This window comes from Salmo salar, chromosome 16, assembly GCF_965601325.2.
Source record: "Salmo salar chromosome 16, fSalSal1, whole genome shotgun sequence".
NCBI classification, from domain to species: Eukaryota; Metazoa; Chordata; class Actinopteri; order Salmoniformes; family Salmonidae; genus Salmo; species Salmo salar.
The window spans coordinates 90,545,201-90,617,289 of record NC_138306.1 but is presented as its reverse complement, the minus strand read 5'-3'; the positions used below and the strand labels follow the sequence as shown (position 1 = coordinate 90,617,289).

Sequence of the window (72,089 nt, the reverse complement as noted above, 5' to 3'; positions counted from 1 at the left end):
TATATTCTTCAAAAGAGAGATCAGGGTCCAGAGTAACGCCGAGGTCCTTCACAGTTTTATTTGAGACGACTGTACAACCATCCAGATTAATTGTCAGATTCAACAGAAGATCTCTTTGTTTCTTGGGACCTAGAACAAGCATCTCTGTTTTGTCCGAGTTTAAAAGTAGAAAGTTTGCAGCCATCCACTTCTTTATGTCTGAAACACAGGCTTCTAGCGAGGGCAATTTTGGGGCTTCGCCATGTTTCATTGAAATGTACAGCTGTGTGTCGTCCGCATAGCAGTGAAATTTAACATTATGTTTTCGAATGACATCCCCAAGAGGTAAAATATATAGTGAAAACAATAGTGGTCCTAAAACGGAACCTTGAGGAACACCGAAATTTACAATTGATTTGTCAGAGGACAAACCATTTACAGAGACAAACTGATATCTTTCCGACAGATAGGATCTAAACCAGGCCAGAACTTGTCCATGTAGACCAATTTGGGTTTCCAATCTCTCCAAAAGTATGTGGTGATCGATGGTATCAAAAGCGGCACTAAGATCTAGGAGCACGAGGACAGATGCAGAGCCTCGGTCTGACGTCATTAAAAGGTAATTTACCACCTTCACAAGTGCAGTCTCAGTGCTATGATGGGGTCTAAAACCAGACTGAAGCGTTTCGTATACATTGTTTGTCTTCAGGAAGGCAGTGAGTTGTGTTGCAACAGCTTTTTCAAAAATTTTTGAGAGGAATGGAAGATTCGATATAGGCCGATAGTTTTTTATAATTTCTGGATCAAGATTCGGCTTTTTCAAGAGAGGCTTTATTACTGCCACTTTTAGTGAGCTTGGTACACATCCGGTGGATAGAGAGCCGTTTATTATGTTCAACATAGGAGGGCCAAGCACAGGAAGCAGCTCTTTCAGTAGTTTAGTTGGAATAGGGTCCAGTATGCAGCTTGAGGGTTTGGAGGCCATGATTATTTTGATCATTGTGTCAAGAGATATAGTACTAAAACACTTTAGTATCTCCCTTGATCCTAGGTCCTGGCAGAGTTGTGTAGACTCAGGACAATGGAGCTTTGGAGGAATACCCAGATTTAAAGAGGAGTCTGTAATTTGCTTTCTAATGATCATGATCTTTTCCTCAAAGAAGTTCATAAATGTATTACTGCTGAAGTGAAAGCCATCCTCCATTTGCGAAGGCTGCTTTTTAGTTAGCTTTGCGACAGTATCAAAAAGAAATTTCGGATTGTTCTTATTTTCCTCAATTAAGTTGGAAAAATAGGATGATCGAGCAGCAGTGAGGGCTCTTCTAACCTTGACAATTATTTTATTACCTGACTTTGACAGTACAGGTAGTTAAGATAATCCCCTCCTGTGAACTGGGACAACACACCATTAATATCAGATGTCTTTCATAGCGCCTGTGACTGTCTCGTATGCCTCAGTAGCTCCTCTGAATGGCAGTGTGAAGGGAGAGGAGATGAGAGGAGGGTTGGAAGTGTACTGGATAAAAGCCAGTGATTCTCTCCTAAATTACAGTCAATTCCGTCCGGACTAGTCTAGGACCCATTATCCTCTGCTAGCTGCTCAGGATCAGTCCCAAATGACACCCTATTCCCTTCCTAGTACACTAGTATCCACAGGGCTCTGGTTAGACGTAGTGCACTATAAAGGGAATAGGGTGCCATCTGGGACGTAGCATGCTCAGACTGCTCCTCATACGTAAACAGAGGACTAATATGATATTACACAACGTGCATTTTGAAAAGTGTCACATCTCCCCTTAATAACGTATCGATTCTGTCTCCACAATTTAGTGCCGCCTCTCTTCCCTCCCTTTCCCTTCGGCCTCAGCTCCATCCCAGTGGATTAGCAATAACCCTGGCCTCACACACTCAAGCACAGACACACACACACAGACACACACACACACACACTCCATGACTAATAGTCTGACCACATAGATAAATGACTTTTTAAGTAACAGAAAATTGCTCCGTTTTCAATTCACTGAACGAGTAGCTTCCCCTCTTTTCTCTCCATCAGTCTTTCTCTCTTCTCCCCTTTCTCTCCCTTTCACCTTGTCTTTTTACTTCCTCTCTCTCTCCTCATCATGTCTCTTTTTCTCTCTCTCTCTCTTTCTTTCTCTCCCCCCTCTCCACTCTCCCCCACTCCTGTGCAACAAGTTGAGGTGTGCGATCCTAGCCATGTGACAAGGAGGAGAGGAGAAAGGAGGGATGACAAGGAGGAGAGGAGAGATGACAAGAAGGAGAGATGACAAGAAGGAGAGGAGAAAGGAGGGATGACAAGGAGGAGAGGAGAGATGACAAGAAGGAGAGGAGAGAGGAGGGATGACAAGGAGGAGAGGAGAGATGACGAGAAGGAGAGGAGAGAGGAGGGATGACAAGGAGGAGAGGAGAGAGGAGAGATGACAAGGAGGAGAGGAGAAAGGAGGGATGACAAGAAGGAGAGGAGAGATGACAAGAAGGAGAGGAGAGAGGAGGGATGACAAGGAGGAGAGGAGAGATGATAAGGAGGAGAGGAGAGAGGAGGGATGACAAGGAGGAGAGGAGAGATGACAAGGAGGAGAGGAGAGATGACAAGGAGGAGAGGAGAGAGGAGGGATGACAAGGAAGAGAGGAGAGATGACAAGGAGGAGAGGAGAGATGACAAGGAGGAGAGGAGAGAGGAGGGATGACAAGGAGGAGAGGAGAGAGGACAAGGAGGAGAGGAGAGATGACAAGGAGGAGAGGAGAGAGGAGGGATGACAAGGAAGAGAGGAGAGAGGAGGGATGACAAGGAGGAGAGGAGAGATGACAAGGAGGAGAGGAGAGAGGAGAGATGACAAGGAGGAGAGGAGAGAGGAGAGATGACAAGGAGGAGAGGAGAAAGGAGGGGTGACAAGGAGGAGAGGAGAGAGGACAAGGAGGAGAGGAGAAAGGAGGGGTGACAAGGAAGAGAGGAGAGATGACAAGGAGGAGAGGAGAGAGGAGGGATGACAAGGAGGAGAGGAGAGAGGAGAGATGACAAGGAGGAGAGGAGAGAGGAGAGATGACAAGGAGGAGAGGAGAGAGGAGAGATGACAAGGAGGAGAGGAGAGAGGAGAGATGACAAGGAGGAGAGGAGAAAGGAGGGGTGACAAGGAGGAGCGATGACAAGGAGGAGAGGAGAAAGGAGGGGTGACAAGGAGGAGAGGAGAGAGGAGAGATGACAAGGAGGAGAGGAGAGATGACAAGGAGTAGAGGAGAGAGGAGGGATGACAAGGAGTAGAGGAGAGAGGAGGGATGACAAGGAGTAGAGGAGAGAGGAGGGATGACAAGGAGGAGAGGATAGAGGGATCTGAGGCACCAACAATGGTGGAATTATGCAAATTAATCCAAACACAGCGACAATGGATTAGTATAAATCCTCTCACAGCTGACGGAAAGAGCGAGAGAGAGAGAAGAGGAGATGAGAGAAAGACAGAGAGAGAGAGAAAGACAGTGAGAAAGAGAGTGAGAAAGAGAGAGAGAAAGAGAGAAAGAGCGAGAGAGAGAGAAGACAAGATGAGAGAAAGACAGAGAGAGAAAGAGAGAGAGAAAGAAAGAGAGTGAGAAAGAGAGAGAGAAAGAGAGAGAGACAGAGAGAGTGAGAGAGAGAGGGAGAGAGGAGAGAGAGAGAGCAGAGAGAGAAAGAAAGAGTGAGAGAGAGAGAGAGAGAGAGAGAGAGAGAGAGAGAGAGAGAGAGAGAGTGTGAGAGAGAGAGAGAGAAAGAGAATGAGAGAGAAAGAGCGAGAGAGACTTCAAAGAACTATGTATAAGAGTCACTTTAACAAATCAGATCCTATTCAGACAGACGCTTCACATCCGCCTACTCTCTCCACTGTATTCTCTGTTGTATCACTCACACACACACACACACACACACACACACACACACACACACACACACACACACACACACACACACACACACACACACACACACACACACACACACACACACACACACACACACACACACACACACACACACACACACACACACCGCAGCCACACACAATGTTATGTTATTTAATGGTAAACAAGCTGAACATGTACAGTGCCATGAAAAAGTATTTGTCCCCTTTCTGTTTTTCTCTACATTTGCATATTTTTTATTTGGAATGTTATCAGATTAAGGGAATCTGAGTTTACAAATAACAACCAAGAAAATATATACTTATTTTATTTATTTAATGAACAAAGTTATGCAACACCCAATTCCCATGTGTAAAAAAGCAACCAATAACTGGTTGTACCACCTTTAGCTGCAATGACTGCAACCAGATGCTTCCTGTAGTTGATCAGTCTCTCACATCTCTGTGGAGGAATTTTGGCCCACTCTTCCAAACACAACTGCTTTAACTCTGCAGCATTTGTGGGTTTTCAAGCATGAAATATTCCATATTAGTCCTGCCACAACATCTCAAATGGGATTAGGTCTGAACTTTGGCTAGGCCATTCCAAAACTTCAAATGTGTTACTTTTTAGCCATTTTCATGCAGACTTGGTTGTATGTTTTGGATCATTGTCTTGCTGCATGACCCAGCTGCACTTCAGTTTCAGCTCCCAGACAGATGGCCTGACATTCTCCTGTAGAATTCTCTGATACAGAACAGAATTCATGGTTCTTTCCTTCTTTTCAGGCAAGTCGTCAAGGTCCTGAGGCAGCAAAGCATCCCCAAACCATCACACTACCACCGCCATGCTTGACCGTTGGTACGAGGTTCTTACTGCGGAATGCAGTGTTTGGTTTTCACCGGACATAATGGGACCCATCTCATCCATAAAGTTGACTCAAGTTTGCCAGGAAGCACCTGGAAACACCTAGATGATCATCAAGACTCTTGGAAGAATGTTCTATGGACAGATGAGTCAAAAGTATATCACTTTGGACGACATGGGTGCCATTATGCCTGGTGAAAATCAAACACCGCATTCCACAGTAAGAACCTTATACCAACGGTCAAGCATGGTGGTGGTAGTGAGATGATTTGGGGATGCCATGCTGCCTCAGGACCTGGATGAAGCATGGCGGAGGTAGTGTGATGGTTTGGGGATGCCATATTGCCTCAGGACCTGGATGAAGCATGGTGGCAGTAGTGTGATGGTTTGGGGATGCCATGCTGCCTCAGGACCTGGATGAAGCATGGCGGTGGTAGTGTGATGGTTTGGGGATGCCATATTGCCTCAGGACCTGGATGAAGCATGGTGGCAGTAGTGTGATGGTTTGGGGATGCCATGCTGCCTCAGGACCTGGATGAAGCATGGCGGTGGTAGTGTGATGGTTTGGGGATGCCATATTGCCTCAGGACCTGGATGAAGCATGGTGGCAATAGTGTGATGGTTTGGGGATGCCATGCTGCCTCAGGACCTGGAAGAAGCATGGCGGTGGTAGTGTGATGGTTTGAGGATGCCATATTGCCTCAGGACCTGGATGAAGCATGGCGGTGGTAGTGTGATGGTTTGGGGATGCCATGCTGCCTCAGGACCTGGATGAAGCATGGTGGCAGTAGTGTGATGGTGTGGGGATGCCATGCTGCCTCAGGACCTGGATGAAGCATGGCGGTGGTAGTGTGATGGTTTGGGGATGCCATATTGCCTCAGGACCTGGATGAAGCATGGCGGTGGTAGTGTGATGGTTTGGGGATGCCATGCTGCCTCAGGACCTGGACGACTTGCCTGAATAGGGTTATAAAAAGGTTGATTCTCTGGTTGTAGTCTGGAAGTAGCTATTCTTCTTCAAAGGAAATGGATCATCTGAGACCTTTGATAACAGGCATCCCAAATGGCACCTGGTTCCCTATATAGTGCACTACTTTAGACCAGAGCCCTATGGCACCCTATTCCCTATATAGTGCACTGCTTTTGACCAAAGCCCTATGGCACCTTATTCCCTATATAGTGCACTACTTTAGACCAGAGTCCTATGGCACCCTATTCCCTATGTAGTGCACTGCTTTTGACCAAAGCCCTATTGCACCCTATTCCCTATATAGTGCACTACATTTGACCAAAGCCCTATGGTAGTAGTGCACTAAATAGGGAATAGGTTGCCATTTGGACACGAAACCAGGTCTAGTATAATATGGTGCATTATGCTGGACCCGAGATGTCTCTGTTCATGATATAAAAAACAAATGAGATTAGTCCGTCCTCTGATTTAATAAAAGGGTTCCTCGTTGCTATCACACTGTGAGATGAGATGGTGTGATGTGACTGTAAAGTAGATGGTACAATTATATAGAAGGAGAGCGAGAGAGAGAGAGAGAGAGGCAAGGGAGAGAGGGAGAAGATAGAGGGAGAGGGAGAGAGAAGATAGAGGGGAGAGACAGAGAGAGGGAGAAGATAGAGGGAGAGAGAGGGGGAGAGACAGAGAGAGGGAGAAGATAGAGGGAGAGAGAGGGGGGGGGAGACAGAGAGAGGGAGAAGATAGAGGGAGAGGGGGAGAGACAGAGAGAGGGAGAAGATAGAGGGAGAGACAGAGAGAGGGGGAGAGACAGAGAGAGGGAGAAGATAGAGGGGAGAGACAGAGAGAGGGAGAGAGAGAGAGGGGGAGAGACAGAGAGAGAGAAGATAGAGGGGAGAGACAGAGAGAGGGAGAAGATAGAGGGAGAGAGAGAGAAGATAGAGGGGAGAGACAGAGAGAGGGAGAAGATAGAGGGAGAGAGAGAGGGGGAGAGACAGAGAGAGGGAGAAGATAGAGGGGAGAGACAGAGAGAGGGAGAAGATAGAGAGAGGGGAGAGACAGAGAGAGAAGATAGAGGGGAGAGACAGAGAGAGGGAGAAGATAGAGGGAGAGAGAGAGAAGATAGAGGGGAGAGACAGAGAGAGGGAGAAGATAGAGGGAGAGAGAGAGGGGGAGAGACAGAGAGAGGGAGAAGATAGAGGGGAGAGACGAGGGGGGGGAAGACAGAGAGAGGGGGAGAGACGATAGAGGGAGAGGGGGAGAGACAGAGAGAGGGAGAAGATAGAGGGAGAGAGAGAGAGAGGGGGAGAGACGATAGAGGGAGAGAGAGGGAGAGAGGGGGGAGAGACAGAGAGAGGGAGAAGATAGAGGGAGAGACAGAGAGAGGGGGAGAGACAGAGAGAGGGAGAAGATAGAGGGAGAGGGGGAGAGACAGAGAGAGGGAGAAGATAGAGGGGGAGAGACAGAGAGAGAGAAGATAGAGGGGAGAGACAGAGAGAGGGAGAAGATAGAGGGAGAGAGAGAGAAGATAGAGGGGAGAGACAGAGAGAGGGAGAAGATAGAGGGGAGAGACAGAGAGAGGTAGAAGAGAGGGGGGAGACAGAGAGAGAAGAAGATAGAGGGGAGAGACAGAGAGAGGGAGAAGATAGAGGGAGAGAGAGAGAGAGAAGATAGAGGGGAGAGACAGAGAGAGGGAGAAGATAGAGGGAGAGAGAGAGAGGGGGAGAGACAGAGAGAGGGAGAAGATAGAGAGAGGGAGGGGGAGAGAGGTGGGGGGTGCTTTGTATGTACACCTGGCCACCCTGCTTCTCCTCTCCCGGGGTGATAATGCTCAGATTGCAGCCCTGCCTAATAACAACCTTGAGGCTCTTGAAATGTAGTTATTTTATCGCTGTAAGAGGAAAGCTTTCATCATATTTACCCCCACCCTGTCACCCCCCACCACCCCCGAGGTATCTGATATTGACAATAAAACAGGACAGGTGGGGGTAGGGTGAGATTTAGTGATCACGCTCCAATGCAGGCTTTCATTAAGACCTTCACCACCAGAGCCTGAAGACCATATCACAGACTGTCTCTTTAATGTGGACGAATCACAGAGTGGCCCTTTAACTGCAGAGCTTTAGAGTTGTTTACTCAGCTTCACTATGGGGGGGTGCAGAGAGACACATGACAATATGACATCACTCATACTATGGGGGGGGGGGGTGCAGAGAGACACATGACAATATGACATCACTCATACTATGGGGGGGGTGCAGAGAGACACATGACAATATGACATCACTCATGCTATGGGGGGGGGGGGTGCAGAGAGACACATGACAATATGACATCACTCATACTATGGGGGGGGGGGTGCAGAGAGACACATGACAATATGACATCACTCATACTATGGGGGGGTGCAGAGAGACACATGACAATATGACATCACTCATACTATGGGGGGGGGGGGGGTGCAGAGAGACACATGACAATATGACATCACTCATACTATGGGGGGGGGGGGGGTGCAGAGAGACACATGACAATATGACATCACTCATACTATGGGGGGGTGCAGAGAGACACATGACAATGTGACATCACTCATGCTATGGGGGGGTGAAGAGAGACACATGACAATATGACATCACTCATACTATGGGGGGGGTGCAGAGAGACACATGACAATATGACATGTAAAACAACACATTACACTGCACCTATCATACTACTATGGCTGACCCTGTACAACAACACATTACACTGCACCTATCATACTACTATGGCTGATCCTGTACAACAACACCTATCATACTACTATGGCTGACCCTGTACAACAACACATTACACTGCACCTATCATACTACTATGACTGATCCTGTAAAACAACATAATATCATACTACTATGGCTGACCCTGTACAACAACACATTACACTGCACCTATCATACTACTATGGCTGACCCTGTACAACAACACATTACACTGCACCTATCATACTACTATGACTGACCCTGTAAAACAACACCTATCATACTACTATGGCTGACCCTGTAAAACAACACATATCATACTACTATGACTGACCCTGTAAAACAACACATATGTGTCAATCATAAACATACAGTGTCTATATTACATGCTACCATGACTATGTTTCGCTTTCTCCCTGCTGTCTGGCATCCCTCAGTACATCAGAGAAACTAGCTGTGGCCATGGTGACTGTGTGTTGCCTGCTCTGTTTTATGTGAATGACTCTAGCACCACCTGGTGATGTAATATTTTATATAAATGACTCTAGCACCACCTGGTGATGTAATACTTTATATGAATGACTCTAGCACCACCTGGTGATGTAATGTTTTATATAAATGACTCTAGCACCACCTGGTGATGTAATGTTTTAAATGAATGACTCTAGCACCACCTGGTGATGTAATGTTTTATGTGAATGACTCTAGCGCCACCTGGTGATGTAATGTTTTATATGAATGACTCTAGCGCCACCTGGTGATGTAATGTTTTATATGAATGACTCTGGCACCACCTGGTGATGTAATGTTTTATATGAATGACTCTAGCGCCACCTGGTGATGTAATGTTTTATGTGAATGACTCTAGCGCCACCTGGTGATGTAATGTTTTATATGAATGACTCTAGCGCCACCTGGTGATGTAATGTTTTATATGAATGACTCTAGCGCCACCTGGTGATGTAATATTTTATATGAACGACTCTAGCGCCACCTGGTGATGTAATAATTTATATGAATGACTCTAGCACCACCTGGTGATGTAATATTTTATATGAATGACTCTAGCGCCACCTGGTGATGTAATATTTTATATGAATGACTCTGGCACCACCTGGTGATGTAATATTTTATATGAATGACTCTTGCACCACCTGGTGATGTAATATTTTATATAAATGACTCTAGCACCACCTGGTGATGTAATATTTTATATGAATGACTCTAGCACCACCTGGTGATGTAATGTTTTATATGAATGACATTATTACATGCATTATAGACTCAAAAGAGAAGCAAGCGATCATCTGGGCAGTGTCCCAATTGCACCCTATTCCTTATATAGTGCACTACTCTTGACCAGGGCCCATAATCTGATAGATTTCACTACCTGTCTTGACCAGGGCCCATAGTCTGATATACTTCACTACTTGTTTTAACCAGGGCCCATAGTTTGATAGACTGGAATATTTGTCTTGACCAGGGCCCATAGTCTGATAGACTTCACTAGTAGTGAAGTAGTGAAGTCTATCAGACTATGGGCCCTGGTCAAGACAAGTAGTGACAAGACTATGGGCCCTTGTCTTGACAAGAAGTGAAGTCTATCAGACTATGGGCCCTGGTCTTGACAAGTAGTGAAGTCTATCAGACTATGGGCCCTGGTATTGTTACCTTGTGCTGATTATTTGAACTAAACACAATAAATCAAGTCTCCACTTTTTTTGTCCATCAAGCTGTAGGAATGTAATTATTTTATGTCTGGTTCAGATCATATGAAATGCTCAGCCTCCGGTAGATTACTCCTCTTCTTTACTGAGAGAGAACACCTGATTGTTCAACTACTTTAATTGGCATGGTTGTTACAAGAGGGAGAGAAAGATGGGAGAAATATGGAGATAGAGAGAGGAGGCGGCGCGAGATGGGTGGAAAAATACCTATTCTCTCTTATTACTTTGGCCAGGTGGGATCTTACAAATCAATGCAGGATAAATTGGATCGAATCTGTTCTGTAGAGCCCTCCTCTTCTTCCTCCTCCTAGCCCCCTGTTCTGTGGAGCCCTCCTCCCCCTCCTCCTAGCCCCCTGTCCTGTGGAGCCCTCCTCCTCCTCCTAGCCCCCTGTTCTGTGGAGCCCTCCTCCTCCTCCTCCTAGCCACCTGTTCTGTGGAGCCCTCCTCCTCCTCCTAGCCCCCTGTTCTGTGGAGCCCTCCCCCTCCTCTTCCTAGCCACCTGTTCTGTGGAGCCCTCCTCCTCCTCCTAGCCCCCTGTTCTGTGGAGCCCTCCTCCTCTTCCTAGCCCCCTGTTCTGTGGAGCCCTCCTCCTCCTCCTAGCCCCCTGCTCTGTAGAGCCCCCCCTCCTCCTCCTAGCCCCCTGTTCTGTGGAGCCCCCCCTCCTCTTCCTAGCCCCCTGTTCTGTGGAGCTCTCCTCCTCCTCCTCTTCCTCACCTCTTGTTCTGTGGAGCCCTCCTCCTCCTCTTCCTCACCTCTTGTTCTGTGGAGCCCTCCTCCTCCTAGCCCCTAGATGGTGCTAAACCCATATAATTCTACAGAGCTGCTGAGACAACATGAAGGCCTACCACTATATCACATTTAGTTACTCTAGTCTAGAGACGTAGTTTCACGAGCCAACGCTAACTACCTTGTGGCAATAACGCTAGTTAGCAACTGCACTAACACTAGTTAACAACTACCTTCAAAACTGCACGCAGACATAAAACGGTTATCCATGAGTTCATCTGAATGTGGGGAAGTAGATAACGGGCTTAAACTGTCAAAATCAAACTATCTCTGCATGGCTAGCGTTAGCTGATCAATGTAACCTGGTGGTGGCTAATTGACTGGCAAATAACGTTAGCCTGCTTTCTATGCTATCTGTAGCTAGCTATATAACATATATACCGGAATTACAATATAAAATGCAACATGCAACAATTACTAAGACTTTATTGAGTTACAGTTCATACAAGGAAATCAGTCAATTTAAGCCCCAACCTATGGATTTCACATGATTGGGCAGGGATGCATCCATGGGTGGGCATAGGCCCACCCACTGGGGAGCCAGGCCCAGCCAATCAGGATGAGTTTTTCCCCACAAAAGGGCTTTATTACAGGCATAAATACTCGTATGCCCCCCGACAATCCCGTAGGTGAAGAAGCCGGATATGGAGGTCCTGGGCTGGAGTGGTTGCACGTGGTTTGCAGTTGTGAGGCCGGTTGGACAAACTGCCAAGTTCTCTAAAAATGACATTGGAGGCAGCAGATGGTAGCTCTGGGGGACATTCTTGCAGTCAGCATGCCAACTGCATGTTCCCGGAAACCTTGAGACATCTGTGGCATTGTGTTGTGACAAAACTGCACATTTTAATAAAGTGGCCTTTTATTGTCCAAAGCACAAGGTGCATCAGTGTAATGATCATGCTGTTTAATCAGCTTCTTGATATGCCACACCTGTGGATGGATTATCATGGAAAAAGAGAAATGCTCATTAACAGGGACGTAAACAAATTTGCGAGAAAAAAGCTTTTTGTGTATTTAGAACATTTCTGGGATTTTTAATTTCAGCTCATGAAACATGGGACCAACACTTTACATGTTGCATTTTATATTTCTGTTCAGTGTAGTGAGACAACCTGAACCTGTCAGTCGATAATGGGTTGCTAAAAATCAACATTCACTTCAACAGTTTAAACTACTATCAACTCCCGGGTGGCTCAGCGGTCTAAAACACTGCATCTCAGCGGTCTAAAACACTGCATCTCAGCGGTCTAAAACACTGCATCTCAGCGGTCTAAAACACTGCATCTCAGCGGTCTAAAACACTGCATCTCAGCGGTCTAAAACACTGCATCTAAGCGGTCTAAAACACTGCATCTCAGCGGTCTAAAACACTGCATCTCAGCGGTCTAAAACACTGCATCTCAGCGGTCTAAAACACTGCATCTCAGCGGTCTAAAACACTGCATCTTAGCGGTCTAAAACACACTGCAGTACCTGGTTCGAATCCACGTTGCATCACATCCGGCTGTGATTGGGAGTCCCGTAGGGACTAGTAAAGCTGCATGAACTGTCAAGTCTCGACATGTCCTGGGCGATGGAGAGAGGGAGATAGACAGCTATCAAAATGTTTATACAAGCACTGAAAGCTGGCCAGGCACCAGGAAAGCACCCCATCCATCCACCACCACTAAACCTTGTACCAGCTGCTTAAAAAAGCAGGAGAAAAGGAGAAAAAAATGTTTTCGGACATCTAATGTAAAGGATTTCCCATGTGCATTTTTAAAAATGTAACCTTTTTTTAAGTGTGTCCGGATTCCCGCACAAATGCCAGTATGCATTCTAAAAACGGTGGAAAAGGCAACATATGATAATAACACAACTGATGGCAGTTGCTAACTACTGTAGCTAACTATCCTCTGTAGCTAGAAAGCAATGCTAAAGAGATTGCAAACGGGTTAGCAAAACTAGCCAAACAAAAACATTTTGTTCTAAATATTAGCTAATTGACTAGCATTTGAGGCCAGCAAACAAATTCCTCACATGCGAGGAACGTATTTCCTCTAACGTTGTACTGAAAAGGTGCCTCTCGGTCACAAAACAAGTTTTCTGGAGACTTGTGGGAGTGCTGATGACGTCGCTCACTGTTGGCGCTTTTGGTAGCCGATTGCATCCAGACTGACGAGAAACCCACACACAATTGTCGTGACTTTACTTTCATTAATCTGATGACTGTTATGTACCTAAATCAACAAACTTTTTAATTGTTACCCGATTAAATGAATCATGTAACAATTAACTCATTAGGAATTTGGGGCACCATGAGAGCGGTTGTTTAAAGAGTTAACATCTCCCGAATTAAACTCTAAAAAGGTATTTACCTATCACAACCATAAAACAGTCAACATATTAATCATACCTCATCTCATATCATCATTCTGAACAGTGGTAAACTCCTGCATCTGCAAAAAACCCAGCCTTACTTATGATTCAGCACTATACAAATTGGTTTAAATATTTATTTACTAGCTAACTAAATGATAACACTGGATAAACATACACACTTAATACATAAGAAAAGGTCCCTAGCGGACTGACACAATATAATGGAGTTTTTTTTACAAAAGGAGAGAGAGAGAGAGAAAGCGACACTTATCATTGATATATTTTAGAAACTATTCTCACAGTAATCATATACTTTGCAGACGAATCGCCGCCCGTTTGGAGTAAGAAATCATGAATGTATTTACATGTGAATGCCTTCGTTCGCCGTTTATCTGTCGGAACCAGACCTTCTTAGGAAGGGTGTGCGGCTTTTCCCACAGCACGTTTGTAAGGCTCTGATTGTCCAAAAGGGTTCCCCCCAAAATGAGTTCCGGCACCTATTTCAGTCCAAGTCAAGCAATGAGATTAAAATCACTCCACCACTTAATTTTTATCTTAGCTGGTCTGAGAGAACTGACAAGGCTTCTCTCCTTAATGTATACGTTGGTGTGTTTTTAAGTTGCTCTCTTGAGAGAAACTCTTCCCACAGACAGAGCAGTAGTAAGGCTTCTCTCCTGTGTGTATACGTTGATGTGTGTTTAAATGGTTCTGTTGAGAGAAACTCTTCCCACAGTCAGAGCAGATGTAAGGCTTTTCTCCAGTGTGTGTTCTCAGATGAACTCTTAGATCAAATGATGTTGTGAAGCATTTTCCACAGTCACAGCAGGAGTAAGGCTTCTCTCCTGTGTGTAGACGTTGGTGTTTCTTGAAGCTGCTCTGTTGAGAGAAACTCTTCCCACAGTCAGAGCAGACGTAAGGCTTTTCTCCAGTGTGTGTTCTCTGATGAACTTTTAGATCATACGATGTTGTGAAGCATTTTCTACAGTCAGAGCAGGAGTATGCCTTCTTTTCTATGTGTATACGTTCATGAGATTTTAAATGGTTCCGTTGAGAGAAACTCTTCCCACAGTCGGAGCAGTAGTAAGGCTTCTTTCCTGTATGCATACATTCATGCGATTTTAAGGTACCCAAACGGGAGAAATTCTTCCCACAGTCACAGCAGGAGTACGGCTTCTCTCCTGTACGTATACATTGGTGTGCTTTAAAGCTACCCTGGTGGGAGAAACTCTTCCTACAGTCAGAGCAGAAGTAAGGCTTAATTCCTGTATGTATACGTTTATGCAATTTTAGGGTACCCAATCGGGAGAAATTCTTTCCACAGTCAGAGCAGGAGTATGGCTTCTCTCCTGTATGTATACGTTGGTGTGCTTTTAAGCTACCCTAGTGGGAGAAACTCTTCCCAGTTAGAGCAGATGTAAGGCTTCTCTCCAGTGTGTGTTCTCTGATGAACTGTTAGCTCAGATGATGTTGTGAAGCATTTTCCACAGTCACAGCAGGAGTACGGCTTCTCTCCTGTGTGTAGACGTTGGTGGTTTTTTAAGTTGGTCTGTTGAGAGAAACTCTTCCCACAGTACGAGCAGGAGTAAGGTTTCTCTTCTGTGTGCACTCTCTGATGAATTGTCAGAGCCTTTGATGTTGTGAATCTCTCCCCAGAGTCAGTACAAGAATACAGATTCTCTCCTGTGTGGATTTTTAAGTGTATTTTTAGCTTTGATAGAAATGGGAAAATCTCCTCACAATGTGGGCAGTGGTGAGACCTCTTAGCTCTGTGATCTTCCTGCTGTTGCTCTCTGGATGTAGAGAATGTCTCAACATGGTCTCCTGTGTGAGCAACATCAGAAGAACCAGTCAGTTGGTGTGATATACAGTACCAGTCAAAAGTTTGGACACACCTACTCATTCAAGGGTTTTTCTTTAACAATTTTCTACATTGTAATACCAAAAGCTTGCAAAGTTGTCATCAAGGCAAAGGGTGGCTACTTTGAAGAATACAAAAGATAAAATATATTTTGATTTGTTTAACCTCTCTAGGGTTCTGCGGGACGAAATCGTCCCACCTACTCAACAGCCAGTGGAATCCCGTGGTGCGATATTCAAATACCTTAGAAATGCTATTACTTCAATTTCTCAAACATATTACTATTTTACACCATTTTAAAGACAAGACTCTCGTTAATCTAACCACACTGTCCGATTTCAAAAAGGCTTTACAACGAAAGCAAAACATTAGATTATGTCAGCAGAGTACCCAGCCAGAAATAATCAGACACCTTTTTTTCAAGCTAGCATATAATGACACAAAAACCAAAACCACAGCTAAATGCAGCACTAACCTTTGATGATCTTCATCAGATGACACTCCTAGGACATTATGTTATACAATACATGCATGTTTTGTTCAATCAAGTTCATATTTATATCAAAAACCAGCTTTTTACATTAGCATGTGACGTTCAGAACTAGCATACCCACCGCAAACTTCCGGTGAATTTACTAAATTACTCACGATAAACGTTCACAAAAAACATAACAATTATTTTAAGAATTATAGATACAGAACTCCTTTATGCAATCGCGGTGTCCGATTTTAAAATAGCTTTTCGGCAAAAGCACATTTTGCAATATTCTGAGTAGATAGCTCGCCATCACAGGCTAGCTATTTTGACACCCACCAAGTTTGGCACTCACCAAACTCAGATTTACTATAAGAAAAATTGGATTACCTTTGCTGTTCTTCGTCAGAATGTACTCCAAGGACTTCTACTTCATCCACAAATGTTGTTTTGGTTCAAAATAATCCATAGTTATGTTCAAATATCCTCTGTTTTGTTCTTGCGTTCAAGACACTATCCGAACGGTGACGCACGGACGCGTATCGTGACAAAAAATTTCAAAATATTCCATTACCGTACTTCGAAGCATGTCAAACGACCGGGAGACGTCCTTTCCGTTCAAAGACTCAAAATCTAAAATGGACTCTTCACATGCACGCGCGCCCGTCTCATTGTTCTCAGATCGACCACTAACCAAATGCGCTAATGTTTTTCAGCCATGGACTGCAAAGTCATCATTCAACGTTCTGGCGCCTTCTGAGAGCCTATGGGAGCCTCAGAAAGTGTCACGTTACAGCAGAGATCCTTTGTTTTCAATAAAGAGAGTGTAGAAGGCCAAGAAATGGTCAGAGAGGGCACTTCCTGTACAGAATCTTCTCAGGTTTTTGCCTGCCATACGAGTTCTGTTATACTCACAGACACCATTCAAACAGTTTTAGAAATTTTAGGGTGTTTTCTATCCAAATCAAACAATTATATGCATATTCTAGTTTCTGGGCAGTAGTAATAACCAGATTAAATCGGGTACGTTTTTTATCCGGATGTGAAAATACTGCCCCCTACCCTAGAGAGGTTAACACTATTTTGGTTACTACATGATTCCATATGTGTTATTTCATAGTTTTGATGTCTTATCTATTATTCTACAATGTAGAAAATAGTTTAAAAAAATAAAGAAAAACCCTTGAATGAGTAGGTGTCAGGATTCACCTAGGGATCATGATTTGGGGCTGTACAAATGTTTGATGTATTAGAATAATTGATTATGCTTATGTTATATTAATAGAAGGGGAGAGGTTATAAGACCCCCTCCCTCCTTACATTTATAGGGTTTTAGACTACAGATTAACAATATATATATTCATTGTAGAAGTTTAGTATTGTTGTACAGTTGTATTTTAGTTTTCTCTCTCTCTGCCTCATTATAAAGAGGCCCCTCTTAGAAATGTGTGAGTTAGACAGAACTCTGCAGGGGAGTGAAGGAGATAAGACTAGGCAAATATTCCACAATAAATCAACTTTGGGGGAAGGGGACATTTACTGCTAAGTGTTTAGCTAACACTAAAGGCCCTGTTTATACAGCTTTGTAGGCTGGTTCTGGTCCCAGGAGTAGAGGATGATAACGTAGGCAGTGTCATCATCAGGGCGCGACTTAGGGTTTAATAAAACAACTGGAGACCTTTTGTTTGATGCAGAACTTACTCAGAAACATGCATGCTATGTTCCTGTTTGTCAACTTCTGTCTGCAATTGCATTAATAAAGGTTTTTGAATTATTTAATTAAAGATATTGTCATAATACTAATTTCACCAATGAACCAATGATTGACAAGGCAGGAAGTAAGGAACGAACCCTAACAGTGTGTCCAAACTTTTGACTGGTACTGTACTTATTTTATGAAGCTACATCTGCATTACTTGCTCTTTGGGGATTTTAGGCTGGGTTTCTGTTAAGCACTTTGTGACAACTACTGATGTAAAAAGGGTTTCATAAAATACATTTGACATGTAAGTGCTTTACAGAAACCCTGCCTAAAACCCCAAACAGCAAGCAATGCAGAAGTAGAAGCACAGTGGCTAGAAGAATTCCCTAGAAGGCAGGAACCTAGGAAGAAACCTAGAAAGGAACCAGGCTCTGAGGGGTGGCCAGTCCTCTTCTGGCTGTACTGGGTGACATATATACTCATATCAGTAGGCTGTACAAAACAGGGGAATACAATTATTCTAACAGTGGGTAACAGCCAGGGTTGGGGTCAATTCCATTTAAATAACAGTCAATTCAGAAAGTAAACCAAATTCCAATTTCACATTTTGTTAATTGAAAGGCATTGAAGAGAATTGGAATTTCAGTGTTTTTCCCAAAATATCTGGGATTGACCCGAACCCTGGTAACAGTCCAAGGCAAAATGAGTGAAAATAATTATCCATAATCATCGTCCACTCACTATCACAAGGGTTAGTAACTACACAGACTCATTTCATAGAATTTTAAAACACTGGCAGTTTGTCTACTCCACTTCCTTAGTCTACACTCTGAGCACCCCAGATAACCCAGTTGTTCAGGGATGTGTGATGTCAGAATTACAGAATTCAACCTAGCAATAGACTGGGTCATAACTTATGGAGGTCTAATTTATGAAGACAACTTATAGATAGAACCAGCTGTTACCATGATTAACAGTTGTCCTAATCTTCTCCTCCTCTTCTTCATCTTTAATGTTGACATTCAGCTCCAGTGTTTGACTGCAGTCTTCCAGCTTCACTGATGCCATCTCTGGATCCTGCAGTGCAAACTGGGCTCCACTGTCACAATCAGGACCCAGTGTCTGTAGGTCTCTACTCAGTGTGGAAGGAGAGAGGCAGGCTGGGTTTGTCCTCACTGTTGATGTTACCGGCCTCAGACTTAATCTGAGTCAGCCTGTAGTAATAAAGAGAAACAGAAAACAATCTTGACAGTTCTGGCACATTGTTTGTCCTCAAAATATATTCTCTTTTTTGTTGTTCAATTATCTAATTTCAATAGATCAGATAGCTAAACATTGACAACAAAACATTCATTCAAATCATTAGACAAAATTCACCCTTTAAATGACACAAATAAGAGATGGATCTAAATGTACAGAATGGTTACCTGGAAGCAAATGAGGGTTATGCTTTTTCAATGTCAGTCAAGGGAAGGGTTTAGTATTGTTTTAATCTAGTCCAGAAGAGGGTCATGTCATTTACAATTGATGAAATGTCAATATTTCTCAGTGTTTAAGAATTAGTTGCTTATTAGGCTTTATAAACTGGGTGGATCGAACCCTGAACGCTGATTGGCTGACAGCCGTGGTATATCACACCATATACCACGGGTATGACAAAACATTACTTTTTACTGTTCTAATTACGTTGGTAACCAGTTTATAATAGCAATAAGGCACCTCAAGGGTTTGTGGTATATGTCCAATATATCAGGGATAAGGGCTGTATCCAGGCACTCCACAATAGCCCTTAGCCGTGGTATCTTGGCCATATCACAAACCCCCTCTGGCCTTAACACTTAAATATATCAATGTGTGGCCGATACCGCCCCTCATCTCTGATTCTCTGCTGGGCTCACAATATCAAGTTATACTGTATTTCTAATACAGTTGCTGGGATGGTGTAAATACAACTAGGCTGCATTACACACTGCAAAAGGTTATTCCAACCCTGAGCCCCGACTTGCTCTGCTTGTTGAGCCAAAACTAGATTTTTTTAATGGTGCCTAACCAATGGCTGTGCTGTGTCGGCCTATCCTAACCAATGGCTGTGCTGTGTCGGCCTATCCTAACCAATGGCTGTGCTGTGTCGGCCTATCCTAACCAATGGCTGTGCTGTGTCGGCCTATCCTAACCAATGGCTGTGCTGTCGGCCTATCCTAACCAATGGCTGTGCTGTGTCGGCCTATGGTGGCAGTTGAGGAAGAGAGTGAAAGGCTTCTTCACATTTTGTTGTTGTTGATTAGGCCAAGTCCCCCAAAAATACACTATCTTGCTTGCGGACTAGCCTATTCCTCCACCTACCACACACTCTTTAAATAGCCTACCTCCATGTCAGTGAAGGGCTGTTGAGTTAAAACCCAGACTCCACTTGAGGGGTTATGCCATAGGCCTCTTTTATTGAAGATGTCAAAAAGCACAGGCCTACCCCTTGTTAGATTAACATGAAGAAAATAAAACTGATCTGATTATATCAAGGGATCTATAACAGTGTTTTGGTCCGCACTGCTTTACGCTAGAAACAAGCTGACAAATAACCAGGAAAGACACGACTCAGATTCATATCACAGTTTAATTTCTTTGACATTCAGAGGCTGAGATATAACCTTCTATAGCCCAGGAGACAAAACAAAAAGAAATACACAAATCTCACTAATCTAATTCTGTCACTACCAATGTATTAAGCTATTTGCTTTCTGTACAATAGAAGATGTTTAAACCCAGACAGCTTTTAGGGAAATACTTGTTGGGTTAAAGACACAGAATGAGAGTAGCCAGCAGTTAGAGATTTACATTTCTCTGCTAAAAGACTCTGGATGGTCCATCCGATATCTGAAGTGGCCATACAGCATTTACTGCAGATGCATCCTCCGCAGACATCAGGGCTTTCATACTTATTGCGCTTAACGGAGCAGAGCTGTTGTCAAGGAAGTGAGTTAGAGTTTATACTGGACCTCCCGCCCACCAATCATGTCAATGCGGAGCCCTTCACATTGTTACAAAACTTGAAGAGGCACACGGCGATGCGTTAGGAGCTTGATTTGACCTCTGCCTCCGTGGGTTCAGAAATTGTGTCACACCCTCCCTAAGAAGCTTCCCAACACATTTTGGGATCAAACATGAATTGGCTTTTACTCTGTCTGGAGTGGAGAGGTAGGCCTAACTATTTAAAGTACCAGGATCAGATGGTCTCACATGTAATTATTAGTAAACCGGGACAGTTTCGTTGTAAACAAGACACACTGATTTGGCATTGGAGAAATATAAGATGAACACACAGGCCTCTCTCTGTCCATTCTTAGCCTGTGTGGTATTAAAACATTCTGCTAATATGTAAAATGACCTAGACTTGCATGAAATGTTTATAAAAGGCTATTTTTTTCTCAGACCTGCAAATACGATGATAGATTCATGGAATGATTTTACCATAAAATAGATCTATCCACCCTTACTCTTGTTCACAGTGGTCTGTGAACCCACAACCTCCTGGCCCGCAGCCCTGTATGCTATCAAAATTCCTGCGTTGCCATGCAATGCTTACAGGATGAAGAACAGTTTCTAAAATGGCATATCTAAAGGCTCTGGTCTGTCCAAGAAGTGAGGGTAAACATGTTCTCTACTATCCACTTTGTTTTAATTATTATTTTGGGGTATGGAGGTGGCGTCTTTATTTTTATTTTTTTCAAGCGTTCAGGGAGGGTTTATGTCTAATATATTTTGCTGACAGGACGGCCTCCATTTTCCTTTCAGATGTCTTATTTTCTCCATGTAAACCTTATTAAAAATGTTCACTCTATGTGCAGTTACGCCATAGCAGACTTTCTAAAATTCACCTTAATGCATAATTTACTAAATAAACAATTAATACAAGGTTGCAGAACTATGTAATATTTTCCACTATTTCACTCACAACCGATTGTATTTCCCATTCATATTATAGTAGCAATTCTAGATAAATATAGAAACTGAATGTGTGTGAATATTGTTACAGTGACATGTAGAAATCAGATGAACATGACATTCTGCTTCTAAACAGTAGAACAACCCTGAAATTGTCTCTCTGGTGCATCTGCACTGCCTGCAAGTCTATTGACTCAGACCGAGAGGCGCCGCCATTTTACCAGCTCGTGAACATATATCAAATAAAATACATGTCAAACGAACTCAGAAATCTAAAATAAATTGATTCTTTATGAAATTAGATTATTTCGTCAATGTAGATTCATTCACTCTGACAAACCCAGTCTAAACTTAGCTAGTTAGCTAAATGTGACTTCTAAAATTATATTTAATCACGTTCTTCACTCACTCGGTTTAGCACAAAAATAACACGTCATAAAACCTTTAACAAACGCGATAATACCTTGGCGGATTTGTTACCTAACATGTTACGACATGTTCTTTCGATATTAGAACGTTTAAACGTGCTAATGCATACCTTTAGTAATACTTTTGAAACAGACACACAAGCTATCGTCTTCAGAGAACAATTGTGTCTGGAGCCTGCCCGGAACTTCCTGTTTCCCGACTATCAAAGCGCAACAGGACTTCTTCTCCGGTGGGTTTAATGGTGGTTGGCATTCAATATCTTGCATTAGTTTATTTAGTAAATATTTTCTTAACTCAGGTGTTGCAAGAAGGCCAATAAGGGTACTATCTTTGAAAGACAGGGTCCTGAAAAAGAGACGTTTCTTTTTTTCCCCCTGAGTTCATGTTCTTATTTTTACTGGTCAGGCTATAACTGAAGGAGCCAAATAAACGCCTTTTGGTTGTAATCAAGCTCTGACTTCACTACTTGTTTTGACCAGGGACCATAGTCTGATAGACTTCGTACCTTGTGCTGATTATTTGAATTAAACACACCGCTTTTCTGTCCGTCAAGCAGTAGGAATTGAATAGTTTGTCTGGTTAAGATCATATGAAATGCTCAGCCTCCGGCAGATTACTCCTCTACTTTACTGAGAGAGAACACCTGATTGTTCAACTACTTGAATTAACATGGTTGTTACGAGAGAGAGGGAGAGATCGAGAGGGAGAAAGATGGAGGGAGAGAGGAAGACAGGGAGTGACAGAGAGAGGATGGGGGAATGGAGAGAGGGGAGGGGAGAGGGACAGCGAGGGAAATGGAGAGAGAGAGCGACAGATGCAGGATCAATTTGATTGAATCTGTTCTGTGGAGCCCTCCTCCTCATCCCCTGTTCTGTGGAGCCCTCCTCCTCCTCCTCATCCCCTGTTCTGTGGAGCCCTCCTCCTCCTCATCCCCTGTTCTGTGGAGCCCTCCTCCTCCTCCGGGCCTCCTGTTCTGTGGAGCCCTCCTCCTCCTCCTCCGGGCCTCCTGTTCTGTGGAGCTCTCCTCCTCCGGGCCTCCTGTTCTGTGGAGCCCTCCTCCTCCGGGCCCCCTGTTCTGTGGAGCCTTCCTACTCCTCCTCCTCATCCCCTGTTCTGTGGCCTCTCCCATATGAAATCTGTAATTACAACTAATGAATTCATGCTCAGGATTCATTGAAGATGGCTATCATATACTGGGTAGATTAATTATGCTTCAAGGTTGGATCTGAATAGGAGAAGGAAAACGGAAAGTATCTGAAAATGAACAATGTGTTGAACTCAATACACAACTTTTGACCTGGGCCCTATGCACTTTATAGGGAACCCTACAGCTACAGCCACACATGTCAGTACAGGCCTGAGTACAGTCTGAACAGCCCGTTGTCATAGCAGCCACACCATCAGTAGGTCAAGAACTCACTGTTAAATCCATTATAAAAAATAAAATAAAAATTGAAAGAATATGGCACAACCGCTACTTCTGACTAGAGAAGGCCGTCCACCAAAACTCAGCAACCGGGTAAGGAAGGTGTTAGACCAAGAAGCAACCAAGAGGCCAATGGTAACTATGAAAGAGCTGGAGAGATCCACAGCTGAGACGGGAGAAACCGTCCACGGGACAACTACCAACTGGACATTCCACAAAGTTGGGCTTTATAGAAGCCTGACGAGAAAAAAATCCATTGCTGAAAAAAGGCAAGACCTGAATCCAATTGAGAATCTGTGGCAAGACTTTAAAATTGCAGTTGACTAATGTTCCCCATCTAACTTGACAGCACTTAACAAATTTTCCCAAGAAAAATTGGCAAAAATTGCAGGATTCAGATATGCAAAGTTCTTAAAGACTTACCCAAAAAGACTCACAGCTGTAATTACTGCCAAAGGTGCTTCTACTAGGTATTGACTTGGGGGGTGAATACTTATGCAACCAACATGTTTTGTTGTTCTTTGTTTTGTAACACAATAAAAAAAATACACAACATGGACATTAATATGGAGTTGGTCCCCCCTTTGCTGTTATAACAGCCTCCACTCTTCTGGGAAGGCTTTCCACTAGATGTTGGAACATTGCGGGGACTTGCTTCCATTCAGCCAAAAGAGCATTAGCGAGGTCGGACACTGATGTTGGGCGATTAGGCCTGGCTCGCAGTCTGCGTTCCAATTCATCCCAGAGGTGTTTTATGGGGTTGAGGTCAGAGCCCTGTGCAGGCCAGTCAAATTCTTCCACACTGATCTTGACAAACCATTTCAGTATGGACCTCGCTTTGTGCACGGGGGCATCATCATACTGAAACAGAAAAGGCCCTTGCCCAAACTGTTGCCACAAATTTGGAAGCACAGAATTGTCTAGAATGTCATTGTATACTGTAGTGTTAGATTTCCCTTCACTAGAACTAAGGGGTTTTGCCCGAACCATGAAAAACAACCCCAGACCATTATTCCTCCTCCCCCAAACTTTACAGTTGGCACTATGTATTCGGGCAGGTAGCGTTCTCCTAGCATCTGCCAAACCCAGATTCTTCCGTCGGACTGCCAGATGGTAAGGCGTGATTTATCATTCCAGAGAACGTGTTTCCACTGCTCCAGAGTCTAATGGCGGTGAGCTTTACACCACTCCAGCGACGCTTAGCATTGTGCATGGTGATCTTAGGCTTGTGTGTGGCTGTTCGGCCATGGAAACCCATTTCATTGAAGCTCCCGACAAACAGTTCTTGTGCTGACGTTGCTTCCAGAGGCAGTTTGGAACTCGGTAGTGAGTGTTGCAACCGAGGACAGACAATTTTTATGCGCTACCACTTTGCAGCTGAGACCTTGTTGCTCGTAGACGTTTCCACTTCACAAGAACAGCCCTTACAGTTGACTGGGGCAGCTCTAGCAGGGCAGAAATTTAACAAACTGACTTGTTGGAAAGGTGGCATCCTATGATGGTGCCACTTTGAAAGTCACTGAGCTCTTCAGTAAGGCTATTCTACTGACAATGTTTGTCTATGGAGATTGCATGGCATTGTGCTCGATTTTATACCCCTGTCAGCAACGGGTGTGGCTGAAATAGCCAAATCCACTAATTTGAAGGGGTGTCCACATACTTTAGTATATAAAGTGCAGTTTGTACCTTCTTAAGTATGTCAGGGCTTGACATTATCTTTTTTTGCCACTTGTCCAAATTATCTTTACTTGTCCAATAGTTAAAAATACTTCTCTGAAACTGAAAATTCTGTAGTCGTAAAAAAAGAACTATTGACAGATGAAATTTGATCATTCTTGTTATTTTAATAACAGTGTACAACCCCTGACTCTCCAACAATATGGAAACTATAACAAACTGAATCTGCAGACCATAAAGTACATCAGTGAGTTTATTGACATTTTCCTTTGTGGGGCAGAACTGATGAATTACCGTATAATAGGAATAGAATAACAACCTATGCCAGGCTAATTAAAGCTGCTAGACGTGTGTTAACCTCACAGTAGAAACATACATAGATAAAGAGATCATCTCTAAAACACAGTGATTAAAATGTCACAGAACACAATGAAGTTTAAGTCCAGTGAATACCACATAGCAATTTATATTTTATAACAGATAATTTACTTATGAATGATGTATGTGGTGGAAGCTAAATATAAAACAGTACCGGCACCTATTTCAGTCCAAGTCAAGCAATGAGATGAAAATTGAGTGATGGAGTGATTTTAATCTTAGCTGGTCTGAGAGAACTGATGAGGCATCTCTCCTTTATGTATACGTTGGTGTGTTTTTAAGTTGTTCTGTTGAGAGAAACTCTTCCCACAGATAGAGCAGTAGTAAGGCTTCTCTCCTGTGTGTATACGTTGATGTGTTTTTAAATGGTTCTGTTGAGAGAAACTCTTCCCACAGTCAGAGCAGATGTAAGGCTTTTCTCCAGTGTGTGTTCTCTGATGAACTTTTAGATCAAATGATGCTGTGAAGCATTTTCCACAGTCACAGCAGGAGTAAGGCTTCTCTCCTGTGTGTATACGTTGGTGTTTTTTTAAGCTACCCTGGTGGGAGAAACTCTTCCTACAGTCAGAGCAGTAGTAACGCTTCTTTCCTGTATGTATACGTTCATGTGATTTTAAGGTATCCAATCGAGAGAAACTCTTCCCACAGTCAGAGCAGTAGTAAGGCTTCTCTCCTGTGTGTATACGTTGGTGTGATTTTAAATGGTTCTGTTGAGAGAAACTCTTCCCACAGTCAGAGCAGGAGTACGGCTTCTCTCCTGCATGTATACGCTGGTGTGCTTTAAAGTTACACAGGTGGGAGAAACTCTTCCTACAGTCAGAGCAGAAGTAAGGCTTCTCTCCTGTGTGTATACGTTGGTGTGATTTTAAATGGTTCTGTTGAGAGAAACTCTTCCCACAGTCAGAGCAGGAGTACGGCTTCTCTCCTGCATGTATACGTTGGTGTGCTTTAAAGTTACACAGGTGGGAGAAACTCTTCCCACAGTCAGAGCAGATATAAGGCTTTTCTCCAGTGTGTGTTCTCTGATGAACTGTTAACTCAGATGATGTTGTGAAGCATTTTCCACAGTACGAGCAGGAGTAAGGCTTCACTCCTGTGTGCACTCTCTGATGAAGTGTCAGAGCCCTTGATGTTGTGAATCTCTTCCCACAGTCAGTACAGGAATAAAGATTCTCTCCTGTGTGTATTTTTAGGTGTATTTTTAGCTTTGATAGAAATGGGAAAATCTCCTCACAATGTGGGCAGTGGTGAGACCTCTTAGCTCTGTGATCTTCCTGCTGTTGATCTCTGGATGTAGAGGATGTCTCAACACGGTCTCCTGTGTGAACAACATCAGAAGAACCAGTCAATTGGAGTAATATACAGTACCAGTCAAAAGTTGACACCTACTCATTCCAGGGTTTTTCTTTATTTTTACTATTTTCTACATTGTAGAATAATAGTGAAGACATCAAAAATATATTTTAGATTTTTCAAAGTAGCCACCCTTTGCCTTGATGAAAGCTTTGCATTCTCTCAGCCAGCTTCATGAGGAAGTCACCTGGAATGCATTTCAATTAACTTCTCTAGGGCCAGTGGGACGAAATCGTCCCACCTACGTAACAGCCAGTGGAATCCTGTGGCGCGTTATTCAAATACCTTAGAAATGCTATTACTTCAATTTCTCAAACATATGACTATTTTACACCATTTTAAAGACAAGACTCTCGTTAATCTAACCACACTGTCCGATTTCAAAAAGGCTTTACAACGAAAGCAAAACATTAGATTATGTCAGCAGAGTACCCAGCCAGAAATAATCAGACACCCATTTTTCAAGCTAGCATATAATGTCACATAAACCCAAATCACAGCTAAATGCAGCACTAACCTTTGATGATCTTCATCAGATGACAATCTTAGGACATTATGTTATACAATACATGCATGTTTTGTTCAATCAAGTTCATATTTATATCAAAAACCAGCTTTTTACATTAGCATGTGACGTTCAGAACTAGCAAACTTTCGGTGAATTTACTAAATTACTCACGATAAACGTTCACAAAAAAAATAAGAATTATTTTAAGAATTATAGATACAGAACTCCTCTATGCACTCGCTATGTCTGATTTTAAAATAGCTTTTCGGTGAAAGCACATTTTGCAATATTCTAAGTAGATAGCCCGGCATCACAGGGCTAGCTATTTAGACACCCAACAAGTTTAGCCCTCACCAAAGTCAGATTTACTATAAGAAAAATGTTATTACCTTTGCTGTTCTTCGTCAGAATGCACTCCCAGGACTTCTACTTCAATAACGAATGTTGGTTTGGTTCAAAATAATCCATAGTTATATCCAAATAGCGGCGTTTTGTTCGTGCGTTCAAGACACTATCCGAAAGGGTAAAGAAGGGTGACGCGCACGACGCGTTTCGTGACAAAAAATGTCTAAATATTCCATTACCGTACTTCGAAGCATGTCAACCGCTGTTTAAAATCAATTTTTATGCAATTTTTCTCGTAAAAAAGCGATAATATTCCGACCGGGAAAGCGTGTTTACGTTCAAAGAGAGAGAAAATTAAAACATGGGATCCCCTCGTGCACGAGCCTCAGTCTGATGGCCCTCTGATCGACCACTTACCAAAGGCGCTAATGTGTTTCAGCCAGCGGCTAGAATTACATCATTCAGCTTTTTCCCGGGTTCTGAGAGCCTATGGGAGCGGTAGGAAGTGTCACGTTACAGCAAAGATCCTAAATTTTCAATAAACAGAGCCAAGAAGCCCAAGGAATGGTCAGAGAGGGTACTTCCTGTACAGAATCTTCTCAGGTTTTTGCCTGCGATATGAGTTTTGTTATACTCACAGACACCATTCAAACAGTTTTAGAAACTTTAGGGTTTTTTCTATCCAAAGCCAATAATTATATGCATATTCTAGTTTCTGGGCAGTAGTAATAACCAGATTAAATCGGGTACGTTGTTTATCCGGCCGTGTAAATACTGCCCCCTAGCCCTAACAGGTTAATGAGGGAAATAAGTATTTGACCCCTCTGCAAAACATGACTTAGTACTTGGTGGCAAAACCCTTGTTGGCAATCACAGAGGTCAGACGTTTCTTGTAGTTGGCCACCAGGTTTGCACACATCTCAGGAGGGATTTTGTCCCACTCCTCTTTGTAGATCTTCTCCAAGTCATTAAGGTTTCGAGGCTGACGTTTGGCAACTCGAACCTTCAGCTCCCTCCACAGATTTTCTATAGGATTAAGGTCTGGAGACTGGCTAGGCCACTCCAGGACCTTAATGTGCTTCTTCTTGAGCCACTACTTTGTTGCCTTGGCCGTGTGTTTTGGGTCATTGTCATGCTGGAATATCCATCCACGACCCATTTTCAATGCCCTGGCTGAGGGAAGGAGGTTCTCACCCAAGATTTGACGGTACATGGCCCCGTCCATCGTCCCTTTGATGCGGTGAAGTTGTCCTGCCCCCTTAGCAGAAAAACACCCCCAAAGCATAATGTTTCCACCTCCATGTTTGACGGTGGAGATGGTGTTCTTGGGGTCATAGGCAGCATTCCTCCTCCTCCAAACACAGCGAGTTGAGTTGATGTCAAAGAGCTCTATTTTGGTCTCATCTGACCACAACACTTTCACCATTTGTCCTCTGAGTCATTCAGATGTTCATTGGCAAACTTCAGACGGGCATGTATATGTGCTTTCTTGAGCAGGGGGACCTTGCGGGCGCTGCAGGATTTCAGTCCTTCACGGTGTAGTGTGTTACCAATAGTTTTCTTGGTGACTATGGTCCCAGCTGCCTTGAGATCATTGACAAGATCCTCCCGTGTAGTTCTGGGCTGATTCTTCACCGCTCTCATGATCATTGCAACTCCACGAGGTGAGATCTTGCATGGAGCCCCAGGCTGAGGGATATTGACAGTTCTTTTGTGTTTCTTCCATTTGCGAATAATCGCACCAAATGTTGTCACCTTCTCACCAAGCTGCTTGGCGATAGTCTTGTAGCCCATTCCAGCCTTGTGTAGGTCTACAATCGTGTCCCTGACATCCTTGGAGAGCTCTTTGGTCTTGGCCATGGTGGAGAGTTTGGAATCTGATTGATTGATTGCTTCTGTGGAAAGGTGTCTTTTTTACAGGTAACAAGCTGCGGTTAGGACCACTCCCTTTAACCTGTTTAGGATATGGGGGCAGTATTGACACGGCTGGATAAAAAACATACCCGATTTAATCTGGTTACCACTCCTACCCAGTAACTAGAATATGCATATACTTATTACATATGGATAGAAAACACCCTAAATTTTCTAAAACTGTTTGAATGGTGTCTGTGAGTATAACAGAACTCAAATGGCAGGTCAAAACCTGAGAGATTCCTTTACAGGAAGTGGCCTGTCTGACCATTTCTTGAACTTGTTTTCCATCTCTATCATTTACTAAGGATCTCTGCTCTAACGTGACACTTCCCACGTCGTCCATAGGCGCTCAGAGCCCGGGAAAAAACAGAATGTCGTCATTCCAGCCCCAGGCTGAAACACATTATCGCCTTTCTCAAGTGGCCGATCAAGGGACACTGGCTTATGCGCGTGACCCCGACCGCCCCCGCCTTTGGGATTTTTTCCTCTGTTTGCCGAAAAGGAGATTCCCTGTCGGAATATTATCGCTTTTCTACGAGAAAAATTTCGTAAAAATTGATTTTAAACAGCGGTTGACATGCTTCGAAGTACGGTAATGGAATACTTAGAATTTTATTGTCACGAATTGCGCCATGCGCGCGACACTTCTTTACTATTTCGGATAGTGTCTGGAACGCACGAACAAAACGCCGCTATTCGGATATAACGATGGATTATTTTGGACCAAACCAACATTTGTTATTGAAGTAGCAGTCCTGGGTGTGTAATTCTGACGAAGACAACAAAAGGTAATCAAACTTTTATAATAGTAAATATGATTATGGTGAGTGCTAAACTTGCCGGGTGTCTAAATAGCGAGCCCGTGATGCCTGGGCTATGTACTTAGAATATTGCAAAATGTGCTTTCACCAAAAAGCTATTTTAAAATCGGACATATCGAGTGCATAGAGGAGGTCTGTATCTATAATTCTTAAAATAATTGTTATGCTTTTTGTGAACGTTTATCGTGAGTAATTTAGTAAAATGTTAGCGAATTCCCCGGAAGTTTGCGGGGGGTATGCTAGTTCTGAACGTCACATGCTAATGTAAAAAGCTGGTTTTTGATATAAATATGAACTTGATTGAACAAAACATGCATGTATTGTATAACATAATGTCCTAGGGTTGTCATCTGATGAAGATCAAAGGTGAGTGCTGCATTTAGCTGTCTTCTGGGTTTTGGTGACATTATATGCTGGCTTGAAAAATGGGTGTCTGATTATTTCTGGCTTGGTACTCTGCTGACATAATCTAATGTTTTGCTTTCATTGTAAAGCCTTTTTGAAATCGGACAGTGTGGTTAGATTAACGAGAGTCTTGTCTTTAAATGGCTGTAAAATAGTCATATGTTTGAGAAATTGAAGTAATAGGATTTTTAAGGTTTTGAAAATCGCGCCACAGGATAGCAGTGGCTGTTACGTAGGTGGGACGAATTCGTCCCGCCTAGCCTAGAGAGGTTAAGAGTGTGCTCTAATCTCAGCTCGTTACCTGTATAAAAGACACCTGGGAGCCAGAAATCTTTCTGATTGAGAGGGGGTCAAATACTTATTTCCCTCATTAAAATGCAAATCAATTTATAACATTTTTGACATGCGTTTTTCTGGATATTTTTGTTGTTATTCTGTCTCTGTTCAAATAAACCTACCATTAAAATTATAGACTGATCCTTTCTTTGTCAGTGGGCAAACGTACAAAATCAGCAGGGGATCAAATACTTTTTTCCCCCACTGTACAATGCTATTTCACAGTAAAAAAAAAATGACAACAGAATTTCAGCACACTTATAGGGAAGGACACTCAACAAGCACAAAACTTACACAAATAATTGATTGGTTAACCTTTCTGGGCCCCGGGGCAGTATTGAGTAGATGGGATGAATGAGGTGCCCAAATTAAACTGCCTACTACTCCGGCTCAGAACGTAGGATATGCATATTATTAGTAGATTTGGATAGAAAACACTGAAGTTTTTAAAACTGTTTGAATGATGTCTGTGAGTATAAGAAAACTCATATGGCAGGCAAAAACCTGAGAAAAAAATCCAACCAGGAAGTGGATTGTAGTTTTTCAAGACTGGGCCTATTCAGTATACAGTGACTTAGGGTTCAATTTGCACTTCCTAAGGCTTCCACTAGATGTCAACAGTCTTTAGAATGTGTTTCAGGCTTTTGCAGTCAACAGAGAGCGAACAAGACCTCCTGGAGTCTGATGACCGAGAGAATGACATGGCCTCAATTACGCGCATTCACGTGAGGGGTAGCTGTGTTCCATAACGTTTTTCAAGACATTGGAATCGTCCGGTTGGAATATTACTGAAGTTTTACGTTAAAAAGGCCATAAAGATTGATGCTTTACAACGTTTGACATGTTTCAACGAACATAAATATAACTTTTTGTCGTGAAATTTTCAGCGCGCTTCCTACATTTGGAGTAGTTTACTGAACTCGCAAACAACAAGGAGGTATTTGGACATAAATTATGGACTTTATCGAACAAAACAACATTTATTGTGGACCTGGGATTCCTGGAAGTGCCTTCTGATGAAGATCATCGAAGGTAAGTGAATATTTCTAATGCTATTTATGATTTTAGATGACTCCAAAATGGCGGGTATCTGTATTGCTTGATGTCTTTTTCTGAGCGCCGTACTCAGATTATTGCAAAGTGTGCTTTCCCCGTGAAGCTTTTTTGAAATCTGTCACAGCGGTTGCATAAAGGAGATGTTTATCTATAATTCTTTGAATAAAAGTTTAATATTTTATCAACGTTTATGATGAGTATTTCTGTAAATTGTTGTGCTGATTCACCGGCAGTATTGGAGGCAAAATATTTTTTGAACATCACGCGCCAATGTAAAATGGGGTTTTTGGAAATAAATATTAACTTTATCGAACAAAACATACATGTATTGTGTAACATTGAGTCCTAGGAGTGTCATCTGATGAAGATCGTCAAAGGTTAGTGCTTAATTTTAGCTGTATTTCTGGTTTTTGTGACCCCTCTACTGCTTGGAAAATGGCTGTGTGGTTTTTCTTGTGTTGGCACTGTCCTAACATAATCTAACTTTATGCTTTCGCCGTAAAGCCTTTTTGAAATCGGACAATGTGGTTGGATTAAGGGGAGGTGTATCTTTAAAATGGTGTAAAATAGTTGTATGTTTGAGAAATTTGAATTATGACATTTTGTTGTTTTGAATTTGCCGCCCTGATATTTCACTGGCTGTGTCCCGCAGGTGGGATGCTAGCGTCCCACATAGCCCATAGAAGTTAAGAGAAATTGATGATAAAATGATTGTGGGGGCTGTCTTGTCAGACATCATTGCAGCTTTTGACATTATCGATCATAGTCTGCTGCTGGAAAAACTTGTGTTATGGCTTTACACCCCCTGCTATAATGTGGATTAAAAGTTACTTGTCTAACAGAACACAGAGGGTGTAATTTAATGGAAGCCTCTCAAAAATAATCTAGGTAGAATCAGGAATTCCCCAGGGTAGCTGTTTAGGCCCCTTGCTTTTTTCAATCTTTACTAACGACATGCCACTGGCTTTGAGTAAGGCTAGTGTGTCTATGTATGTGGATGACTCAACACTATACACGTCAGCTACTACAACGACTGAAATGACTGCAACACTTAACAAAGAGTTGCAGGTAATTTCAGAGTGGGTGGCAAGGAATAAGTTAGCCCTAAATATTTATAAAACTAAAAGCATTGTATTTGGGACAAATCATTCAATAAACCCTAAACCTCAATTAAACCTTGTAATAAATCATGTGGTAATTGTTGGATTGTGAACTGTCATGGTCAAAACATAATGTCCATAATAAAGCACTGCTCTGCATTCTTAACCTCTATGGGCTAGGCGGGACGAATTCGTCCCACCTACGTAACAGCCACTTGCAGCCTGTGGCGCGATTTTCAAAACCTTAAAAATCCTATTACTTCAATTTCTCAAACATATGACTATTTTACAGCTATTTAAAGACAAGACTCTCGTTAATCTAACCACACTGTCCGATTTCAAAAAGGCTTTACAACGAAAGCAAAACATTAGATTATGTCAGCAGAGTACCAAGCCAGAAATAATCAGACACCCATTTTTCAAGCTAGCATATAATGTCACAAAAACCCAGAAGACAGCTAAATGCAGCACTCACCTTTGATGATCTTCATCAGATGACAACCCTAGGACATTATGTTATACAATACATGCATGTTTTGTTCAATCAAGTTTATATTTATATAAAAAAAACAGCTTTTTACATTAGCATGTGACGTTCAGAACTAGCATACTTCCGGGGAATGTTCAGAACTAGGATACTTCCGGGGAATTCGCTAACATTTTACTAAATTACTCACGATAAACGTTCACAAAAAGCATAACAATTATTTTAAGAATTATAGATACAGAACTCCTCTATGCACTCGATATGTCCGATTTTAAAATAGCTTTTTGGTGAAAGCACATTTTGCAATATTCTAAGTACATAGCCCAGGCATCACGGGCTAGCTATTTAGACACCCGGCAAGTTTAGCACTCACCAATATCAGCTTTACTATTATAAAAGTTTGATTACCTTTTGTTGTCTTCGTCAGAATGCACTCCCAGGACTGCTACTTCAATAACAAATGTTGGTTTGGTCCAAAATAATCCATCGTTATATCCGAATAGCGGCGTTTTGTTCGTGCGTCCCAGACACTATCTGAAATGGTAATGAAGGGTCGCGCGCATGGCGCAATTCGTGACAAAAAAAATCTAAATATTCCATTACCGTACTTCGAAGCATGTCAACCGCTGTTTAAAATCCATTTTATGCCATTTTTCTCGTAGAAAAGCGATAATATTCCGACCGGGAATGTCCATTTAGCTAAACTGAGGAAAGTAAACAAAGCTTTCGGTCGACGCGGGCACGCGCCTGAGTCTCACAGTACTGTAACCAGCCACTACCCAAACGCGCTACTTTTTTTCAGCCAGAGCCTGCAAAGCCACGATTCAGCTTTTTGCCGCCTTCTGAGACCCTATGGCAGCCGTAGGAAGTGTCACGGGACAGCTAAGATCCTCACTCTTCAATAAACAGAGACAAGAAGAACGACACCTTGTCAGACAGGCCACTTCCTGCCTGAAACCTTGTCAGGTTTTTGCCTGCCAAATGAGTTCTGTTATACTCACAGACACCATTCAAACAGTTTTAGAAACTTTAGGGTGTTTTCTATCCATGTGTAATAAGTATATGCATATTCTACTTACTGGGTAGGAGTGGTAACCAGATTAAATCGGGTACGTTTTTTATCCAGCCGTGTCAATACTGCCCCCTATCCTAAACAGGTTAACAGCACCATCAACAAGGCAGGTCCTACAGGCCCTAGTTTTGTCGCACCTGGACTACAGTTCAGTCATGTGGCCAGGTGCCACAAAAAAGGACTTAGGGAAAATTGCAATTGGCTCAGAACAGGGCAGCATGGCTGGCCCTTGGATGTACACAGAGAGCTAATATTAATAATATGCATGTCAATCTCTCCTGGCTCAAAGTGAGAGGTATTGACATGTTGAATGCACCGAGCTGTCTGTTTGAACTACTGGCACAGAGCTCGGACAACCATGCATACCCCACAAGACATGCCACAAGAGGTCTCTTCACAGTACCCAAGTCCAGAACAGACTATGGGAGGTGCACAGTACTACATAGTAACTGATGCAAGCAGTAAAATTAGATTTTAAAAAACGGATTAAAAAAAACACCTTATGGAACCACGGGGACTGTGAAGCAACACAAACATAGGCACAGACACATGCATGCATACGTACACGATAACATACGCACTATACACACCGTTTAACAGTATTCATCCCCATTGGCGGTTTTCTTATTTTGTTGCATTACAACCTGTAATTTAAATTGATTTTTATTGGATTTAATGTAATGGACATACACAAAATAGTTTAAATTGGTGAAGTGAAATGAAAAAAATTACTTGTTTCAAAAAATTACAAACGGAAAAGTGGTGCATGCATATGTATTCACCCCCTTTGCTATGAAGCCCCAAAACGAGATCTGGTGCAACCAATAACCTTCAGAAGTCACAATAATTAGTTAAATAAAGTCCACCTGTGTGCAATCTATGTGTCACATGATCTCAGTATATTTACACCTGTTCTGAAAGGCCCCAGAGTCTGCAACAGCACTAAGCAAGAGCAAGCGGCACCATGAAGACCAAGCAGCTCTCCAAACAGGTCAGGGACAAAGTTGTGGAGAAGTACAGATCAGGGTTGGTTATAAAAAAAATATCAGAAACTTTGAACATCCCACAGAGCACCATTAAATCCATTATTAAAAAATGGAAAGAATATGGAACCACAACAAACCTGCCAAGAGAGGGCCGCCTACCAAAACTCAGACCAGGCAAGGAGGGCATTAATCAGAGGCAACAAAGCGACCAAAAATAACCCTGAAGGAGCTGCAAAGCTACACAGCGGAGCTTGGAGTATCTGTCCATAGGACTACTTCAAGCCGTACACTCCACAGAGTTGGGTTTTACAGAAGAGTGGCCAGAAAAAAGCCATTGCTTAAAGAAAAAAATAAGCAAACACATTTGGTGTTTGCCAAAAGGCATGTGGGAGACTCCCCAAACATATGGAAGGTACTCTGGTCAGATGAGACTAAAATTTAGCTTTTTGGTCATCAAGGAAAATGCTATTTCAGGCGCAAACACAACACCTCTCATCACCCCCACAGTGCAGCATGGTGGTGGCAGCATCATGCTGTGGGGATGTTTTTCCATCGGCAGGGACTGGGAAACCGGTCAGAATTGAAGGAATGATGGATGGCGCTAAATACAGGGAAATTCTTGAGGGGAAACCTGTTTCAGTCTTCCAGAGATTTGAGACTGGGCCGGAGGTTCACCTTCCAGCAGGACAATGACCCTAAGCATTCTGCTAAAGCAACACTCGAATGGTTTAAGGGGAAACATTTAAATGTCTTGGAATGGCCTAGTCAAAGCCCAGACCTCAATCCAATTGTGAATCTGTGGTATGACTTAAAGATTGCTGTACATCAGCGGAACCCATCCAACTTGAAGGAGCTGGAGGAGCGGTTTTCCATTGAAGAATGGGCAAAAATCCCAGTGGCTAGATGTGCCAAGCTTATAGAGACATACCCCAAGAGCTGTAATTCCTGCAAAAGGTGGCTCTACAAAGTATTGACTTTGGGGGGGGGGGGGGGGGGGGGGTGAATAGTTATGCACGCTCAAGTTGTTTTTGTTTGGTTCAAAATAAAAAATATTTTGCATCTTCAAAGTGGTAGGCATGTTGGACCCCAGGAAGAGTAGCAGCAGCCTTGGCAGCAGCTAATGTGGATCCATAATAAAAACAAAAATACAAATACAGCATTCTACAGCGATACACATCATGCGTAACCAATCCTGCCCAGGACCTCCACATCCTGCTTCTTTACCTGGGGGGTGCTGAGGAGTATTTCTGACTGTAATAAAAATAAAACATATTTTGCATCTTCAAAGTGGTAGGCATGTTGTATAAATCAACTGATACAAACCCCCCAAAAATCAATTTTAATTCCAGGTTGTAAGGCCACAAAATAGGAAAAATGCCAAGGGGGATTGAATACTTTCGCAAGCCACTATACACATGGATCTGGTTTGCACTTAGTCCCACTATCATTTGTTTTTCAACAGGACAATGACCCAAAACCCCTCCAGGCTGTGTAAGGGCTATTTGGCCAAGAATGAGAGTGATGGAGTGCTGCATCAGATGACCTGGCCCTCCACAGTCACCCGACCTAAACCTAATTGAGATGGTTTGTGCTGAGTTGGACCGCAGAGTGAAGGAAAAGCAGCCAACAAGTGCTCATCATATGTGGGAACTCCTTCAAGACTGTTGGAAAAGCATTCCAGGTGAAGCTGGTTGAGAGAATGCAAACAGTGTGCAAAGTTGTCATCAAGGCAAAGGTGGCTACTTTGAATAATATATTTTGATTTTTTTTTTGGTTACTACATGATTCCATGTGTTATTTCATAGTTTGTCTTCATTGTTATTCTACAATGTAGAAAATAGTAAAAACCCTTGAATGAGTTGGTGTGCTAGAAAACAAATCCCTAGAATGCAGGAACATAGGAAGAAACCTAGAAAGGAACCAGACTCTGAGGGGTGGCCAGTCCTCTTCTGGCTGTACCAGGTGACATATGAATTCATATCAGTAGGCTGCACAATACAGGAGAATAAAACTATTCTAAAAGAGGGTAACAGTTAGGGTTGGGGTCAATTCCATTTCAATCAATTCAGAAAGTAAACCTAAATCCAATTCCACATGCTGCTAATTGAGAAGCATTGAAGAGAATTGGAATTTCAGTGTATTTCCTGAATTATCTGGAATTGACCCGAACCCTGGTAACAGTCCAAGGCAAAAGGGGTGAAAATAATTATCCATAATCATCCTCCACTCACTATCACAAGGGTTAGTAACTACACAGACTAATTTCATATCATCCTCCTCTCACTATCACAAGGGTTAGTAACTACACAGACTCATTTCATAGAACTTCAAAACACTGGCAGTTTGTCTACTTCTCTTCTTTAGTCTCTCCTAGCGTTAGACCTCCATAACTTATGGCCCAGTCTAACTTATGAGGAACCTGCTCTTACCATGAGAAACAGATGTCCCAATCTTCTCCTCCTCCGCTTCCTCTTTAATGTTGACATTCAGCTCCAGTGTTTGACTGCAGTCTTCCAGCTTCACTGATGCCATCTCTGGATCCTGCAGTGCAAACTGGGCTCCACTGTCATAATCAGGACCCAGTGACTGTAGGTTTGGACTCAGTGTGGAAGGAGAGAGGCAGGCTGGGTTTGTCCTCATTGTTGATGTTACCGGCCTCAGACTTAATCTGAGTCAGCCTGTAGTAATAAAGAGAAACAGAAAACAATCTTGACAGTTCTGGCACATTGTTTGTCCTCAAAATATATACTATTTTTTTGTTGTTCAATTATCTAATTTCAATAGATCAGATAGCTAAACATTGACAACAAAACATTCATTCAAATCAGACAAAATTCACCCTTTAAATGACACAAATAAGAGATGGATCTAAATGTACAGAATGGTTACCTGGAAGAAAATGAGGGTTATGCTTTTTCAATGTCAGTCAAGGGGAGGGTTTAGTATTGTTTTAATCTAGTCCAGAAGAGGGTCATGTCATTTACAATTGATGAAATGTCAATATTTCTCAGTGTTTAAGAATGAGTTGCTTATTAGGCTTTATAAACTGGGTGGTTTGAACCCTGAACGCTGATTGGCTATATATCAATGTGTGCCCGATGCCGCCCCTCATCTCTGATTCGCTGCTGGGCGCGCAATATCAAGTGTGCCTGTAGGCTATTTAGTGTAGTGTCAATAAAATGATCCATAGCCTATAGGCTAAAGCAGGGCTCTCCAACCCTGTTCCTGGAGAGCTGCCCTCCTGTATGTTTACACTCCAACCATGTTCCTGGAGAGCTACCCTCCTGTAGGTTTACACTCCAACCCTGTTCCTGGAGAGATACCCTCCTGTAGGTTTTAACTCCAACCCTGTTCCTGGAGAGCTACCCTCCTGTAGGTTTACACTCCAACCATGTTCCTGGAGAGTTACCCTCCTGTAGGTTTTAACTCCAGCTCTGTTCTTGGAGAGATAGCCTCCTGTAGGTTTTCACTCCAAGTTTTCACTGGAGCGAAAGCCTACAGGACTGTAGCTCTCCAGGAACAGGGTTGGAGAGCCCTGGCCTATAGGATACGAAGTGCATGCTGGGAGAACCACAGAGCAAAGTTATACTGTATTTCTAAGATAGTTGCTGGGATGGTGTAAATACAACTAGGCTGCATTACACACTGCAAAGGTTATTCCAACCCTGAGCAACGGCCTGCTCTGTGCTTGTTGAGCCAAAACGTGTTTAATGCTGCCTAACCAATGGCTGTGCTGTCGGCCTATCCTAACCAATGGCTGTGCTGTGTCGGCCTATCCTAACCAATGGCTGTGCTGTGTCGGCCTATCCTAACCAATGGCTGTGCTGTGTCGGCCTATCCTAACCAATGGCTGTGCTGTGTCGGCCTATCCTAACCAATGGCTGTGCTGTGTCGGCCTATCCTAACCAATGGCTGTGCTGTGTCGGCCTATGGTGGCAGTTGAGGAAGAGAGTGAAAGGCTTCTTCACATTTTGTTGTTGTTGATTAGGCCAAGTCCCCCAAAAATACACTATCTTGCTTGCGGACTAGCCTATTCCTCCACCTACCACACACTCTTTAAATAGCCTACCTCCATGTCAGTGAAGGGCTGTTGAGTTAAAACCCAGACTCCACTTGAGGGGTTATGCCATAGGCCTCTTTTATTGAAGATGTCAAAAAGCACAGGCCTACCCCTTGTTAGATTAACATGAAGAAAATAAAACTGATCTGATTATATCAAGGGATCTATAACAGTGTTTTGGTCCGCACTGCTTTACGCTAGAAACAAGCTGACAAATAACCAGGAAAGACGTGACTTCGTTTCTTTGACATTCAGAGGCTGAGCTACAACCTTTTATAGCCCAGGAGACAAAAAAAGACTTTTCTTGGGAAGTAATCTAATTCTGTCACTACCAATGTATTAAGCTATTCACTTTCTGTACAATAGAAGATGTTTAAACCCAGACAGCTTTTAGGGAAATACTTGTTGGGTTAAAGACACAGAATGAGAGTAGCCAGCAGTTAGAGATTTACATTTCTCTGCTAAAAGACTCTGGATGGTCCATCCGATATCTGAAGTGGCCATACAGCATTTACTGCAGATGCATCCTCCGCAGACATCAGGGCTTTCATACTTATTGCGCTTAACGGAGCAGAGCTGTTGTGAAGGAAGTGAGTTAGAGTTTATACTGGACCTCCCGCCCCCACCTACTGTAAACCAATCATGTCAGATGGTCTCAGATTAAATTATTTGCAAACAGGGACAGTTTCGTTGCAAACAAAATACTGATATAGCATTGGAGAAATGTAAGATGACCACATAGGCCTCTCATAGGCCTCTCTCCATTCTAGTGTGGTATTAAAAAAACAAATATGATGATAGATTCATGCAATTTTATTTAACCGTTATTTTACCAGGTAAGTTGACTGAGAACACACTCTCATTTACAGCAACGACCTGGGGAATAGTTAGAGTGGAGAGGATGGGGATGAATGAGCCAATTGGAAGCTGGGGATGATTAGGTGGCCATGATGGTATGAGGGCCAGATTGGGAATTTAGCCAGGACACTGGGGTTAACACCCCTACTCTTATGATAAGTACCATGCGATCTTTAATGACCTCAGAGAGTCAGGACACCCGTTTAACGTCCCATCCGAAAGACGGCACTGCTTTTACCATAAAAGAGATCTATCCACCCTTACTCTTGTTCACAGTGGTCTGTGAACCCACAACCTCCTGGCCCGCAGCCCTGTATGCTATCAAAATTCCTGCGTTGCCATGCAATGCTTACAGGATGAAGAACAGTTTCTAAAATGGCATATCTAAAGGCTCTGGTCTGTCCAAGAAGTGAGGGTAAACATGTTCTCTACTATCCACTTTGTTTTAATTATTATTTTGGGGTATGGAGGTGGCGTCTTTATTTTATTTTTTTCAAGCGTTCAGGGAGGGTTTATGTCTAATATATTTTGCTGACAGGACGGCCTCCATTTTCCTTTCAGATGTCTTATTTTCTCCATGTAAACCTTATTAAAAATGTTCACTCTATGTGCAGTTACGCCATAGCAGACTTTCTAAAATTCACCTTAATGCATAATTTACTAAATAAACAATTAATACAAGGTTGCAGTTTGAGGCAGAACTATGTAATATTTTCCACTATTTCACTCACAACCGATTGTATTTCCCATTCACACCATAGTAACAATTCTAGATAAATATAGAAACTGAATGTGTGTGAATATTGTTACAGTGACATGTAGAAATCAGATGAACATGACATTCTGCTTCTAAACAGTAGAACAACCCTGAAATTGTCTCTCTGGTGCATCTGCACTGCCTGCAAGTCTATTGACTCAGACCGAGAGGCGCCGCCATTTTACCAGCTCGTGAACATATATCAAATAAAATACATGTCAAATCAATTGATTCTTTATGAAATTACATTGACGAAATAATGTACATTCATTCACTCTGACAAACCCAAAGTCTAAACTTAGCTAGCTAGATAAAATCGTTTTTAATCACGTTCTTCACTCACTCGGTTTAGCACAAAAATAACACCTCATAAAACCTTTAACAAACGCGATAATACCTTGACGGATTTGTTACCTAACATGTTACGACATGTTCTTAAGATTTAGAAAGTTTAAACGTGCTAATGCATACCTTTAGTAATACTTTTGAAACGGACACACAAGCTATCGTCTTCAGAGCACAGTTCCGCAGACTTCATTGTGTCTGGAGCCTGCCCGGAACTTCCTGTTTCGACTTGAAGTCGGAAGTTTACATACACCTTAGCCAAATACATTTGAACTCAGTTTTTCACAATTCCTGACATTTAATCCTGGTAAAAAAATCCCTGTTTTAGGTCAGTTAGGATCACCACTTTTTTTTAAGAATGTGAAATGTCAGAATAATAGCAGAAATAATTATTTTTTTCAGCTTTTATTTCTTTCATCACATTCCCAGTGGGTCAGAAGTTTACATACACTCAATTAGTATTTGGTAGCATTGCCTTTAAATTGTTTAACTTGGGTCAAACGTTTTGGGTAGCCTTCCACAAGCTTCCCACAATAAGTTTTGTGGGAAGCTTTTGGCCCATTCCTCCTGACAGAGCTGGTGTAACTGAGTCAGGTTTGTAGGCCTCCTTGCTCGCACACGCTTTTTCAGTTCTGCCCACAAATGTTCCATAGGATTGAGGTCAGGGCTTTGTGATGGCCACTCCAATACCTTGTTTGTTGTCCTTAAGCCTTGCAACAACTTTGGAAGTATGCTTGGGGTCATTGTCCATTTGGAAGACCCATTTGCGACCAAGCTTTAACTTCCTGACTGATTTCTTGAGACGTTGCTTAAATATATCCACATCATTTTCCTTCCTCATGATGCCATCTATTTTGTGAAGTGCACCAGTCCCTCCTGCAGCAAAGCACCCCCACAACATGATGCTGCCACCCCCGTGCTTCACGGTTGGGATGGTGTTTTTCGGCTTGCAACCACCCCCCATTTTTCCTCCAAACATAACGACGGTAATTATGGCAAACAGTTCTATTTTTGTTTCATCAGACCAGAGGACATTTCTCCAAAAAGTACGATCTTTGTCCCCATTTGCAGTTGCAAACCGTAGTCTGGCTTTTTTATGGCGGATTTTGAGCAGTGGCTTCTTCCTTGCTGAGTGGCCTTTCAGGTTATGTTGATATAGGTCTCGTTTTACTGTGGAAAAATATATTTTTGTACCGGTTTCCTCCAGCATCTTCACAAGGTCCTTTGCTGTTGTTCTGGGATTGATTTGCACTTTCCGCACCAAACTACGTTTACTTTGGTGCCTGCTCGCCTCCCTACCTCTGCGGAAGCACAGTTCCCGCTCAGCCCAGTCAAAACTGTTCGCTGCTCTGGCACCCCAATGGTGGAACAAGCTCCCTCACGACGCCAGGACAGCGGAGTCAATCACCACCTTCCGGAGACACCTGAAACCCCACCTCTTTAAGGAATACCTGGGATAGGATAAAGTAATCCTTCTAACCCCCCCCCCCCCCAAAAAAAAGATATATATTTACATTTAAGTCATTTAGCAGACGCTCTTATCCAGAGCGACTTACAAATTGGTGCATTCACCTTATAATATCCAGTGGAACAACCACTTTACAATAGTGCATCTAAATCTTTTAAGGGGGGGTTAGAAGGATTACTTTATCCTATCCCAGGTATTCCTTGAAGAGGTGGGGTTTCAGGTGTCTCCGGAAGGTGGTGATTGACTCCGCTGTCCTGGTGTCGTGAGGGAGCTTGTTCCACCATTGGGGTGCCAGAGCAGCGAACAGTTTTGACTGGGCTGAGCGGGAACTGTGCTTCCTCAGAGGTAGGGAGGCGAGCAGGCCAGAGGTGGATGAACGGAGTGCCCTTGTTTGGGTGTAGGGCCTGATCAGAGCCTGAAGGTACGGAGGTGCCGTTCCCCTCACAGCTCCGTAGGCAAGCACCATGGTCTTGTAGCGGATGCGAGCTTCGACTGGAAGCCAGTGGAGAGAGCAGAGGAGCGGGGTGACGTGAGAGAACTTGGGAAGGTTGAACACCAGACGGGCTGCGGCGTTCTGGATGAGTTGTAGGGGTTTAATGGCACAGGCAGGGAGCCCAGCCAACAGCGAGTTGCAATAATCCAGACGGGAGATGACAAGTGCCTGGATTAGGACCTGCGCCGCTTCCTGTGTGAGGCAGGGTCGTACTCTGCGAATGTTGTAGAGCATGAACCTACAGGATCGGGTCACCGCCTTGATGTTGGTGGAGAACGACAGGGTGTTGTCCAGGGTCACGCCAAGGCTCTTAGCACTCTGGGAGGAGGACACAAGGGAGTTGTCAACCGTGATGGCGAGATCATGGAACGGGCAGTCCTTCCCCGGGAGGAAGAGCAGCTCCGTCTTGCCGAGGTTCAGCTTGAGGTGGTGATCCGTCATCCACACTGATATGTCTGCCAGACATGCAGAGATGCGATTCGCCACCTGGTTGTCAGAAGGGGGAAAGGAGAAGATTAATTGTGTGTCATCTGCATAGCAATGATATGAGAGACCATGTGAGGATATGACAGAGCCAAGTGACTTGGTGTATAGCGAGAATAGGAGTGGGCCAAGAACAGAGCCCTGGGGGACACCAGTGGTGAGAGCACGTGGTGCGGAGACAGATTCTCGCCACGCCACCTGGTAGGAGCGACCTGTCAGGTAGGACGCAATCCAAGCGTGGGCGGTGCCGGAGATGCCCAGCTCGGAGAGGGTGGAGAGGAGGATCTGATGGTTCACGGTATCAAAGGCAGCAGATAGGTCTAGAAGGATGAGAGCAGAGGAGAGAGAGTTAGCTTTAGCAGTGCGGAGAGCCTCCGTGACACAGAGAAGAGCAGTCTCAGTTGAATGCCCAGTCTTGAAACCTGACTGATTAGGATCAAGAAGGTCATTCTGAGAGAGATAGCAAGAGAGCTGGCCAAGGACGGCACGTTCAAGAGTTTTGGAGAGAAAGGAAAGAAGGGATATTGGTCTGTAGTTGTTGACATCGGAGGGATCGAGTGTAGGTTTTTTCAGAAGGGGTGCAACTCTCGCTCTCTTGAAGACGGAAGGGACGTAGCCAGCGGTCAAGGATGAGTTGATGAGCGAGGTGAGGTAGGGGAGAAGGTCTCCGGAAATGGTCTGGAGAAGAGAGGAGGGGATAGGGTCAAGTGGGCAGGTTGTTGGGCGGCCGGCCGTCACAAGACGCGAGATTTCATCTGGAGAGAGAGGGGAGAAAGAGGTCAAAGCACAGGGTAGGGCAGTGTGAGCAGGACCAGCAGTGTCGTTTGACTTAGCAAACGAGGATCGGATGTCGTCAACCTTCTTTTCAAAATGGTTGACGAAGTCATCTGCAGAGAGGGAGGAGGGGGGGGGGGAGGGGGAGGAGGATTCAGGAGGGAGGAGAAGGTAGCAAAGAGCTTCCTAGGGTTAGAGGCAGATGCTTGGAGTTTAGAGTGGTAGAAAGTGGCTTTAGCAGCAGAGACAGAAGAGGAAAATGTAGAGAGGAGGGAGTGAAAGGATGCCAGGTCCGCAGGGAGGCGAGTTTTCCTCCATTTCCGCTCGGCTGCCCGGAGCCCTGTTCTGTGAGCTCGCAGTGAGTCGTCGAGCCACGGAGCAGGAGGGGAGGACCGAGCCGGCCTGGAGGATAGGGGACAGAGGATATCAAAGGATGCAGAGAGGGAGGAGAGGAGGGTTGAGGAGGCAGAATCAGGAGATAGGTTGGAGAAGGTTTGAGCAGAGGGAAGAGATGATAGGATGGAAGAGGAGAGAGTAGCGGGAGAGAGAGAGCGAAGGTTGGGACGGCGCAATACCATCCGAGTAGGGGCAGAGTGAGAAGTGTTGGATGAGAGCGAGAGGGAAAAGGATACAAGGTAGTGGTCGGAGACTTGGAGGGGAGTTGCAATGAGATTAGTGGAAGAACAGCATCTAGTAAAGATGAGGTCAAGCGTATTGCCTGCCTTGTGAGTAGGGGGGGAAGGTGAGAGGGTGAGGTCGAAAGAGGAGAGGAGTGGAAAGAAGGAGGCAGAGAGGAATGAGTCGAAGGTAGACGTGGGGAGGTTAAAGTCACCCAGAACTGTGAGAGGTGAGCCATCCTCAGGAAAGGAACTTATCAAGGCGTCAAGCTCATTGATGAACTCTCCAAGGGAACCTGGAGGGCGATAAATGATAAGGATGTTGAGCTTGAAAGGGCTGGTAACTGTGACAGCATGGAATTCAAATGAGGAGATAGACAGATGGGTGAGGGGAGAAAGAGAGAATGTCCACTTGGGAGAGATGAGGATTCCAGTGCCACCACCCCGCTGGCTCGATGCTCTAGGGGTATGCGAGAACACGTAGTCAGACGAGGAGAGAGCAGTAGGAGTAGCAGTGTTATCTGTGGTAATCCATGTTTCCGTCAGCGCCAGGAAGTCTAGGGACTGGAGGGTAGCATAGGCTGAGATGAACTCAGCCTTGTTGGCCGCAGACCGGCAGTTCCAGAGGCTGCCGGAGACCTGGAACTCCACGTGGGTCGTGCGCGCTGGGACCACCAGGTTAGAGTGGCAGCGGCCACGCGGTGTGGAGCGTTTGTATGGCCTGTGCAGAGGAGAGAGAACAGGGATAGACAGACACATAGTAGACAAGCTACAGAAGAGGCTACGCTAATGCAAAGGAGATTGGAATGACAAGTGGACTACACGTCTCGAATGTTCAGGAAGTTAAGCTTACGTTGCAAAGTTAAGCTTACGTTGCAAAGTTATAGATGTACTATTGTAAAGTGGTTGTTCCACTGGATATCATAAGGTGAATGCACCAATTTGTAAGTCGCTCTGGATAAGAGCGTCTGCTAAATTACGTAAATGTAAATGTAAATGTCTAGGAAACAGAACGCATCTCCTTCCTGAGTGGTATGACGGCTGCGTAGTCCCATGGTGTTTATACTTGCATACTATTGTTTGTACAGATGAACATGGTACCTTCAGGCGTTTGGAAATTGCTCCCAAGGATGAACCAGACTTGTGGAGGTCTACAATTTTTTTTATGAAGTCCTGGTTGATTTCTTTTGATTTTCCTGTAATGTTAAGCAAAGAGGCACTGAGTTTGAAGGTAGGCCTTGAAATACATCCACAGGTACACCTCCAATTGGCTCAAATGATGTCAATTAGCCTATTAGAAGCTTCTAAAGCCAACACATAATTTTCTGGAATTTTCCAAGCTGTTTAAAGGCACAGTCAACTTAGTGTATGTAAACTTCTGACCCACTGGAATTGTGAGACAGTGAATTTTAAGTGAAATAATCTGTCTGTAAACAATTGTTGGAAAAATCACTTGTGTCATGCACAAAGTAGATGTCCTAACCGACTTGCCAAAACTATAGTTTGTTAACAAGACATTTGTAGATAGGTTGAAAAACGAGTTTTATTGACTCCAACCTAAGTGTATGTAAACTTCCAACTTCCAACTGTATATATATACATAAACTCAGCAAAAAAAGAAACGTCCTCACACTGTCAACTGTGTTTATTTTCAGCAAACTTAACATGTGTAAATATTTGTATGAACATAAGTTTCAACTGAGACATAAACTGAACCAGTTCCACAGACATGTGACTAACATGAATGGAATAATGTGTCCCTGAACAAAGGGGGGTGTCAAAATCAAAAGTAAGTCAGTATCTGGTGTGGCCACCAGCTGCATTAAGTACTGCAGTGCATCTCCTCCTCGTGGACTGCACCAGATTTGCCAGTTCTTGCTGTGAGATGTTACCTCACTCTTCCACCAAGGCACCTGCAAGTTCCCAGACATTTCTGGGGGGGAATGGCCCTAGCCCTCACCCTCCAATCCAACAGGTCCCAGACGTGCTCAATGGGATTGAGATCCGGGCTCTTCGCTGGCCATGGCAGAACACTGACATTCCTGTACTTGCAGGAAATCACGCACAGAACAAGCAGTATGGCTGGTGGCATTGTCATGCTGGAGGGTCATGTCAGGATGAGCCTGCAGGAAGGGTACCACATGAGAGCGGAGGATGTCTTCCCTGTAACGCACAGCGTTGAGATTGCATGCAATGACAACAAGCTCAGTCCGATGATGCTGTGACACACCGCCCCAGACCATGATGGACCCTCCACCTCCAAATGGATCCCGCTCCAGAGTACAGGCCTCGGTGTAACGCTCATTCCTTCGACGATAAACGCGAATCCGACCATCACCCCAAAACCGCGACTCGTCAGTGAAGAGCACTTTTTGCCAGTCCTGTCTGGTCCAGCGACGGTGGGTTTGTGCCCATAGGCGACGTTGTTGCCGGTGATGTCTGGTGAGGACCTGCCTGACAACAGGCCTACAAGCCCTCAGTCCAGCCTCTCTCAGGCTATTACGGACAGTCTGAGCACTGATGGAGGATTGTGCGTTCCTGATGTAACTCGGGCAGTTGTTGTTGCCATCCTGTACCTGTCCCGCAGGTATGATGTTCGGATGTACCGATCCTGTGCAGGTGTTCTTACACGTGGTCTGCCACTGCGAGGACGATCAGCTGCCCGTCCTGTCTCCCTGTAGCGTCTTAGGCGTCTCACAGTACGGACATTGCAATTTATTGCCCTGGCCACATCTGCAGTCCTCATGCCTCCTTTCACCATGCCTAAGGCACGTTCACAAAGATGAGCAGGGACCCTGGGCATCTTTCTTTTGGTGTTTTTCAGAGTCAGTAGAAAGGCCTAAGCTTTCATAACTGTGACCTTAATTGCCTACCGTCTGTAAGCTGTTAGTGTCTTAACGACCATTCCACAGGTGCATGTTCATTAATTGTTTATGGTTCATTGACCAAGCATGGGAAACAGTGTTTAAACCCTTTACAATGAAGATCTGTGAAGTTATTTGTATTTTTACAAATTATTTTTGAAAGACAGGGTCCTGAAAAAGGGACGTTTCTTTTTTTGCTGAGTTAATATATATGGAAATCAGTCCATTTAAATGTAATTAATTAGGCCCTAATCTATCAATTTCACATGATTGGGCAGGGATGCAGCCATGGGAGCCTTGGAGGGCAAAAGCCCACCCACTTGGGAGCCAGGCCCAGTCAATCAGAATAACTTTTTCCCCACAAAATTGCTTTATTACAGACAGAAATACTCATCAGTAACCCCCTCAGACAATCCCGTAGGTGAAGAAACCAGATGTGGAGGTCATGGGCTGGAGTGGTTACATGTGGTCTGCGCTTGTGAGGCCGGTTGGACAAACTGCCAAATTCTCTGAAAATGACATTGGAGGCAGCTTATGGTAGAGAAATTAACATTAAAATATCTGGAAATAGCTCTGGTGGACATTCTTGCAGTCAGCAAGCCAACCACAAACCTTGAGACATCTGTGGCATTGTGACAAAACTTCACATTTTAATAAAGTGGCCTTTTATTGTCCAAAGCACAAGGTGCACCAGTGTTATGATCATGCTGTTTAATCAGCTTCTTGATATGCCATACCTGTGGATGGATTATCATGGCAAAGACGTAAACAAATTTGCGCACAACATAAGCTTTTTGTGTACTTGGAACATTTTTTTTTATTTCAGCTCATGAAACATGGGACCAACACTTTACATGTTGCATTTTATATTTTTGTTCAGTGTAGTGAGACAACCTGAACCTGTCAGTCGATAATGGGTTGCTAAAAATCAACATTCACTACAACAGTTTAAACTATTCAACAACTTACGTGCAAATGGGAAATCCTGTACATTAGTCCTCCCTCTGTATCATGTGAAAGAAAACTCAAATTTCCAGGTCTGAATACATTGTATTATCCTTTTCTCCTGATTCACTACCTTTTTTAACAGCTGGTTCAAGGTTTGGTAGTGGTGGTGGATGGATGAGGTGCTTTCCTGGTGATTGGCCAGTTTTTCCCCCTCATCAATCGACACACAATGCCCCATAATGACAAAGCAAAAACAGGTTTTTAGATATATTTTTGTTTAAAAACTCTAATATTACGTTTACATAAGTATTCAGACCCTTAGTACTTTGTTGAAGCACGTTTGGCAGTGATTACAGACTCGAGTCTTCTTGGGTATGATGCTACAAGCTTGGCAAACCTGTATTTGAGGAGTTTCTCCCATTCTTCTCTGCAGATCCTCTCAAACTCTGTCAGGTTGGATGGGGAGCGTCACTGCACAGCTATTTTCAGGTCTCTCCAGAGATGTTCAATCGGGTTCAAGTCCAGGCTCTGGCTGGGCCACACAAGGACATTCAGTGACTTGTCCCGAAGTCACTCCTGCATTGTCTTGGCTGTGTGCTTAGGGTCGTTGTGGTCCTGAGTGCTCTGGAGCAGGTTTTCATCAAGGATCTCTCTGCAATTTGCTCTGTTCACCTTTACCTCAATCTTGACTAGTCTCCCAGTCCCTGCCGCTGAAAAACATCCCCACAGCATGATACAATCACCACCATGCTTTACCGTAGGGATGGTGACAGGTTTCCTCCAGACGTGAAGCTTGGCATTCAGGCCAAAGAGTTCAATCTTGGTTTCATCAGACCAGAGAATCTTGTTTCTCATGGTCTGAGAGTCCTTTAGGTGCCCTTTGGCAAACTCCAAGCAGGCTGTCATGTACCTTTTACTGAAGAGTGGCTTCCGCCTGGCCACTCTACCATAAAGGCCTGAATGGTGGAGTGCTGCAGAGATGGTTGTCCTTCTGGGAGATTCTCCCATCTCCACAGAGGAACTCTGGAGCTCTGTCAGAGTGACCAACGGGTTCTTGCTCACCTTCCTGACCAAGGCCCTTCTCCCCGATTGTTCAATTTGGACGGGCGGCCAACTCTAGGAAGAGTCTTGGTGGTTCCAAACTTCTCCCATTGAAGAATGATGGAGGCCACTGTGTTCTTGGTTACCTTCTATGCTGCAGAGAGGTTTTGGTACCCTTCCCCAGATCTATGCCTCAACGCAGTCCTGTTTCAGGATCTACTGACAATTCATTTGACCTCATGGCTTGATTTTTGCTCTGACATGCACTGTCAACTGTGGGACCAATATAGACAGGTGTGTACATTTCCAAATCATGTCCGATCAATTGATTTTACCACAGGTGGCCTCCAATCATCTCAAAGATGATCAACGGGAAAAGGGATGCACCTGAGCTCAATTTCAAGTCTCATAGAAAAGGGTCTGAATACTTATGTAAATAAGGTTTCTGTTTTGTATTTTTAATACATTTTCAAAAATGTCACTATAGATTTTAGAATAAGGATGTAAAAAAAAATGGAAAAAGGGAAGGGGTCTGAATACTTTACGGATGCACAATATATTTGTTTTTTACCATCCAAAGTTTGGGGCTGGACCTAAAAAATCCGGGGCTGAAGCCCCGAAAGCCCAGGACTAGTAACGCCACTGGATGCAATTATCCAAACCCATTGATGATGAATAACTTCAATATATAATCTAGTTTTGAAAGACAACTTAATAAACACATGTAGTTGTTTCAGAGACTGTGTATCATTAAACAAATAACTATGTAGTAAAAACCAATCCCCCCCAAACTAATAGTGAAAACTGATCATCACACCATCTCTATCTGATACATGTTGTGTCTACTAACTCATTCCCACAGAAAACTGATCATCACATCATCTCTATCTGATACATGTTGTGTCTACTAACTCATTCCCACAGGATACTGATCCACCATCTCTATCTGATACATGTTGTGAGTACCGGCGCTTGACTTGGGCAGGAACTTACCGGAGGGGAGTACCAGGACCTCAAGTGTTCTACTGCTTGAGCTCCTGTTCCTGTTTTAGATTAGCTCAAAAGTATTGTGGAGGTCCTGAAGCTAAATATAAACAGTACCGGCACCCAAAATAAGTACCGGCACATATTTCAGTTCAAGTCAAGCAATGAGATTAAAATCACTCCATCACTTAATTTTAATCTCAGCTGGTCTGAGAGAACTGACGAGGCTTCTCTCCTTTATGTATACCTTGGTGTGTTTTTAATCGGTTCTGTAGAGAGAAATTCTTCCCACCGACAAAGCAGTAGTAAGGCTTCTCTCCTTTATGTTTACGTTGGTGTGTTTTTAAGTTGCTCTCTTGAGAGAAACTCTTCCCACAGTCAGAGCAGTAGTAAGGCTTCTCTCCTGTGTGTATACGTCGGTGTGTTTTTAAGTTGCTCTGTTGAGAGAAACTCTTCCCACAGTCAGAGCAAGAGTATGGCTTCTCTCCTGTGTGGATACGTTGGTGTGCTTTAAAGCTACCCTGGTGAGAAAAACTCTTCCTACCGTCAGAGCAGGAGTATGGCTTCTCTCCTGAATGTATACGTTGGTGTGCTTTAAAGTTACACAGGTGCGAGAAACTCTTCCCACAGTCAGAGCAGATGTAAGGCTTTTCTCCAGTGTGTGTTCTCTGATGAACTGTTAGCTCAGATGATGTTGTAAAGCATTTTCCACAGTCACAGCAGGAGTAAGGCTTCTCTCCTGTGTGTAGACGTTGGTGTTTTTTGAAGTTGCTCTGTTGAGAGTAACTCTCCCCACAGTACGAGCAGTAGTAAGGCTTCTCTCCAGTGTGCACTCTCTGATGAAGTGTCAGAGCCCTTGATGTTGTGAATCTCTTCCCACAGTCAGTACAGGAATACAGATTCTCTCCTGTGTGTATTTTTAGGTGTAATTTTAGCTTTGATATGATTGGGAAAATCTCCTCACAATGTGGGCAGTGGTGAGACCTCTTAGCTCTGTGATCTTCCTGCTGTTGCTCTCTGGATGTAGAGAATGTCTCAACATGATCTCCTGTGTAAACATAAGAAGAACCAGACAGTCGATGTGATATTCATGTCAAATGTATTTTATGAAGCTACATCTGCATTGGATGGGATGGATGGGACGGCCATCCATTTTCCTTTCAGAGGTCCTTAATTGTAAATCGTGTTCACTCCCTAAGTGCACTCAATATAAAGTAGACTACCTAAATTCACGTAAATGCATAAATTACTAAATAATCAATTAATACAAGTTTGCAGTTTGTTTGAAGCAGAACTATGTACTATTTTCTACTTATTTCACTCACAAAAACCGATTGTATTTCCCATTCACACCATAGTAACAATTCTAGATAAATATAGAAACTGAATGTGTGTGAATATTGTTACAGTGACATGTAGAAATCAGATGAACATGACATTCTGCTTCTAAACAGTAGAACAACCCTGAAATTGTCTCTCTGGTGCATCTGCACTGCCTGCAAGTCTATTGACTCAGACCGAGAGGCGCCGCCGTTTTACCAGGTCGTGAACATATGGAAATAATAATGTAATGAAACAGCAGGGAGCAGGTCTCGAACCCTCGACCTTCTAGCCCGAAGTCCCGCGCGCTATCGACTGTTCCGCAAAAGCATGCTCGTACTGGAGAGTCGATTTCCGCGCTTATAAACCCAGGGTCGTTACAATAATAATAAACATGTCAAACGAACTCATAAATCTCAAATCAATTGATTCTTTATAAAAAATTACATTGACGAAATAATGTAAATTAATTCACTCTGGAAAACCCCCAAAGTCTAACGTCAGCTAGCTAACTATATGACTAACAATATATATTTTTACACGTTCTTCACTCGGTTTAACACAGAAATAACACGTCATAACACCTTTATTAACAAACGCGATAATACCTTGACGGATTTGTGACCTGACATGTTCTTTCGATATTATAAAGTTTAAACGTGCAATGACATACCTTTTAGTAATACATGTGAAACGGATATAAAAGCTATCGTCTTCAGAGAACAGTTGTGGCGCTTTCATTACGGCTGACGCCTGCCCGGAACTTCCTGTTCGGCGACGACCACAGCGCAACAGGACTTGTCCTTGTTCTTGTTCGGTGGGGTTTAATGGCGGTTGGTCGATATGCTGAAATACCACCCCCAACTGGACTTTAGTATAAACCAGATTCCCCCCGTGCGGCACTCGGGTGGTTTCATTTGGCCCCCCAAGTTTTAATGAGCAAAACAAATAAACATAATAGACTGTAAAAACACCAGGAAATCAGCTCCAAGTGATTTTAAATAGCAGTATAATAATTTGTATTTATTTACTTTTATTTAACCTTCATTTCACTAGACAAGTCAGTTAAGAACGAATTCTTATTTACAATGAAGGCCTATGGGGGAACAGTGGGTTAACTGCCTTGTTCAGGGGCAGAATTTTTACCTTTTCAGCTCCGGGATTCGATCCAGCAACCTTTCGGTTACTGGCCCAAGTGGTGGAAAAAGTACCCAATTGTCATATTTGAGTAAATGTAAAGATACCTTAATAGAACATTTCTCAAGTGGAAGTCACCCAGTAAAATAATACTTGAGTAAAAGTCTAAAAGTGTTTGGTTTTAAATATACTTAAGTATCAAAAGTAAATGTAATTGATAAAATATACTTAAGTATAGAAAGTAAAAGTATAAATAATTTAAAATTCCATATATTAAACAAACCAGGCGGCACCATTTTCTTGTTTTTTAAATTTACGGATAGCCAGGGACATGCTCCAACACTCAGACATGATTTAGAAACGAAACATTTGTGTTTAGTGAGTCTGCCAGATCAGAGGCAATAGGGATGACCAGGAATTTTCTCATGATAAATATGTGAATTGGACCATTTTTCTGTCCTGCTAAGCATTCAAAATGTACAAAGTACTTTTGGGTGTCATGGAAAATGTATGGAGTAAAAAGTACATTACTTTCTTTAGGAATGTAGTGAAATAAAAGTAAAAGTTGTCAAAAATAGAAATAGTCAAGTAAAGTACAGATACCCCAAAACACTACTTAAGTAGTATTTAAAAGTATTTTTACTCAAGTACTTTACTTAAGTACTTTACCCTACACTCATTAAAACCCACTACCCTATTCCACCATTAGACCTCTATCTGGTTCTACACCAGGCCAATGGCCTGGGAGGACAGGACACGGCCACTCAACACACCTTGTAACTCTTCTGAAGTTAAATCTCATACACCCAAGTACTTCTCTGCAGCTGCCACCACAACATCTATTTTCTGTGATTTACATTCCATTTCTGCTGTACAGTTGATAACCATTGCTATGAACGCTAGAAGACCATCTTACTGAAGCATATATCACTCATTGGCCTACAGTATCCCTCTGTATTGGTAGAGATCTACGACTCACAGGGATCCTCTCAGAATCCCTCACCCTTGATACATCCTCCTCTACTTTATTCACTGTCTCAGCATATGACACCTTCTGCACTACTCTGACCCTGGACTGATGCACTAACTTCTTCTTCTCTGGTAAAATGACGTTCACACAAAATGTAATGTGTATGCTGCCACCTACTGTACAGTTAGTAAACTGGAGAAAAAATAAACATCCATTGTGGAAAAGGAGGGGGGGGGGGGTGACTTCAGACAAAATACAACAACATGTAAATCCAACAACCATCCCACAGTGACAGTCCAATCCAGATCACATCCCTACACAGAGTGGGGAACGTCTTCGGTCAGTATTCCCTGCAATGCTTCGGCTGTAAATTCCTGGTTTGCGGAAGAACTTGACAGGCCTGCACAGAGCCCTGACCTCAACCTTATCAAACACAATTGGGATGAATTGGAACGCCGACTGCGAGCCAGGCCTAAACACCCAACATCAGTTCCCGACTTTACTAATGTGCTTGTAGCTGAATGGACGCAAGTCCCTGCAACAATGATCCAACATCTAGTGGAAAGCCTTCCCAGAAGAGTGGAGGCTGTTAGAGCAGCAGAACCAACTCCCTATTAATGCCCATGATATTGGAATGAGATGTTCGACGAGCAGGTGTCCACATACTTTTGGTAATGTAGTGTATATATATATATATATATATATATATATATATATATATATATATATATATATATATATATATATATATATATATATATATATATACACTACATTACCAAATATATATAATACACTACATTACTAAAAGTATGTGGACACCTGCTCGTCGAACATCTCATTCCAAAATCATGGGCATTAATATGGAGTTGGTTCTGCTGCTATAAATGTAGTGTATAAATGTAGTGTATATATATATATATATGTGTGTATACATAAATACATATATACAGTACCAGTCAAAAGTTAGGACAAACCTACTCACTCAACAACAAAAAAAACTTTTTTTTTTTTACTATTTTGTACTTTGTAGAATAATAGTGAAGACATCATAACTAGGAAATAACACATGCAGTAACCAAAAAAAGTGTTAAACAAATCAAAATATATTTTAGATTTTAGATTCTTCAAAGTAGCCACCCTCTGCCTTGAGGACAGCTTTGCTCACTCTTGACATTCTCTCAACCAGCTTCATGAGGAATGCTTTTCCAACAGTCTTGAATGAGTTCCCACATATGCTGAGCACTTGTTGGCTGCTTTTCCTTCACTCTGCGGTCCAACTCATCCCAAACCATCTCAATTGGGTTGAGGTCGGGTGATTGTGGAGGCCAGGTCATCTGATACAGCACTCCATCACTCTCCTTCTTGGTCAAATAGCCCTTACATAGCCTGGAGGTGTGTTTTGGGTCATTGTCCTGTTGAAAAATAAATGATAGTCCCACTAAGCGCAAATCAAATGGATTGGTGTATCACTGCAGAATGCTGTGGTAGCCATACTGGTTAAGTGTGCCTTGAATTCTAAATAAATCAGTGTCACCAGCAAAGCACTCCCACACCATCACACCTCCTCCTCCATGCTTCACGGTGGGAACCACGGAGATTATCCGTTCACCTACTCTGCGTCTCAAAAAGACGCAGTGGTTGGAAGCAAAAATCTGAAATTTGGACTCATCAGACCAAAGGACAGATTTCCACCAGTCTAATGTCCATTGCTCATGTTTCTTGGCCCAATCAAGTCTCTTCTTATTATTGGTGTCCTTTAGTAGAGGTTTCTTTCCAGCAATTCTACCATGAAGGCCTGATTCACACAGTCTCCTCTGAACAGTTGATGTTGAGATGTGTCAGTTACTTGAACTCGGTGAAACATTTCTTTGGGCTGCAATCTGAAGTGCAGTTATTCTAATGAACTTATCCTCTGCAGCAGAGGTAACTCTGGGTCTTCCATTCCTGTGGCGGTCATCATGAGAGACAGTTTCATCATAGCGCTTGATGGATTTTGCCACTGCACTTGAAGAAACTTGAAAAGTTCTTGAAATGTTCCGGATTGACTGACCTTCATGTCTTAAAGTAATGATGGACTGTTATTTCTCTTTGCTTATTTGAGCTGTTCTTGCCATAATATGGACTTGGTCTTTTACCAAATAGGGCTATCTTCTGTATACACCCCTACTTTGTCACAACACAACTGATTGACTCAAATGCATTAAGAAGGAAAGAAATTCCACAAGTTAACTTTTAACAAGGCACACCTGTTAATTGAAATGCATTCTAGGTGACTTCCTCAAGAAGCTGGTTGAGAGAATGCCAAGAGTGCGCAAAGCTGTCATCAAGGCAAAGGGTGGCTACTTCAAAGAATCTCAAATCTAAAATATATTTTGATTTGTTTAACACTTTTTTGGTTACTCCATGATTCCATATGTGCTATTTCATCATTTTGATGTCTTCACTATTATCCTACAATGTAGAAATAGTAAAAAAAAAAAAAAAACCTTGAATGAGTAAGTGTTCTAAAACGTTTGACTGGTACTGTATATCCACAGTGTTCTGTCATCAGTCTTGCTCTGTGGAGGAATTCGTGGCTTCAGGCAACCCTACAGCTACAGCCACACATGTCAGTACAGGCCTGAGTACAGTCTGAACAGCCCGTTGTCATAGCAGACATCAGTAGATCAGGAATTCAGGAACTTTAAACTGCAGCCCCCTCCCCCCTGCCCCTTAGCCCCGCCCTCTTCTATCAGTTCACAGATCTGAAAGGACAGGATATGTGTAAACAACAACCAATAGGCTGTGTGGTGTGTGGAACCCCAAATATATATTGTTCAAAGTAAGTAACCAAACTATATCTCTACTTCTGGGACACATTGGGTTAGGCTACTAGTTCAAGAGCAATAAGAGAATTGCTCAAGAAGGGATCAGTGAAGACAGAGTTGTGTAAGTTGGCCTCCCGAGTGGCGCGGTGGTCTAAGGCACTGCATCACAGTGCTAGCTGTGCTACTAGAGATCCTGGGTTAGAGTCCAGGCTCTGTCTCAGTGGTCTAAGGCACTGCATCACAGTGCTAGCTGTGCTACTAGAGATTCTGGGTTAGAGTCCAGGCTCTGTCTCAGTGGTCTAAGGCACTGCATCACAGTGCTAGCTGTGCTACTAGAGATTCTGGGTTTGAGTCCAGGCTCTGTCTCAGTGGTCTAAGACACTGCATCACAGTGCTAGCTGTGCTACTAGAGATTCTGGGTTTGAGTCCAGGCTCTGTCTCAGTGGTCTAAGACACTGCATGACAGTGCTAGCTGTGCCAATAGAGATTCTGGGTTCGAGTCCAGGCTCTGTCGCAGCTGGCCACTACTGGAAGACCCATGGGGCGGTGCACAATTGGCCCAGCATCGTCCGGGTTAGGGGAGGGATGTCCTTGTCCCATTGCGCACTAGTGACTCCTGTGGCGGGCCGGGTGCAGTGCATACTGACACAGTTGCCAGGTGTATGGTGTTTCCTCCGACACATTGGTGTCAAGAAGCAGTGTGGCTTGGTTGGGTTGTGTTTCGGAGGACGCACGGCTCTCGACCTTCGCCTCTCCCGAGTCCGTACAGGAGTTGCAGCGATGGGACAAGACTGTAAAAAAAGCCTGGGTTATTAATACACAATTCGTATGCTAGCCTACAGTGGATTTAGGTGGTCTGTGCTATGTAAGCCAGAGACAAAACAATATTTTAGTCTGACGCAGGATTTCTCCTGTGAGTGGAGTGGTGTACCCAGGGAGAAAACTAAACAAATCTTCTGTCATTTCATTTGTGGCCTTATACTGCCATCTATCGGAATTATTTAGCAACTGCTGTACTACTGAATAAAGTGTATATCCTTACTAAAGTAGTAATTACTCAGAATGGCAAAAAATACAATTTTCCATTAAATTGAATCACTTATAACCACAAAAAAACTATGTATAGCATAAAAAACTATGAAACTGACATAAACCAAAAACAACATACATTTAGTTAATTTAAACAATGTTTTTGTCTGACGCACGTTTCGTGCCTGTGAATTGAAAACTGGCAAATGTGTCTGTTTAATTACATTTTAAATAAAAAGTATAGTGCCTAGGCCTATTTAATGAAACCCTGGCTGTTGACCTAGGCAACAGATCGCAAAGCAGAGACTCCCCATTCCCCACTGAGCTTATTTTTGGAAATGGCAAGAACACTTTTTCATCCAAAAACACATACAGTATCAAGTGCAACTACACTGTCCTCTGCAGCTCACACCAGCAGGATGTGGAGTCTTTTCATTAGGAGGGATGTTTACCGTGGAGGCTCAAAACAATTATTAGGATCACATTTCCTCAATTTAAATTTTAGACCTATGGGGACACCTATACATTTGGCACGGGTGATCATTGAAGCCTTTTATCATCTGGACATGATGTTGAAATATCTTCACGCCAGGCTTCCGTCATAGACTCAACTGAATGAAAAAAAATTCAGAATTACAGGGGGCAGTTTAGAAAAAAACGTTAAGATTGCTGAAAGGCCAGTCTCTTTGGCAATGACAAGGAGTGGCAAGGAGTGGATTGTTAAAGAGACTCGTACTCAAGCTAATTGAGCCCTGCCAACAGACAGAATAGAAAGAGAGAGAGACAGACAGACGGAATAGAAAGAGAGAGAGAGCCTACAGACAGACAGAATAGAAAGAGAGAGAGACAGACAGACGGAATAGAAAGAGAGAGAGAGCCTACAGACAGACAGAATAGAGAGAGAGAGCCTACAGACAGACAGAATAGAGAGAGATAGAGCCCTACAGACAGACAGAATAGAGAGAGATAGAGCCCTACAGACAGACAGAATAGAGAGAGATAGAGCCCTACAGACAGACAGAATAGAGAGAAAGAGAGAGCCCTACAGACAGACAGAATAGAGAGAGAGCCCTACAGACAGACAGAATAGAGAGAGAGCCCTACAGACAGACAGAATAGAGAGAGAGAGCCCTACAGACAGACAGAATAGAGATAGAGCCCTACAGACAGACAGAATAGAGAGAGAGCCCTACAGACAGACAGAATAGAGAGAGAGAGAGCCCTACAGACAGACAGAATAGAGAGAGAGAGAGAGCCCTACAGACAGACAGAATAGAGAGAGATAGAGCCCTGCAGACAGACAGAATAGAGAGAGAGAGAGAGCCCTACAGACAGACAGAATAGAGAGAGAGAGAGCCCTACAGACAGACAGAATAGAGAGAGAGCCCTACAGACAGACAGAATAGAGAGAGAGCCCTACAGACAGACAGAATAGAGAGAGATAGAGCCCTGCAGACAGACAGAATAGAGAGAGAGAGAGAGCCCTACAGACAGACAGAATAGAGAGAGAGAGAGAGCCCTACAGACAGACAGAATATATAGAGAGAGAGCCCTACAGACAGAATAGAGAGAGAGAGAGAGAGCCCTACAGACTGACAGAATAGAGAGAGATAGAGCCCTACAGACAGAATAGAGAGAGAGAGAGAGCCCTACAGACAGACAGAATAGAGAGAGATAGAGCCCTACAGACAGAATAGAGAGAGAGAGAGAGCCCTACAGACAGACAGAATAGAGATAGAGAGAGCCCTACAGACAGACAGAATAGAGAGAGATAGAGAGAGCCCTACAGACAGACAGAATAGAGAGAGATAGAGCCCTACAGACAGACAGAATAGAGAGATAGAGCCCTACAGACAGACAGAATAGAGAGAGAGAGCCCTACAGACAGACAGAATAGAGAGAGCCCTACAGACAGACAGAATAGAGAGAGATAGAGAGAGCCCTACAGACAGACATAATAGAGAGAGAGAGCCCTACAGACAGACAGAATAGAGAGAGATAGAGAGAGCCCTACAGACAGACAGAATAGAGAGAGATAGAGCCCTACAGACAGACAGAATAGAGAGAGATAGAGCCCTACAGACAGACAGAATAGAGAGATAGAGCCCTACAGACAGACAGAATAGAGAGAGAGAGCCCTACAGACAGACAGAATAGAGAGAGCCCTACAGACAGACAGAATAGAGAGAGCCCTACAGACAGACAGAATAGAGAGAGAGCCCTACAGACAGACAGAATAGAGAGAGAGCCCTACAGACAGACAGAATAGAGAGAGATAGAGAGAGCCCTACAGACAGACAGAATAGAGAGAGAGCCCTACAGACAGACAGACAGAATAGAGAGAGATAGAGAGAGCCCTACAGACAGACAGAATAGAGAGAGATAGAGAGAGCCCTACAGACAGACAGAATAGAGAGAGAGCCCTACAGACAGACAGAATAGAGAGAGCCCTACAGACAGACAGAATAGAGAGAGAGCCCTACAGACAGACAGAATAGAGAGAGAGCCCTACAGACAGACAGACAGAATAGAGAGAGATAGAGAGAGCCCTACAGACAGACAGAATAGAGAGAGATAGAGCCCTACAGACAGACAGAATAGAGAGATAGAGCCCTACAGACAGACAGAATAGAGAGAGAGAGCCCTACAGACAGACAGAATAGAGAGAGCCCTACAGACAGACAGAATAGAGAGAGAGCCCTACAGACAGACAGAATAGAGAGAGAGCCCTACAGACAGACAGAATAGAGAGAGAGCCCTACAGACAGACAGACAGAATAGAGAGAGATAGAGAGAGCCCTACAGACAGACAGAATAGAGAGAGAGCCCTACAGACAGACAGAATAGAGAGAGCCCTACAGACAGACAGAATAGAGAGAGAGCCCTACAGACAGACAGAATAGAGAGAGAGCCCTACAGACAGACAGACAGAATAGAGAGAGATAGAGAGAGCCCTACAGACAGACAGAATAGAGAGAGATAGAGCCCTACAGACAGACAGAATATAGAGAGAGCCATACAAACAGACAGAAGGAGAAATGATCTAGTGAATAATTAGCTTTTAGCTGATATCTGCATTGTAAAGCAGTACAGCGGGCAGGAAGTTAGCCAGGCAGGGCAGGAAGTTAGCCATTGTAGCGGTGGGTAGCAGCATTCTCTCTCTGTGGTTCCCTCTCTCAGTCACAACAAGACAACATCTATTGATCCTGATCCTGATCCGTGTTAGGAGGAGGAGTGGGTTCTGAGACGTCCAACTGAAAGGTAAGACCTCTGTTTCATCTGATGGGTTTTGATTGGATACAGGGCATTGTAGTGTATCTCAAATAGCTGAATTCTAAGTGGTTGCTCATGGTCAGTAAGCACTATGCTATCTTATAAAGAACACACCCACCTTATCCTGGACACACCCACCTTAACCTGGACACACCCACCTTATCCTGGACACACCCACCTTATCCTGGACACACCCACCTTATCCTGGACACACCCACCTTATCCTGGCAAGTACTACTAATTGCATGTACACTACAAATAGCCTATTGGATGTATAGTAACTCAGTAACTCACTGGATGTATAGTACCTCAGTAACTCACTGGATGTATAGTAACTCAGTAACTCACTGGATGTATAGTAACTCAGTAACTCACTGGATGTATAGTAACTCAGTAACTCACTGGATGTATAGTAACTCAGTAACTCACTGAATGTATAGTAACTCAGTAACTCACTGGATGTATAGTAACTCAGTAACTCACTGGATGTATAGTAACTCAGTAACTCACTGGATGTATAGTAACTCAGTATCTCACTGGATGTATAGTAACTCAGTAACTCACTGGATGTATAGTAACTCAGTATCTCACTGGATGTATAGTAACTCAGTAACTCACTGGATGTATAGTAACTCAGTAACTCACTATAGTATAGTAACTCAAAATAGCACCAGAATGACATATACTGTATACATTGAGGTGTATTTAGTCACCAAGTCATTTTATTTCTATCTTATCTACTGCTTAAGTTGTGTTGTGATGCACTTTCTATATAACCCTGCTGTTATATTAGTATTCAATTCCCCAACCCATTCTCTCTCTCTCCTCTCTCCCTCCTCCCCTCCCCCCACCCTCCCCCTCTCTCTCTCTCTCCCCTCCCCCCTCCCCCTCTCATTCACCTCCACCCTCTCTCTCTCTCTCTCTCCCTCACTCTCTTTTTTCTCCCCCTTCACATTCACCGCCACCCTCTTTCTCTCTCTCCCTCGCTCTCTTTTTCCTCCCCCTTCTCATTCACCTCCACCCTCTCTCTCTCTCTCTCCCTCCCTCTCTTTCACCTGAGGTTTTGTAAGTGTTATTCTTTGTCATTCACAGATCACAAACAGCCATACATTACCATTATTCTCTGGGTGCCGTTGGCAACACCAATACAATGATAACAAAAGGTGAGCTCTCTCATGCGAGAGAAAAAGAGAAAATTGAGATTCCATTTCCTCCTCCAAATTGTTAGTTTCTAGGGTCCCTCACTCTCAACCCCTCTCTGAGTTACCCTAACCCAATTATGGCTGTGTGAACAGAATAGAACAGAACAGCACCTGAATGTTTGCATAATGATATACTGGGCCTGTTCTGTAACTCTGCAGCTGGAATACACAAACACAGGACAGTGTCCCAAATGGCACCCTGTTCCCTATGTAGTGCACTACTTTGGACCAGAGGCCTATGGGGAAATAGGGAGCCATTTCAGATGCAGTCATACTGTAGGTTTAAAAAAGAGGAAGTTGTGTGCAACTGGTAATAATTAGGACATTTGATAACCTTTATTATCTCATTGGAGGAAATTCATGTGATCACATGCTTTAAAAATCACTCCCATCATTCAGAAAACACTGTCAATCATTAAAGAAATATCTTTTGGTGTTTGTTTCATTAGTCCATTGTTGATATAGTCCCCAAAAGGTCAGATCAGCAGTCAAATTTTCAAGATATAGAACTTTCAAAATACAGAAATACAGCCGGTATGATGCATTTTGGTCCCTTTATTTTGATCTTTTAGATTTTTTTCAGTAGAATGGAAAATGTTTCCCATTACATTTGAGCTACTTAACCGACCTATCAAAATGCCTGGAAGGAATGTTCTGTGCTACATTCATCTCTTTTGATTCTATAGATTTGCCATCGGATCACATCTATGCGTACGCTCTGTCCAAGACTCTGATTAAAGTGTCCTCTCCTGCCACGGTGGGCCTCTACTCATCATGTCAGAACCGCATCAACATGATCCTCAGATATATAGAGGGTAGGTAGACACAACATGATCCTGTCTTAAAGAGGGTAGGTAGACACAACATGATCCTCAGATATATAGAGGGTAGGTAGACACAACATGATCCTGTCTCATAGAGGGTAGGTAGACACAACATGATCCTGTCTCATAGAGAGTAGGTAGACACAACATGATCCTGTCTCACAGAGGGTAGGTAGACACAACATGATCCTGTCTCATAGAGGGTAGGTAGACACAACATGATCCTGTCTTATAGAGGGTAGGTAAACACAACATGATCCTCAGATATATAGAGGGTAGGTAAACACAACATGATCCTGTCTTATAGAGGGTAGGTAGAGACAACATGATCCTGTCTCATAGAGGGTAGGTAAACACAACATGATCCTGTCTTATAGAGGGTAGGTAGACACCACCACATGATCCTGTCTCATAGAGGGTAGTTACACACAACATGATCCTGTCTTATAGAGGGTAGGTAGACACAACATGATCCTGTCTTATAGAGGGTAGGTACAATATGATCCTGTCATATAGAGGGTAGATACAACATGATCCTGTCATATAGAGTGTTGCCAATATTCATCCACTCAGGATGCTCAGCGTTAGAAAGTAGCCCTAATGCCCAGAGCTAGAAGGAACATATCCTTATCTCACTGTTCTCTTTCCTCTCTCTCTCTCTCTCTCTCTCTCTCTCTCTCTTGCTCGCTCGCTCGCTCCTTGACTAGTCCACATGGAGCAGGAGGCAGAGAGGAGGGAGCAGAGTTACCAGGGCAGGTCCAAACCTCGTTCCGTCAAAACCTCCATCACTGGTCTCCTAGCTCTGATCTGCAGGCTGCTGTTCTACAGACCCGTCTGGACCGAGGAGAACCAGCGACGGAAGAATGTCCGGTTCATCTATGTTCGGTTCTCCGCATGGCACTTCGCCGGGAGTGACCTCCTCTGGGCAGGGCTGGTGATGAGACTGTGCCTGGCACTGCAGGAGAGCTTCGGGGAACTTCAGGTGGGTTACCCTAGAGGTTAGAGGTTAACTTCAGGTAGGTAGCCTAGAGGTTAGAGGTCAGAGCCCAGCTAGCACATTTGGTTCCTTGGAGGTTGTGAGAACGTATGTTTTTGGTTTCCCATTGGTTCTGGGAATGAAGCCATACGTTTCCCGACCTGTAAAACTGAACTTTTTTTTTTTTTTACGTTCTGAGAATGGAAGTGAATGTTTTGCCTGTTCTGGGAATGTACCTTTTTAGGTTGCGGGGAGGTTCTGAGAACGCTTTACTATGGTTCCCTAAACGTTTACCTGGAAGGTTTTATTAAAGTTGTGAAAACAAAAATTATAGGTTATTTGAAGATGATGAGTTAACGTTCTGAGAACATTTCAATAAGACTTTTGATTACACTGTTAGCTTAGTTTGGGTTAACTGTTTTGCTTAGGTATCAAACACATTTATGTTTTATTGTGGCACGGCGTCAGTGAGATTCAAAGCTATGAAATTAGTCCACTGCGGTACAAGGATGGAGCTAGCATGCCATGTTGTTTTTTTATTCATACAAAGCTGTTCATTTTAGTCTGTTCAAACAGACCCCGTTTCAAAGTAAACAAGCACTCATTAAGATCAGGCGTGACTAATTTAGTGGGCTCAGCCAACACACCTGAGCACACTTAACAAGATAGAGAATAGAGAGAGTCTAGTTGATGCTGAGAACAGAATGTATATGTTTTTAAATTACATTCTTAGAACGTATTTTGAACGTTACTAATGTTTTTCTATGTCTTTTATTAAATTTCTTCTTAATGTTATGATAACATGACTTTAAATATAACCATGAGGAAACCTGCAGAAAACGTTATGCTGAAGTACTGAAATTCCCACAGAAGGTTGTTTCTTAACGTTCTCAAAACAATTTGAGAACATTACTTTAAATTGAACAATGAGGAAACCTGAAGGAAATGTTATGCTGAAGTACTGAAATTCCCACCTAAGAAACATATGGTTCTCAAAACATTATGTGCTAGCTGGGTATCCTGCACCATTCCCAGAACGTTGTGGGAAGGATGTATGCAAAATACCTATAGGACGACCACACTCTCACCAAGCTCTAAGAAACATATGGTTCTCAGAACGTTAGGTGCTAGCTGGAAGGTTAGAGATAAGGATCAGAGATTATCTTCAGGTAGGTAACCTAGAGGTTAGAGGTTAACTTCAGGTAGGTAACCTAGAGGTTAGAGGTTGACTTCAGGTAGGTAACCTAGAGGTTGACTTCAGGTAGGTAGCCTAGAGGTTAGAGGCTAACTTCAGGTAGGTGACCTAGAGGTTAGAGGTTGACTTCAGGTAGGTGATCTAGAGGTTGACTTCAGGTAGGTGACCTAGAGGTTAGAGGTTGACTTCAGGTAGGTAACCTAGAGGTTGACTTCAGGTAGGTGACCTAGAGGTTAGAGGTTGACTTCAGGTAGGTAACCTAGAGGTTAGAGGTTGTCTTCAGGTAGGTAACCTAGAGGTTGACTTCAGGTAAGTGACCTAGAGGTTAGGGGTTAACTTCAGGTAGGTAGCCTAGATGTTAGAGGTTGACTTCAGGTAGGTAACCTAGAGGTTGACTTCAGGTAGGTAACCTAGAGGTTGACTTCAGGTAGGTAACTTAGAGGTTGACTTCTGGTAGGTAACCTAGAGGTTAGAGGTTGACTTCAGGTAGGTAACATAGAGGTTAGAGGTTAACTTCAGGTAGGTAACCTAGAGGTTAGAGGTTGACTTCAGGTAGATCACCTAGAGGTTAGAGTTTGACTTCAGGTAGGTAGCCTAGATGTTAGAGGTTTACTTCAGGTAGGTAACCTAGAGGTTGACTTCAGGTAGGTAACCTAGAAGTTGACTTCAGGTAGGTAACTTAGAGGTTGACTTCAGGTAGGTAACCCAGAGGTTAGAGGTTGACTTCAGGTAGGTAACCTAGAGGTTCACTTCAAGTAAGTGACCTAGAGGTTAGGGGTTAACTTCAGGTAGGTAACATAGAGGTTAGAGGTTAACTTCAGGTAGGTAGCCTAGAGGTTAGAGGTTTACTTCAGGTAGGTAACCTAGAGGTTAGAGATTGACTTCAGGTAGGTAACCTAGAGGTTAGAGGTTAACTTCAGGTAGGTAACCTAGAGGTTAGAGGTTAACTTCAGGTAGGTGACCTAGAGGTTAGGGGTTAACTTCAGGTAGGTAGCCTAGATGTTAGAGGTTGACTTCAGGTAGGTAACCTAGAGGTTAGAGGTTGACTTCGGGTAGGTAACCTAGAGGTTAGAGGTTGACTTCAGGTAGGTAACCCAGAGGTTAGAGGTTGACTTCAGGTAGGTAACCCAGAGGTTAGAGGTTGACTTCAGGTAGGTAACCTAGAGGTTGACTTCAGGTAGGTAACTTAGAGGTTGACTTCTGGTACGTAACATAGAGGTTAGAGGTTGACTTCAGGTAGGTAACCTAGAGGTTGACTTCAGGTAGGTAACCTAGAGGTTGACTTCAGGTAGGTAACCCAGAGGTTAGAAGTTGACTTCAGGTAGGTAACATAGAGGTTAGAGGTTAACTTCAGGTAGGTAGCCTAGAGGTTAGAGGTTTACTTCAGGTAGGTAACCTAGAGGTTGACTTCAGGTAGGTAACTTAGAGGTTGACTTCAGGTAGGTAACCCAGAGGTTAGAGGTTGACTTCAGGTAGGTAACCTAGAGGTTGACTTCAGGTAGGTAACCTAGAGGTTAGAGGTTAACTTCAGGTTGGTGACCTAGAGGTTAGAGGTTAACTTCAGGTAGGTGACCTAGAGGTTAGTGGTTAACTTCAGGTAGGTAACCTAGAGGTTGACTTCTGGTAGGTAACCTAGAGGTTAGCGGTCTCCCTCATAAAATAGAGTTCTGACTGGAAACATCAAGATAATGGACAATAAAGTCTTCTTCTTGTTCTTCAGCTGGGCCTGTACCGCGTGGCGCAGCACAACGAGGAGGATGAGGTGAGGAAGAAGGTGATTGAAAACACATCGTCAGAGTGGAGATCTAAGAAGTTCTGCTGTTTCCCTCTCTGGTCCCTGGTCCTGGCCTTGCTGCTGGCTGCTCTCATAGTCCTCGTCTTCCTGGTGAGGATCAGAAGGTTGTTAGAGGCTGCTTCCTAAATGGCTCCCTTTTGCCTTCAAAGTGCACTACCTTGGAGTAAAAGTAGTGCACTATGTAGGGAACAGGGTTCCAACCTGGGATAGACCCATAGTAACAAGGTCCATTCATGTTCTAGTATCCCATAATATGTTTAGCATAAATTAGGAAGAATTGTAAACAAAGGGACCAGTGAAGCAAGGTGATACAATATGACTACGAGTGAGGGAATCTTTGGCAGCATGAAAATTTCACCCATCAGCATTAAGATGGATTTTTCCAACTTTTCTCTCTCTCTCTCTCTCTCTCTCTCTCTCTCCTCTCTCCCCCTTCCTCCCCCCTTTCTCTCCCAGGTGAGGAAGGAGATGTGGCTGTTATCCAGGTTCATCCAGTTCATGGAGGTGTTTGAGCAGAGGAGGATCCGCGTGGTTCTGGAGATCACTAACCTGGACCGATGTGCTCCTAAGAAGATCGTTGGTGTCCTGGATGCTATCAGTATACTGCTCTCTGATGAGGAGTCCCCCTTTATCTCTCTGCTGGCAGTCAACCCTGAGGTCCTTGTTCAACAGGTACATATTGTTCCATCAGTCAACCCTGAGGTCCTGGTTCAACAGGTACATATTTTTACATCAGTCAACCCTGAGGTCCTGGTTCAACAGGCACATATTGTATTATCAGTCAACCCTGAGGTCCTGGTTCAACAGGTACATATTGTTACATCAGTCAACCCTGAGGTCCTAGTTCAACAGGTACATATTGTATTATCAGTCAACCCTGAGGTCCTGGTTCAACAGGTACATATTGTTACATCAGTCAACCCTGAGGTCCTGGTTCAACAGGTACATATTGTATTATCAGTCAACCCCGAGGTCCTGGTTCAACAGGTACATATTGTATAACCAGTCAACCCTGAGGTCCTGGTTCAACAGGTACATATTGTTACATCAGTCAACCCTGAGGTCCTGGTTCAACAGGTACATATTGTATTATCAGTCAACCCTGAGGTCCTGGTTCAACAGGTACATATTGTATTATCAGTCAACCCTGAGGTCCTAGTTCAACAGGTACATATTGTATTATCAGTCAACCCTGAGGTCCTGGTTCAACAGGTACATATTGTTACACCAGTCAACCCTGAGGTCCTGGTTCAACAGGTACATATTGTTACATCAGTCAACCCTGAGGTCCTAGTTCAACAGGTACATATTGTATTATCAGTCAACCCTGAGGTCCTGGTTCAACAGGTACATATTGTATTATCAGTCAACCCTGAGGTCCTGGTTCAACAGGTACATATTGTATTGTCAGTCAACCCTGAGGTCCTGGTTCAACAGGTACATATTGTATTATCAGTCAACCCTGAGGTCCTGGTTCAACAGGTACATATTGTATTGTCAGTCAACCCTGAGGTCCTGGTTCAACAGGTACATATTATATTATCAGTCAACCCTGAGGTCCTGGTTCAACAGGTACATATTGTATTGTCAGTCAACCCTGAGGTCCTGGTTCAACAGGTACATATTGTATTATCAGTCAACCCTGAGGTCCTGGTTCAACAGGTACATATTGTATTATCAGTCAACCCTGAGGTCCTGGTTCAACAGGTACATATTGTTACATCAGTCAACCCTGAGGTCCTGGTTCAACAGGTACATATTGTATTATCAGTCAACCCTGAGGTCCTGGTTCAACAGGTCCATATTGTATTATCAGTCAACCCTGAGGTCCTGGTTCAACAGGTACATATTGTATTACCAGTCAACCCTGAGGTCCTGGTTCAACAGGTACATATTGTTACATCAGTCAACCCTGAGGTCCTGGTTCAACAGGTACATATTGTTACATCAGTCAACCCTGAGGTCCTGGTTCAACAGGTACATATTGTTACATCAGTCAACCCTGAGGTCCTGGTTCAACAGGTACATATTGTTACATCAGTCAACCCTGAGGTCCTGGTTCAACAGGTACATATTGTTACATCAGTCAACCCTGAGGTCCTGGTTCAACAGGTACATATTGTATTATCAGTCAACCCTGAGGTCCTGGTTCAACAGGTACATATTGTATTGTCAGTCAACCCTGAGGTCCTGGTTCAACAGGTACATATTGTATTATCAGTCAACCCTGAGGTCCTGGTTCAACAGGTACATATTGTATTATCAGTCAACCCTGAGGTCCTGGTTCAACAGGTACATATTGTTACATCAGTCAACCCTGAGGTCCTGGTTCAACAGGTACATATTCTATTATCAGTCAACCCTGAGGTCCTGGTTCAACAGGTACATATTGTTACATCAGTCAACCCTGAGGTCCTGGTTCAACAGGTACATATTCTATTATCAGTCAACCCTGAGGTCCTGGTTCAACAGGTACATATTGTATTACCTCCCTAATCTTACTACATTTACACACACTGTATATAGACTTTTCTATTGTGTTATTGACTGTACGTTTGTTTATTCCATGTGTTACTATGTGTTGTTGTTTGTGTCGCACTACTTTGCATAATCTTGGCCAGGTCGCAGTTGTAAATGAGAACTGTTCTACCTGGTTAAATAAAGGTGAAATAAAACATTTAAATAATAAAAGAGCTGAAACGTTGACTATTTAAATGATTTACAGTGGAAGAATGTGAATAGGGCAATAATGGCTTTCATTATTAACTAACACAGTTTGTTTCTCTCCAACAGGTGAACTATGCAGACGGGTGCTTCAGTCAAGAAGACAGAGCCTATGCCTTCTTGAACCGCATCGTGACCCTGGCCTTCACCATACCGCCACTCTGCCACACCTCCAAGCACAAGGTGTTCTATATGAAATGGATACATTGTATCAAATAACTCAGCCTTTGCTGCCATTCATAATCTGTAATGCTTCCAAACTGTGTAAAAAAAACAATTCTCTCTCTCTCTCTCTCTGTCTCTCTCTCTCTTCCGCTATCTGTTTCTCTCCGTCTCTCTCCCAAGGTGTTCTACAATATCGTTAGCGGCCAATCAGAGATCACGGAAGAAGTCAAGGGTCATGGGTCAAAGGGGATCGAGCTGAGAGAGCTGGACCTGGGCAGCCCGAAGTCATCCCTCTCCTGGATCGAGAGCACCTCCCAAACAAAGGAGACGTCAAGTTTTCTGAAGGAGGCCAGTATTCCTTTGACAGACAACAACCACATCAAGGCGGCGCACGTGGCGTTTGCGCTGAGTGAGGACGAGGTGGACAAGGCAATAGAATCTGCGTTGGAGAGCATCCTGTCCAGTAACAGAGGGAACCTCCACCACTACATCTCTGATGACACCATGTCCATGAGACGGGTCATCAACTCCATCAGGGTGACCGTGGTGCTCATGGAGGCTCTGAAGACTGACCTGCCCCAGCCAGAGAACATCGCTGCCTGGGTACTGTAACACCCCCCGTTATGTTGTGGAGGGAGGGAGAATGAGGGAGCGAGGGAGAATGAGGGAGCGAGTGAGAATGAGGGAGCGAGAGAGAATGAGGGAGCGAGGGAGAATGAGGGAGCGAGGGAGAATGAGGGAGCGAGGGGAAGAGAGAGGGAGGGAGTCATACAAATGATACGATAGGAAAAACGTAAGTCGGTTGGGGCATCTGATATGTTTGTTGAACTTTACTGAAGGCATTGTGGGGATAGCTACATACATTGTTGTTCACTAGTTCTGTAGCTCAACTACTGCCTGAGTAAAACATGGAATGGCATTCTAAGCGACAGTTTGTAGTAGAATGAAAACATGGACTGGACTAACAGTAATGTTCACTACATTAGAGTAAAACATGGAATGGCATTCTAAGCGACAGTTTGTAGTAGAATGAAAACATGGACTGGATTAACAGTAATGATCACTTCATTAGAGGTCGTTCTTGCCAACCATTGGCCCTGTCGTCTCAGCTGGATACTACAGTGTCTGGAGGACGAGCAGCAGAGAGCAGAGATCGATGACGCCGTCGGGACGGCGACACTCGTCGACGAGTCCAAGACTTTGTGGGGGGTCTGCTAAATGGCATATATTATTATAATTAAATTCTATATTATTATTTTATATACTATTAATACATTATTATATATATTATAATAGGTGTTCAGCGACTCGAGGATGGAGCTTCACATGATGAGGGAGGAGATCGAAGACCTGCTGGAACAGGACGGAGATCCAGAGATGTTTGAGATGTT

At 43.4% G+C, this 72,089-nt stretch overlaps 4 protein-coding genes across 4 annotated transcripts; 1 reads left to right on the top strand and 3 right to left on the bottom strand.

Moving 5' to 3' along the window:
- Positions 1 to 11,364: 11,364 nt before the first annotated feature.
- Positions 11,365 to 18,601, bottom strand: LOC106575356 (uncharacterized). Its single transcript, XM_082962364.1, is given in 3 exon segments — positions 11,365 to 14,718; positions 14,720 to 15,137; positions 18,317 to 18,601. Coding segments are annotated over 3 exon segments (1,332 nt in total). The 5' UTR covers positions 18,420 to 18,601; the 3' UTR covers positions 11,365 to 13,907.
- A 6,458-nt stretch (positions 18,602 to 25,059) lies between these two features.
- LOC106575349 (uncharacterized) lies at positions 25,060 to 41,845 on the bottom strand. The gene is made up of 3 exons (XM_014151834.3): positions 41,733 to 41,845; positions 38,016 to 38,264; positions 25,060 to 26,518 (listed from the first exon to the last, which is right to left on the bottom strand). Exons 2-3 carry the CDS (start codon positions 38,224 to 38,226, stop codon positions 25,419 to 25,421), a joined length of 1,311 nt encoding a protein of 436 aa, XP_014007309.3. The 5' UTR covers positions 38,227 to 38,264; positions 41,733 to 41,845; the 3' UTR covers positions 25,060 to 25,418.
- Positions 41,846 to 48,930: 7,085 nt separating this feature from the next.
- On the bottom strand, positions 48,931 to 53,230 carry LOC106575358 (uncharacterized). The gene is made up of 2 exons (XM_082962438.1): positions 53,224 to 53,230; positions 48,931 to 52,326 (listed from the first exon to the last, which is right to left on the bottom strand). Exons 1-2 carry the CDS (start codon positions 53,228 to 53,230, stop codon positions 51,479 to 51,481), a joined length of 855 nt encoding a protein of 284 aa, XP_082818564.1. The 3' UTR covers positions 48,931 to 51,478.
- Positions 53,231 to 68,269: 15,039 nt separating this feature from the next.
- On the top strand, positions 68,270 to 71,437 carry LOC106575402 (NTPase KAP family P-loop domain-containing protein 1-like). The gene is made up of 3 exons (XM_014151907.3): positions 68,270 to 68,481; positions 70,603 to 70,716; positions 70,879 to 71,437. The coding sequence occupies exons 1-3, from the start codon at positions 68,278 to 68,280 to the stop codon at positions 71,308 to 71,310; spliced, it is 750 nt and encodes a 249-aa protein (XP_014007382.3). The 5' UTR covers positions 68,270 to 68,277; the 3' UTR covers positions 71,311 to 71,437.
- The last annotated feature ends 652 nt before the right edge of the window (positions 71,438 to 72,089 follow it).

Bases quoted from the DNA above. Each gene is read 5' to 3' on its own strand.
- LOC106575349 (XM_014151834.3), bottom strand. From the start codon at position 38,226: ATGAGGACAAACCCAGCCTGCCTCTCTCCTTCCACACTGAGTCCAAAC. The intron at 26,519-38,015 runs GTAAGAGCAGGT...TTGTTCACACAG, and splicing joins TGGGACATCTGTTTCTCATG to GAGACCGTGTTGAGACATCC.
- LOC106575402 (XM_014151907.3), top strand. From the start codon at position 68,278: ATGTGGCTGTTATCCAGGTTCATCCAGTTCATGGAGGTGTTTGAGCAG. The intron at 68,482-70,602 runs GTACATATTGTT...TCTCTCCAACAG, and splicing joins CTGAGGTCCTTGTTCAACAG to GTGAACTATGCAGACGGGTG. The intron at 70,717-70,878 runs GTGTTCTATATG...CTCTCTCCCAAG, and splicing joins GCCACACCTCCAAGCACAAG to GTGTTCTACAATATCGTTAG.